The 72,089-nt window shown below is 39.3% G+C and overlaps 1 protein-coding gene across 2 annotated transcripts; it reads right to left on the bottom strand.

The window, feature by feature from the left end:
- Positions 1-40,449: 40,449 nt before the first annotated feature.
- Positions 40,450-60,984, bottom strand: FAM204A (family with sequence similarity 204 member A). 2 transcript variants are annotated; one of them, XM_071563651.1, is made up of 8 exons: positions 60,947-60,984; positions 60,108-60,431; positions 59,374-59,464; positions 58,799-58,832; positions 58,120-58,222; positions 56,321-56,410; positions 45,112-45,218; positions 40,450-44,762 (listed from the first exon to the last, which is right to left on the bottom strand). In XM_071563651.1, the coding sequence occupies exons 2-8, from the start codon at positions 60,354-60,356 to the stop codon at positions 44,711-44,713; spliced, it is 726 nt and encodes a 241-aa protein (XP_071419752.1). In that variant the 5' UTR covers positions 60,357-60,431; positions 60,947-60,984; the 3' UTR covers positions 40,450-44,710. The 2 variants fall into 2 exon arrangements, with proteins under 2 accessions (XP_071419752.1, XP_071419753.1); XM_071563652.1 differs by having other exon boundaries at positions 60,930-60,952.
- Positions 60,985-72,089: the final 11,105 nt, after the last annotated feature.

The following is a 72,089-nucleotide window of genomic DNA, read 5'->3' as shown; positions in this document are numbered from 1 at the left end:
ATTGTTTTTCACGAGGTTCTGACTTGCACATGGATGGTTTCCTTTCTGGAAATAAATTTCATTTCCTCTTTTTTTTTTTCATTGCTTCTCAAGATCTAGTCTTTAGTCCTATGCCTTACAACACAAGTTAGTCTTATATCTCCATCAAAAACTTTCTTATGATCTACTAATCACCCTTGAGACTCAACAGCAACCAAGACAACTGACATATTGGTGTAGAAAACCTTATGCTTCAGGAAAAACACTTTAGGATTGTTTAACCTGAGAGACAAAATGTATCTGTAAGTCTTTATTGAAAAACAGATACCTGGTCTGGCAGTATAAGGCTTACTAATGCTCTGGAATGAATAAAACTAATTTACCCAGCTGATAAATTGATAAGACAACCACCTGAGCAGCCAGAGTGGGGTGTCAGGGTCTGCACAGAATGGAGCTCTCGCTGTGAGCACTTCCACTCCATGTCAGTGTAATGAAAAAAGGAAACCATAGATAAAAGATTTGGCCCATCCTCCACTTCAGCAAGTGGTAAATGAGCTGGTACTCGTTAGACAGAACAGGAGGAGGAACTGAAATGCATTAGTAGTATTTGATGTGAAAAGTTTGATATAATAAAAAATTATGCTTTTTGTCATACAAATGCAGCTTTCCATAAACAGCCTCAAGAATAGGAAGCACATTGTTCAGATTTCCTGCTTTTCCTGGGTTTAGATGATCTGGCTTTGCTTTTTATTAAATACAAAAGATTTTTCTTAGAAGAACAAGCTATTTTCACGCATAAGTAGTAAAGAAGAGGGCCCCCATATATTTAGTGACTGGAAGGAGATGGAGTAAAACATGAACTACATTAATTCCAAATACTGCTTCAAAATTATTGATGTTACATTGCCACAGAGTTCTTTTGACTTACTTGAACATCTTAATCACTAAACTAATTGAGGACTTAAGTCCTTCCCATTTTGTCAATTCTTTCATCCTCAAGAAGCACATTTCTGTAGCTGTGAATCAGCCAGGCCTGAGCATTTTATTAAATACATCACTCGTGGAGTCTACATTTCATTTGTAGCTCTCATTCTTCTTTTCCCTTTTCCTTTTAAAGTCAGACTATCCTTACTCATTTCTCTAACTATTTTTAATTTGCTTTTTCTGACTTGGAACAGAAATCATTAAAACATGAAATCCCTAGACATTGCTGTAACATCACCTCTGAGAAGAAGAAACAAGTAACAAATAAAAACAAAATCTGGCATGATCCAAGAAGCATTTAAAACGTGTAGTAAGGAGTGCTTGCTGAGTGAGGAGAAAGATAAAGCAACACATGATTGAAAATATGTTGAATTTGCAGCCCTATGTACTTGTCTTCTGCTCTGATGCAGACCATGCTGCTAATTTGACTTATTTTAAGCAAAACATGAATATTCTGTCTGTCTAACTCCTGCTGACTTAGTTTAAGGGGTCCAGGATCTCTCACTTTCCCTTCTGCTTTATTACACTTGACAACAAGATAGATAGATAGATAGATAGATAGATAGATAGATAGATAGATAGATAGATAGATAGATAGATATGAAGGGACTACTCACTAAAATGGACAGGAGTATTTGAATTTTCCTTGAAAATTCCTATTGTGGGGCAATTTCTTCTCTTATACAAAAGCACTCAACTGATTTTGGAGCTGCTCTAGGCATAAACCAGTATCAGAAAGTGCTTGGAACTTGGAAACTAAGTTGTTCCTAAAAAAATTCAGGAAAAAGATTCCCCCCAAGATGTTTGGAGAGGGACTATCTAAAAAACAAACTGAACAATTTTAGCACCTCACCCCTCAAAATATTTTTAGTTCACAATTTTCTGTGCCATGCATATAAGAAAATCTGTATTTCAAATATCCCAGCTAAAAACTTATTTTCAAAGAGAGAGGGGAAATAGGAAACCCTCTTTTTTCAGTAAAATATGCAGAAAATTCACCAAATAAAAAATAAGCTATATTCTAGTAAAAAAACCCATTTCAGTGTATGCATTTTTGTCAATCCCAGTCCCACCTGGCTGTCTAGCCAGAGAATAAACATTAGATTCTCCACTCTGTCACCACCTTCCTAGAGGAGTAGGACCTGGTAAGCACAGCTGTCCTGTTGGATACCTTGAGGTTCCTAGAAAAATGCATTGCCTTGTACAAAAAGGGATACCCCTTTGTGTCCATTACCTTGGCTATGAGGCAGAGGCAACATATCAGTCCACTGAACCCTGTGAGAGAAGTAAAATACATTCAGTTTTCCCCAAAACTAATTTTATTTTTCCTTTCTATTTTAACTCAGGTTTAATTTTGCCCCCTTGGTAAAAATAAGAAGATTTTGTCAAATTTCTAGACCTCAGGGCAGCCTGGGCAGAGTAGCAGCTGTGAGTAAGCCGCAGGTACCTGGAAGATCTGGGTGTAGGGCCATGGCACATGTACAGATCTGCTCCCAGCTAACTTTTATGCCCAGATCACCCAGGATGCCTGCACAGACAGCTGGTGCTGACTCTGTGTTCCTGCTCCTCCCAGGACACAGAGGACCTTTCCCATGCCCCTCCCACAGGTAGTCGCATATTCTCAACCCATCACACTAAGGATGATGCCCCTCACTATGTATGGGTCAACCTTTGAGCTGGATGTATTCACTGCTGACCAAGAAACCTCAGCACAAAGATAGCAGGGGACTACAGAGTTAGCACAGTAGTGGTGAGAAGCATTTCAGAATCCAACACAATCTTGTAAAAGTGTTCCCTTGACACTTTTCTAGGTATTTGTTCTGCAGCACAGAAATCCCCTTGATTTGCTTGTATGCAAAATTGCTTCCTTTTCCACAGCCTGGTATATTGGTAATAACATGATACCTGGCACTCAGCTTGAATTTTTGCCACTGCATCTCAGCTATGTGTCAGTGTACAGCAGACATTCCGCTGGAATTCCACTGCTGGAGATGCTATTCAATCCCTCTGGTGGGGATATGTACATAAAGTGTTTTATATGATGAGCTGAACTTGGAAAGAAATGGGATGAGAAGGTAAACAAATAAAAACTGACCACAGAGATAAATGGGTAGAGTGAGGCATGCCAGGAAACTGAGCTATAGTCCCCGCTGAAGAGAAGAACTCACACTCAGTACGAGCCTTCAGTCTGAAGCAATAAGCTCTGTTGATCTTCACTAGCTTTGAACACAAGTATAATTACAACTGAAAAAGCACTTGAACAGTTGGACTTGCACACAGAGAGATTTGGAGGACACTCCAGAAAGTATCAGCTTTACGATTTTACTAAGATCTCAAAGGTGAGCTGAAAAGAGAGGATTTTTGTCTGCTCAGAGAAAAATACAATGTCTAAGTGTTGTTTTGGCAATCAAGTAATTATTACCACTGTAAAGCTCACCTGGCAGCTGGATCCTCTCATACCTGGAACTATACACCAATAAGGAACAACTGTGTTGCAAAATCCCTTGCAAAAACACACAAGACAGGAAAAATAAGCTTTGCTATATTTTTATGTATGGGGACCTGAAGCACAACCTCCAGCAGTGGGTGAGCCTCTGAATATACCTACAAGCATATTTGCTGAGATTTTTTGTAAAGAGGGACTCCTCACATCCTTCCAGTCACAGACCTGAAACCAGAATACAATGGACACAGAGATAATGAGCCAGTCAGTAGAAATACAGAAGCCATTCACGTGGGATGTATTACCATGTCAGGAAGACACATCTGTGCAGACCCAGTGCAGTATCAGAGTGACTGCTCACTAGATTTGTGACAGAAGACTTAAAAAGCTAAAATACTTCAGAAAATAAATTGCCAGGTATCCACTATACACCAGCCGCCCTGTCCAGAGGGCAGCCCCAAGCTGGACACACAACAGGGTCAGCTGAACATCAGCAATGGTCTCAGTGTCTCCTTCGAATCCTTATTCCAGGTCAGTTTGCCCTACAAATCCCACCTGCCCCCGCACAGGTGATGCTGGACTCTTTGTAAAGAGGAGCTTGGCAGTTTTATCTCCCTAACATAGTCTTTTTGATGTCATGACAAGGGCAGATGAGGCACAGATTTCATGTAGTCTGTCCTACATGAAAGCACACAGACTACCCACCCCTTGCAAACACTGATAGCAGAGCCAAGGATGTTGCTGGGAGCAGACAATATATGGCAAGAGCAGCTCTCAGGAACGGGACTGCTCTCACTATTCACACAGACACAGAGGGTCACTCTCAGTAGGCCTATTTTTTACTGAGTAAGAAAAACATGAGCCTTATAACCTTTCCAGAATAAGAATGTTGCCCATAAAAAAACCTTCAGCCCAAATTATGCTGGAAAGGGAGGAGGAATTTGGCCCATGTCTTTCAGAAAATAGCAATAGCAACCTGCAAGCGCCTACGAGATGAGCCAGGGAACAGCCTATATTTTTACACAATGAACTTCATTCAAAATTCAGCTTCTTATTTTCCAAGTGAGAAACAAAGAGCAACATACTGGCCCTCTGGGCAGGGTTTTTTCTTTTTGCATTGTTTTTGTCACAGATCATTAAAATAATAGCTCTTACCAGACCGTTCTTAAAACCACAACATATTCTTATGCGTCACAACGTATTCCTACTCTTTCCTCCCTTCTGTAACAGGTATTTAATTGAGCTAAAACTTTGTTTCTACTAGGATGCAAATTTGGAAAAACAAGATCACTGTTGCCTAAGGCTTGGTTAGCTGAAGATAAAAAAGCAACACCTGTTTTAGGTATGGCCATGTTGAAATACAGGTATTCCTCAGGCAACATACCCATGGTAACCAACTGCAAAACTTGTCCTTCTCGTTTGCTTCCTGGAGACTACAGCACAGATATGGATTGAGAAGTCTCTGTGCAGCATGGATTTCTTTTATTTTTTTAATAATATTGCCTTGTGAAATGTTGCTCATTATCATTTTTAATGTGACATAGAAGACAGCTTTCCATTTAAGTTGCCCGTTAGTCTGATTAATAACTTATTTTTATTTTACATTTTGTGTTTTATGCTGCCTGCAAGGCAAATATTATCAGTGTTTTCCTACAAGAAGTAAGACAATTCACAGAACACATTTTATGCCCTGAGATCAGAGAAATAAGTTTAGATTTATAATACCCAGGGATTGTGGCTTTTTATGAAGTATATAAAAAGGGCATGTTTAATTATGTTTTGTTTATATCAGTGCTTTGTCTCCAAAAATAACATGAATTAGCATATTTTCCTATCATTGGCAGTTATTTCTAATGATTGATTAAATTTCTTAAGTGCAGAATGGATTAAATCGCAATTTCTTGCAAATAATTTGGGAAAGAAAAGATAGAACTAACTACCCAATTAAAGTGGGAGAGATCAGAGTCTGACTGCTCCAGGCAGAGTCCTGTCCATCTTTTACAGTGACAACAACCAAAAAAAAAATCTTAAATTCTTATTTGAAGCTGAAGTGCTAAGTATGGAGAGTAGACCCTAAAAGGTGTATTTTGCAACCTCTGGATGTATTCCCAGAGGTGGCCTGGCTGGAATGGTTTATTCTTTTTTCTTCCAGCATCAGGTGTGTCCCATTCGGGTTCCTGCCCTCCTCTCGGTGGGGCAGGACCCTGTGTGCTCCTTCATGTGCTTGCAGTGCTGAGCTACGCTAACAGCCATGGCAGCTTTTTAAAAAAATCAAGGCATGGAACATTCAGAAGTGGCTGAAATCTTACACCAGCAAACGTTAGTATGACTGGTATTGCCATCCTCGAAAAGACGTTCCAAAACGTCTTGGTGGGAATAATATAGCATGGGACCAGCAATGATCAGGGGAGTGCGATGCGCCAGTGCACAAGGTCAAGAACCGCAGCATCCAACCCTCCCAAATCCTTTGCTTTGTTTCGGCTGGCCAGCACAACTGCAGGTCTGATCACCTGCACCTCATGGCTGTAAAAATGCAGTAAAAAATAATATTGGAAGAGTTTTACCAGGAGCGGGGAGAGAGTCGGGCTCGATTTGGGGCAGGAAACGGCTTTCCAAGGGTGAGGAGCACACGCGGGTGCCAAACGCCATCTAGTGGTGGCGAGCGGCACTGCAGGAGCGGAGCCTCGGGCCGGCTCCGGGACCGCTCCGAGCCCGCCCCTCCTTCCCCTTCTCTCGCCCCGCTATGCCAAGCCCTGTTCGACCCGACAGTGCCAAGGCTGGGCTGTCCCACACCCCCCGGAACGCCCGGACGCCTCCCCGAGCACCGCCGACAAACACCGGTACAAGCAACGAGGGGCGAAGGTGCGGAGTGTCTGTTCTGCCACGGCCAGGAAGCGCTTGCTCCCAAAGGTGGCTGTAGGATGCTCAGTGCCACAGTGATAGGCTTTTGTGCAGAAAGCCTGGAGATTTGCTAAGACAACGTTGTTATTTTATTGGCCCTGCAAACCTTTTTGTACTGGGAAAGGAGGGAGTGACATGAGACTCACTGTGAGCCAGTCAGCTAAACTGCTATTGTGGCTGAGTTTTATTTGAGCAATAATTTGACAAGGAGGCTTGCAATTTCTGGCTTGTTCTGCATGTGAATCAATCTTTCTAGAGTCCAAACAAAGTAAATTTGCACCCGCGGGTTCTGTGCAAAAAGGATGTTAGAGGTGCTCATGGGCAGCTCTGGTCTGATTCCTGGTGGCAACTCAGGTGCAATACACAGGGCTGACTTGGACTAGGCACTACACTCACATGGAGCTCAAGATCCAAACAGTGCTGGAACATGAGTATGCTGCATTTTCAGAGTTGCTCAAAGTATTTTTCAACCCACTACAACTCTCTCCTAAATGAACACATTCTTTAGCTGTTACACCAAGAAACAGCCAGCCAGGTACTCGGATGAACTAATTGCCTGAAGTCATCCTATGTTTAGTCTCACTGGACCCCTGTGGGCAGACCCTTGGGCCTGAGCAGAGCTCCACTGACACGAACAAGGTCTTGCTGTGCAGAGCTGGTGGCAGCATTACATCAATAATCCATAATAAAGTCTAATCAATATTAAAGCTGAGCAGCCATCTGGCCAGAGTGAAGCATTCTGTCCACCTGCATGACATGCACCTGTGCCAGAAACGTACTGGGGGGCAGAGAGTCTCCTTCTAATGGGAGCTCTAACCCATGGGTGTGAACTGAGGTTACAAGTGATCAGCAGAACAGACCCTGTGGCATGTGCTGAGGTTTCAAAGATCTCTGCTACCTACAAAACCCATGTAGTGACAGAGACTCCAGGGCTTCAGACTTAATGTTGACACTTCAACATTCAGTCTGCCTTTTGCCCTGAGGGCAGTGGTTTTCTGGTTTTGGGCCACATTCTCCCATTTTAGTTTTCATATTATTTTTACTCTGACGATTTTGGTCTAAGAAACCACTTCTGTTCAAAATAAATTAGGTAAAACCACACAGGACAAAGTGTCCTTGCTCTTTATCTGCTTTTTTCTGGCTTTATTTTAAATACTCACCCTGGATACTGTTATTTCCACAAATTTTAGAAGGACAAAAGGAATGCAGGAGACTGTTTATATGAACTCAAAGCACTGATGCAATCACAGACCTTTGCAGGAGCTGATGCCACAATGACAGGTGCAACATAAGAACCACCTGTGATTACTTCAGACACATTCACTGCAAACGCTGAATTCCTTGTGTTTGGCTTTCAGAAGGAACTCTTGGGCCGTAATCCAGTATTCAGTTGCAAAGTTGGTAATTATAGCATAGTTAGGGAAAGGAATTATTCAACACAAGTGCAAGGTCACCACTGCAGATCCTGCTAACAGGAGCTGAAGGCAGGGCTAATGTATGAGAGTAGGGACAAACCCAAGGATTTTATGGCGTTTTTTGTATTGAATGACTCTTCCATAAAGAAACTAAGATCTCTATTTTAGGATCACTTTTCTACACACTGAAACTGGTGGAAAAATCATTGACAAACAAAAAGGGGTATGAAAAAATTTAATTTACTCATTTGTGTTTAATTCCGTGCAGTACTTTGGTTTGGAATCTCTAAAAGGCACATTAAACCATCCCTCATAGCCTGCAAATCAAGTGCTAATTAAAACTGCATTAACCCTAATGGATTGGAAAGAAGAAATCTAATTGCTTAAACTTCTGTTTACCTAAGGCACGCTGGAAAAACAAATCATTCCATATTTCTCTTCCATCTTGTTTTTTCTTTCTCTCATCATACACACAGAGAACTGCCTCCTCTTACTCTATAATTTACTAAATCAACCTTTTGGGAGTGGTTTAAAGCATGCCAAACCTCTCTTACAGTGCTCTGCAACCAACCTTGTATTACCACAAGTTAGAAATACATGACACAGCTCTTAAAATCCTGCCTGAAATGTGCTTGTGCTAATCAGAGCCACAGGTGCTTACTGTTACCCACTCAATTACTTTATGATCTTCTTCCACTCTGAGGACCAGCCTGTATTTACTGTGCTGGGTGCAGCAATTGCTCTCACTTGCTGGGACCAGGTCAGCAATTCCATAAATTCTCTCTAGTTTAGCACAAGTCTTGTCTTGTCTTCCTTGATTTCCCACATGGATGGGGCAGAAGCATCACTGTGGAATCTACTTAATGACAAGAACTCCTAGAAGCAGTGGTGATAAATGACCTGTTGTTTAAGGTAAGAGAAACCAACCCCATACGTTTTAGTGCTTTTATTTCTGTTTGTTTTCCTTTTAGGTCCTCATACCCCATGTGATGGGGTCATATCTAAAACTGAATTTCCTGCAGAATGTGGGCTTGCAACTTGATGGGAAGGGTGACCTAAGCTGTAAGTAGCCCCCCGAGGCTTGTTGTCCTAATGAATACCAGGCCACAAATTAACGAAGGAGGTTTTAGGAAAACACTGTGATTTTTTAGCCTTTCAAGTATCAGCAAATCTGTTAGAAGTCCAGACAGCTGTTTACAGCTTGCTAAGATGTTGATTGTTTACAAATTAGATTCCCTTTGAAAACCCTGCACCTATCAGCCTCCTAGTGTCACTCATCAGTAAAGTGAGGGTCTTTCTCTGCCCAAGAAGAAAGGCAGACATTAGGTGGTATAGTCTGTAGGGATCTTATTTGGTTTTACTTTCTACAGTCAGAAATAGTGAGTATTTTCCTAATGTCCCTATTTCATCTGGTTTTCCCCTGTATTTTCTTCAGCATTCACAAATTGTTTTGTTTATAATTCCTCCTAAGTGAAACAGTTTCAAGTACATGTATGACCTCTGCATTTTGGATATGCAAAATTCTTTTTGACTTTTCTCTAGAAACAAAAGTTGGAGTCTGGGAAAAGAAAAAGAAGACAGGAATATGATATAAAAGAGGAGTTTCTGTATGAGAAGATTTGTTTTCTCACTGACAGCTGCACAGCCCCACAGGCAGCACAAATTGGCCAGGCTGTGAAGTCAAGGCCAGTGCCTACAGCATTCAGCAGCTTCCTGTGTCTTAATCTTTCTGTTTGGGGAATGAACTGTAATTTGTTTTCATTGACCCATAGCTTCAGTTGCAGAGTGTAGGATTACCTTAATGGACCAAAACTTGAGAGACATAACTTTATCTTTAGTCCTTCCAGTGCTGTATTCCTTCTTGTGCCATTCATTCCCTGGGGTCTCAGCAGAGCACACTGTGCTTGCCCAGAGGATCCAGAGGGCAGAGGGGATGTTCTGGGGCTGCCTGCACAGCCAAGGGTCTCCTCAAGAGTGCCCACCACCCTTCTGCTGTGCCTCTTGCTCTTGAGCACTGTTTCCCCACCCCAAGTCCATCTCAGGAGCCTGTTTCAATAACAATTAGAAATCCTGACTCAGAGGCACAATAAATCAAACCCTCAGCCCCCAGCAAGACCAATTTCCTGGGTGTGAGTGAACGTGCTCCATAATTTTCTGTGTGCCATTCAGGCCTGCCATTTAGCAAAGGCTGCAGGGTTCTCTCTTTCATCAAGGACTGGTGTTGTGCATCCCTTTATACCATGTCACTGTGTGTGTACTCTGAACAAGGACAAGAGAGAGCTGTGTGAGTCATCCAGCTCATACCAGATTCTCAAAGGAGTTTGAGTCCACAGTAAGAGAGATGTTTCTTTGGCTAATGCTACAGAATTGAGGAGCAGCAGTTCTGCTGCAGAACTTGGCTGTATTACTTCATCTCTTTGTGCCTCAGTTACTAGACTGGAGATAAAATTTTCTATTTTTCAAATAGATTAGCATCATTGGGGCCTAGATCATATATTCAGCATCTGCTAAATGGGCCATAATCTCTGGAGCTTCTACATGCTCCCATATTCCATGAATAATGCTACATTTCTAAAAACTGGCACATTGCACAGAACAAGGAAACAAGTAGAATGTATTTCTCACTTTTGAAACTCCAGCTATTGTCAGCAGCTGTAACATCATTTGGTACTTGGACAAAACCTTGATTTTATTCCTTTGGATACAACTCCATTATGGTTTGACAGCAGCTGGACAGACCTGATGGAACTTCTTGATGTCCTGACAAGGAGTTCTTAAAAGGCAGATTTTCAAAAATATTTGGATACTTACAGGTACTAATACGTTCTATAGAAAAATATACCCTATGGGAGATCTGAAATCTTCTGAATCCCTTCCAAAAACTCATGAAACCCCAACAAATCAAACAAATCAACAAGTATAGACTCGGAGGAAGCTGCTTTAAAACACTGAAACTAAGCCTGAAGATTTCTGAAGGCATCCGTGAGTCACTAGGCTTGCACTGACTGTTTCATGCTCAATAAAAAACAGGAAAGTAATTAAGAAGTAAGTCAAAGTTTTCACCCAGACATTTTAAATCACTTTAAAATTGGAGTGTCTTGTAACTGTGTTGTATGAGGCTTTTCAGAGAAACACACAAAGATTAAATAACTAATTCCAGATCCCTTGCCCATCTGCCATTAAACACATTATGACTTTAGTACAGCAAAGAGTAGAAATTTGTACTGCTTTATTCAAAAAATTCAGGAGACAAATTATAATGAGTTGTCCTGGAACTTTATCAACTCGTCTCACCTGAAGAGAATTTTCTGTCTTGCGTGGGAAGTTCTTCCAGCAGAAGGAGCGATACCTTTTCTACCATTTTGGAATGGACTCCAAATGATAAAATATTTTGTCAATGCAATTAGCATACCAACATGCAAATCCCTATTGGAAAAAATACTGTTGACAAAACAGGTAGAAAACAGTTCATTATGATACAGAAAATGGAAGAAAAACCAAAATCCAGCAATTTGTATCCAACCAGGATGTTTGTTAGAGACCACAGAGACCAAGATCCACAGGGATTTGGAGACTCCTTAGTCAGAGTTGCAAAACAACAATAAAGAGTGATAGGAACCAGATTATCTTGGAAGGGAACCATAATCACAGTTCTCAATTTCTGTCCAATAATCAAGGAAACAATAAGTAAGATTTCCTTATTTGTTGCCTGTCTTCTAAACCACAAATGTTCACACCCATTTCCAGCTTCTCTTTTACTATGCAGGGCAATGGGAAAACTTATGTCACATAGTCAGACTACTCAGATTAACAGCTGTAAACCCAGAAAACCCAGGTTTTGTCAACAGGAAATAAAAATTATTTGAGATCCACAGTTTGTTATTTATGAAGGGAGAACTGTTCTTTTACTTGTCAGACAACAGAAGAAAGTGTTTGTATTTAGTTGCTACCATTAGGCTGTTCTGTACAGTCAGTACAACTTCCTGGAGTGAAACCCTGCCAGGAGCAGGTGGCTCAGGAATGTCAAATATTTTGAGACCTGCTTTAGCTGCCACAGAGAAAGAAACCCTCTTCTCCCTCCAGTTGTCCTTGACACTCTGCCTGTTCTCCAGCTGCACCGTTCTAAGAAATTTTATTTTTATTAGTTGGCATTAAAGTTCCCAGTAGAAAAGCGGTTTCCTTTTCTTCCTCTATTCCAACAGTGTAGGAAATTTCAGGTGAAATATAGAAAAACTCAGCATAAGTTAAGATCAAGATTTTCTAAAGTGGCTGGTGATTTCAGATGCCTCTGAGTGCTCCCTAAACAGTTTTAATGCAAGCGGTGATGAGTCAAAATGAAATATTCACTGAGACTGCTAACAGGGCTCCCAGCATTCAAACTACTTGAATATGTCTTCAGGGAAAGAAAGAGTTAATGAAGTTACCTTACATTTAATATTCATCTTTTTTCAGGTAGCAGACAACAAGCCCAGGCTTGACTTGGATCATCAGCTCTGTACTAGCATAGTCTTGTGGGTAGCCTAATGTAATATTAATTGAATTGACATCTCTGTTGAGATCAGTTATACATGTAGGATTCAAGTTATTTAACAGTTTGTGCAACTGTATTTGAATTTTGATCATAAAGACACATGCTGGGTTAACAGGGCCAGAGGCAGAGCCAGAATCATGTAGAGCAGAAGTGACCTGGGACTCATATTTTTAAGGCATGATTTGTACAGGGAAGAAAACAGGCTGTTCCTATACATTGCTCCAGAAGGGATATTCAAGTGATAAGCATGTTACATAGTCAACCCTAATATGACTCGTTCACATTCCCTGGACTTTGAATAGCAAAGAAACATCTCTCAGTATTTTCTATCAGCAAAACTAATTGTGCCCTTCCTGAAGAAAGAGCTCTGGGTATTGGGCAAATCTGGGCAGGTCAAAGGATTTGGATGGGGAAAAAGATGAGAGTGACAGTTTAGGTTACTTTATAGTACAAAGCTCCAGAGCCTGAATCACTGAGACTTTACTGGAAAAGGAATCTTGATTCTGTCTGAAATTGCTTCCAATATTTCCAGATTTTGCCACATGTGCACAACCAGAGTTGAACATTCTTTTCTGAAAGGTGAATAACCTTTCCATACTCTTAGTAAAACATAAAAAAATAACCCTTCATGTTTCTCATGGAAATTGCTGTTTCAATACTGAAAAAATCACCCACCCTATACGTTCCTTTAGATTATATTTTTAGCTAAATCTGTCCTGAGTTCCACTGGGCCCTCAGTTCTTTGCCCCTACATCTTGGTCTCTGGAAGAGGCTTCCACTGTCAGCTGAGATCCAGCCTTCCTAGACTGCTCAGGAGCCCCATCCTTACTCACAGAGACAACTTCTTCACCCAAGAATCTGTTTGCATACTTAGCCATGTAAGTGAAAATGTACCATGTGGAAAAAAAAAGAAAATCGGACTGCAAACTTAGAAAGACAGGTAATTTTTTTTTGTAAATTGATTCATCCTAATAGGCAACTTTTTTGTATATGGCAGTTGTTCACTGTCTTGTTTTGTTGTGGGATTTGTTTGTTTGGGTATTTCTGTTTGTTTTCTTTGGGGGTTTTTTATTAGTTTTTTGGTCGTGGGGGTTTTGGGGGAGGTTTTTTGGAGGGTTTTGTTGTTGTTTTGTTTTTCATTGGTGGTGGTGGGTTTTTTTAGGAAATCCTATTAAATAAAATGAACAAAACTCACTTAAAATCCATGCTCCAAAGTGGGTACAGTCAAAAAACGTGACAAAGTGAAACAGAATGAGAGCACTAAAAAATTAATTTCTTGTGCTCTTTGCTTCCCTGCTCTCTGTGCCTTATGCCAAAACCCCATGCATTTCAAATCCAATCCACTGCAATTACACCAGTCCCCAGCACACACATCTGTAGGAGCACAGTGAGCAAGAAATGGATTTCCCTCAGTTAAGGTGTCAAGGGGAAAGCCAGCAGGTTGGAATTGTGTCCAGCCTTTTGCTCATATATACAGCAGTGAAATTAAAAATACTTTCTGCCCTTCACCAGGATCCAGCTCACAAAGCTTTTGTCATACTTTATTCTGATGCCATTATAACACTAAAACTTTGTAAGAGATAATATGTTGCTTCACAAATTCACCTGTGGGAGCACCTTTTTACGGAAATAAAAAACTGTAGACAATAGTTTGCTGCATCTTGGTGAAACAAGTGTCTCAATCTGAGATGAACCTCTACAGCGTAAGTCTCCAGAATTATGAGCAATTTTGAAGTTGCATTTTCAGACCACAGGCAAGCAAACCTTTTGGAAAGCTCATCATCCAAGTCATTGCAATAGATTTAGGCATCGTGTTTGCTAAAAGAAGCCTAGAGTTGCTTGGTTCTCACCAAAATTACAGAGCAGGGCCTCCTAAAGGTCTGGTATCAAATCAAGATGCTCTAGTGCTGCCCCCCAGGAGCCTGAGAAACTCAACCCCACAAGCAGAGAGCAGGGGCAGCAGCAGCAGATAAATCACTGTCAAACTGCTACAGCAGATCTTGCACCATCCTGTCTGCCAATAAGTAAATAATTGGAGAGGAACACCTGGTTCTCATCCTACCTAACATACCTGCCACCGGCACTCAGGACACACAGGCACATGTGGAAAGCAGAGCAAACATTTATTTAAAATCCCTACAGAAAGCATGAAAAAGGCTGGGGGCAGGGGAGCCCACGGTGCACAGAGACCTGCAGGTAGTTATTTATTTTATGAACTAAAATACATTTGCACAGGACAGAATGGAACAGAAGCAGGTGGCCTGGCAAGGCAAGGATCCAAAAGCCTATTTCCAGTCATTAGTTTCAGATTGGCTGCAGCTACCCCAGGTATGCGCACAAGGAATAAACAACCATCTCTTATGTCCAATATCCCCCACTGCAAAGTCTTTGCTCATTTAAGTCCAAATACTGAACACTGTGGTCTGTGGTTGTGATTGGTGTACATCAGGGATGCTCAGTGTGCTGCTGAGGCTGCATTTTACATTTCTGGAATTTGCCTCAAAGCAGCTCCTGGATGATTCAGTGAGATCGGATCTGTGCTGTCCAAACATACGAGAAAAGTCAGACCCACAGACACCCAGAGGTTCATCACTTTCCATCTTGTCATACTGGAGCATGTCTGAACTTTCTGTGCAGTAACATCCTTCCTCACAAAAAACCCCCAAAACAACAAGAAAACAAACAAACAAACAAAACAAAACAAAACCTCCAACCTTATACTTCTTATGCAACATCCACTGCTCATCAGAGAGCTTGGGTACTCGGGCCACTGCTGGCTGAAAGGATCTATGAGCCTTGCCAGGGAACTGAAGGTTTTCAAGTTGAGAATTGTAATTATCCAAACTGTCACCTCCTCAAGAAACCTGTACTCTAAGAGAAATGTGGCAGGAATAACTAAGGTTTTGTAATCAAGAGAAAAGGGGAGAATTTCTGGTGTTACATTATAAACTGACTTGCAACTGCTGCCAGCACACATGTCTGTGAGCCATGAGGATATTTTTACCCTGTGGATTCAGTGGAAATATACAGAATCCATTTGTGTAATATATGTAGCTTTTGTTGTTGTAACCCCTCATTGTACAGCTCTAAGGTAATCCTGCAAACATCTTCAGTATTATCTTGAGGTCCTATTCCTTCTAGAGATGAAAGCGTGAGAAATTTTGAGCAAATATCAGACTTTCACTCCCACTACAGATGTAGTATCTTCACTGAGGACCTTATTGTCATTCCATGTACCCAAACTCTTCGATAAGTTCTCACTGCCCAAAGGGAGAATGAAGCTTGGTTTACAACAAACTATCCACCCTGATATCCCAGCTCCCATAGCTTGGTGCAGCTCCACTGACTTTTGTGGACTGATAACAATTCTCATGTGGCAAAAACAAAGAGCAAAGCTCTTTTTAAAGGCTTAGACATGTTTGCACCAGGGAGTTAATCATCTGGAGTGCCTTTAAAAATCTGATCACTAGAACCACTCTCAGTATCTTCTCATTAGCTTGAGACAGCAAACTAAATCACACTTACTCCCAGATATCCAAACCATACTAATAAAATTATGTATCATCCTTTATCTGAATGACAAATACTGTTTGGAAATTATGAACACAGTTGCAGGGAGGGTCAGGGATCATCTTGGGTTGTAGAAAAATGAGGGAGTGGAGATGCCAAAGTAGTCTGTGGCTTAACTTTTTAAAGATCAGAGTTGAAGGAAAACTCAACAAGTGAAGGTACACACATTTCTGCACTTTAATGTGGATGACACCTTCTTTTATATGACTCAGATAAAAATCACACGCAATTCTCACTGTATCTCCTTCCCTAATGCTCATAAACAGAGCCTTTACAGTGCTTTGAATTAGATCTGTGATTTGTGAGCGACATGTATAATAATTAGACTGTGAAGATGTACAGTTAATCCATTTAAAGGTGGAAAGAAGTCCATTTAATGAACATTATAGTCACATTAGACTTGGAAACATCTAACTCTTTTGTTGAATAAAAAGAAGTTCAATGAGATTAACTTCTCTTAGTTGGTTTTAAAGAATACTCAAACATGTCCTACTCTGATAGTGTACTATTCCTTGGTGCATGGTTTCTGCATACCAATGTCTTCAGTGCAGAAGAGTAAGAATAAGACTGGGAGACATTCTATTTCAGTTAAATAATTACAAATTAAAGAGGATCACTTCTACTTTCTATACTTACTGTGGTATGATAAGAAGCTGAACTCCTTGAACTTGTAATTATATAACAGAAATGTTAATCTCCTGGTTCGGTATTCAGTTCTACTGCATTAAATGTATTCTTACAATTATCAAGTTTACTACATGGCACATAGACATTTCTATTGGGAAACCTATTATTTGATCATATCAGATTTTGGCCATAAATACTGTAATGGAATTCTGTTTTCAAATCTCTCACTGCCACAAAATGACTAATGAGGGTTAATACACCTATGTAGCTTGAGAACCTGGAAAAACATTCCTATAATTTCTGGTTTTCAATTTGTAATGCTAACTGAGTTCCTGATTATTTTCCACAGCTTTGTGCAATTAAAAAAAAAAAAAAAGAAGTTTTAAGCTAGAGAACATATAAGTATAAAATACACTAAGTAACTTGTAATAAAGAAATTTAATTTTAAATATATGTACTTTAAGCAGCTGTCCTCCTCTTAGGAAAAACTCATTTAGGCTTAAGAGTTACTGGCCGAGGCTATCTTCTTTTCACAGCATATTATAATATGTGCTACTGGCTTTAATAGTTTGGAATACAATTTACATCCTCGTCCATTTAAATATATAGAACTATCTCAAGGGGTAGGGTAGCCAGTTAGAAAAGAAAACAAGATCACACACTGAATTCCACTTCTTAATGAAGAAAGACATATGTTTCCAGCAAAATTCTGGCTCCCAATGCTTTAATGAAGCTGCACGTCTTTCAAAACTGAAGATAAGCTCTGTAGACAGTCACTTTAGAGAGATTTTAGCCAGTGAAAGGCTTCCTTCCAGTGGAGATTCCTGGCTTGCTGCTTCTATCAGGCTGCATTCTTTTGTAGTTTGTAGAGCAAAACCTGATAAGATCAAGAAACAACATAATCCTGGCTCATGCAGAGTGACTTTTTATGTAATGTATGGGATGCAACTGAATATTAGAAAGACAATCCTTCCACCTGGGAAGGATTGGGCAGGGGAAGGGGCTCTTGGGGGCTGACCCTGCCCCTAGACCTATACACAGGTGTCATCTACAGCACATGTTGAGCCTTCCAGTCATTGCCTATAAAGAAGCATTTTACCATGTTCTAGGAGATTTGTATTTGCATCTCACAGCTCCCTTCCTTATCTGCTACTCAAAAATCCCACAGCACAATTTGAAAAACACTGCCATAAACATATGAAAAACCCCAAACATTGTACTTCCCAATTGTTTCTGAGTTTTTTCAGTGAGACACTTAGGCAGAGGCAAAAAGGACAGGAGGAAAGGGAAGCAATGAAAGAAGAGCAGCCCATTTAAGACAAGATTTGTTGCTAAGATTCTGGGAAGCTTATTCTGCTTTTGATACCTCCTCGATATTATGTGGCCCAGAGACTCTGGAGGCATCTGGGATTGAGGTAACAGTGGTCTCACTCTAAAGGTTAACCTTTAGGTGCTGGTGCAGTGCCCAGATCCTTTGGCTTAGCAAGGAACAAGCCCCCACCAGCCACAGTGTCAGGGCTGTGCCTGGCAGTCAGCAGGGCTGGTTTCTGCTAACCCTGGCACCACCCCCATGTACCCTTTAGACCTCAGACTTCTCAGCATCCGTGCTCTCCTCAGGCATTTGATGCTTACTGGAGCAAACTACTGGAGATAAGGATAAAATCAACTTTGATTGTGCTGCATAGAAAATATACTTCCCTTTAAATTTCCTGCCTGCCTAAGTTATTGGATGCACACACAATGCCTGGGCTAATGACTCAGTCATGCAAGCCGAGCTGCCCAGGCTGACCTGCAGAGCCTCTTGCCACAGCAGGACCTGCCTCCTCATGGAGTGTGGTTTGCAGTGGCAGAGCTCACCCCACGCTTTCAAAGGGAATAAACATCGTCTAACACCACATGAGATTCTAAACCACTGTGAGTTTGAAATGCTCTTACTTTTTTTGTCTTTCCATCCCAGCTAGGCATACTAGTCCAATACTTCATTATCCTTTTATTATTAGCAAGTTTCAGCTACTCTCTAAACTAAACCTTCCACATTTCAGCTGAAACATCCTTGTCACTATGGTCCTGGAGGACCAGTAACTGCCTGTCTCCTTACACACACACACACCTACCTCTGCCTTTCACATGCATGCTCACATAACTGTTGCATATGCCTTTAAACACAAGCTAACCAGAACCTTTCCCTTTTCTTCAGTATTCTTTAGTCATTTTTTTTCTGGACTTCTGTTCATCCACACTCCCTTTCTCCCTCCCCAATTTTTTTTTTTAAGTGTTGCCTTTCTGAACATGTTGCTTCACCTGAGGCTTTATTTCCTCTGGACAGACCTGAAGGATTATTTCATATGCCCTACAGCCTCTATTTTTGATCAGTCAACCAACCACAGGGACTGGCTGGTTTTTGCACAAGATGCTTTTACTTCCCCTCAACATGTATGCTGAGAAGCACCAAAATTTTTTCTGAAAGATACTAAATAATTTTAGTAACTAGTTAAGGTCAGTATCCAGTGTCATAGGTTTTAGATACCAGTCTGTTTTATCAGTAAATTCCCATTTATGATTTACCTCTATTTGTGACATCTTCTAGTACCCTCCTTTGTTCTGAATACACCTGAAAAACTCATTGACTTTTATTCTAGGAAAGGTTTTCTCATATCTCATCTTGTCCGAGTCCCAGCATTGATCCAGCTCAGAAAACTTGTCCCTTTGCTGCTGGGTGTTCTTGTTTCATTCTTTAGGGCCAAGTGAATTCATAGGTCTGCGTAGACCACAGGAACAGGAACATCCTGGGGTAGCTGAGACACTGTCGTGGCCATGAGTAAGAATAAAAAGTGGGTTGGAAGTGACTGAGGATGATTCAGCTTTGCTGTAAAAGGGCAGAGGTTCCCAGTGAGTTCCCAAGATGAAGGCAGAGTCTGTCCTCTGCCAGAGGCTGCTGAGGGAGAAATGACAGGGAGCAGATCCTGCCCTCCACCAGGACAAATCCCTCCCTACATGGTCAATGGAGACATATTTTCAAAGCGACAGAGGATGTCACCACTCCAGTTTAGCCCAGTCACATCTGGCTACAGCACTGGGAAACTGTGTTTCCTTTATGACAGCAGAGCCCCACACACTGAACAAAGAGCAGCAAACAGGCAGCAACAGCCAAGCAGCAGATATTTGTTTATAAAGTACAGTTAGCAAATACTTGGAGAAAGTATTCCAGGCTCATTATCTTGTAATAAAATTCATATTTCCTCATATACACTGTCTTACTGTAGCATAAATATATCTAAATTAGATTACAAAACTGTTCAGATAATTAAATAGTACACATAAATATGAGCTGGCACATTGGGAAATACACTGCACTGCTTAAATATAGCAGATAAAGCCATGGGAATGAGGCAACAGAATATAATGCTGTAAGATTACAGAGATATAAATTCAAGTACTCTGCCGTGGTGCCGCTGGAATATGGGGAGAAAGTTATTAGAAACAAAATGAATTCAGTAGCGCCTTGAACTCACTATCATAGTCTGGGGCAAGTTAATCACTTCATCCTCATCCACTAACACATTTATCCACCTACTAATTCTCCACCTAATTAGAGAGAAATTCAGAGCTCTACTGGTCAGGGAGGCAGGGATTAGGGTTAAGAAAACACTTGTATTTGAAACCCCCTACCTCTGCTGGTTAGTGTGAAAGATCCTATAAGAAACTCCCACCCTAGCTAATCCATGACCCTCAGCAGGGAGGAGTGTTAACAATTTGGTTTAAAACTCACACTCTCAGACAAATGCATCAAAAACGGCTTTTCTTCTTTGATTTATAGGTATTACTTGTTTTTCCAAGCTCCATTAAGGACTCTTCATCATGTACTGCAAGGGGCATTAAGCACTGAAAGTTGTTCCCAGCTCTGTATTATTCAAAGGCAATTTACACTAATTATTGGAGTCCATGGTGTTACCCATACTCTTAGAATGATCCATCTCAGCAGGCTAAAGTACTTTTGAAATGTTAATTTATTACTGAGGTATAAAAACGTCCTTACATTAAAGCTCAATTCTTTCTTAAATGCCATGAGTTCTCTATTACTGATATATTACATACTTACTGTTTATCTTAGATACAAGAATAAAGATATAATTTAATTTACTATATAATAAGGTCTATAAAAGCCACTATTAACACAAATTGCACTGCATTTAAACTCAGTTACGACGTAGATATTATTCTTGTTTTTCTTGTTTAGTGATTTTCTCAACACACAAACAGAGCATGCAGAGCTAACTCACGAGGGCAAGATTTTCAGACAAACAGCTGACAGCAAAGTGAAAAAAGTGTTTCAGTGGTTAAGTGTTTCACCAGCGACATGTTTCACTGATTCCAAAATAATCTTGTTCACATTAAAGTACAGATATTAGTATGATATCACTTCGAGGAAAAAGCTTTCAGAAATTGGCATGAGAGTGCACCCATGTATCAAGTGCCAACAAAAACCCACTAGAAGTACCCAACATTCAGTTAAACTCTGGCACAGAACCTGCTGATTTTAGCAAGAATAGTTTGGCCAGTGCTGAGCCACTGCTTACAGGTTTTGTTTTTCTTGGTAGCAATGTGTGAAAATAGAGCCACGCCAACAAAAATTTATTTGACCTTGTGTTGACAAAAGCCCTTGAACAATCAAGGGGATTATTTCTTAACTAGCTCAATCAACAACTTTTACTTCACTTGAGAAGCCACTGGATTGCAGTGAGTGGCAACAAACCCTGCCTTGGAAAAGTCCGTATCTTGGGATGCACAAGGAGTTGGTTGCAAATTAAAAAAAAAAAAAAAAAACAAAACAAACAAACAAACAAAAACAAACCACAAAACCCCCACAAAACAGCAACAACAAAAAAAACAAAAACAAAACCACCTTTTCTTTCCTAAGTCCTCTCCAGGGTCCCAAAGATAGCCCTCACCCATTAAATGTACACTATTATGAATTAAGACCATCTGCTTTATATCTAAAAAAATCTAAATAGTATCACATAAACAAAGCTTGCCATGATAGTCTAAAATCTTTTTTATCCAATTTTTTTGGCAACTTAGAAATTGTTTGTGTAGCTGAAATACAAAACATAGCTTTGGAATAGCAATACCCTTATTCTCAAACTCTGTCAAGACTTCACGTGACCTTGCCCCAAATTTCATTTACCTCTCCAGCTCTCTGACCACTGAAGATACCCCTTCCTTATGCACATTAGTTCCTGAAATGAAAGGAATTATGAAATAAAGTTTTATGCCAACATAAGCCTTGATTGCCAATAGCACAATGTTTACCCAAACAAATCTAAGTTCCAGAGCAATGACTTGGCTTCATAAGCTGGTCAATGCACTGCAGGTACCCAGGAGTCAGATGATTTGCAAAGCAGGGACAATTACATGTGGGAAGCATTGTGCTCCTTTGCATGCCTAAATTCCACACACAGGGCTATAATTTGCATGCACAACAGTTTGCATATATTAAGGATTTTTTCTTCCTTTTTTTTGCATAAAAGGCCCGGTAGATGCCAAAGCAATGACTTGTGTACTAAACCACAGTAATTCTACCTGCAAGTCAGACCTTGAGATAAACAAGCTTTACTTATGTAAAGAAACTCTGAAGTTATGAAAATCTGCTTTAAAGGAACACATGTTCTCACAAAACATGAAACTGCTCATGAAAATGATTCCCATAACAAAAGACAGCACCTCACAAACTTCTCCTGTAAAATTTGTGCAATGAAATACAAGTGAGGCATAATATTATTTTGCAGCATAATCAGGAAAAAAAACCAAATTATGAATCATACTTAATCTTCATTTAGCCACAGGGTATGTATTACCTATGGCATTTCTTTTATTTTAGGAACAGGTGGGCACAGCTCATCCCAGATTACTGAGGCATGGGTCAGCACAAATTTTTTGGAAAGAAGTCATCTTTAGCAGAAATCCAAAAGGGAAGGAACATGCTGAAGCAGAGAGTGTAAGTACTGTTCCTGTCTGAAAATTTTACTGTATCAAACCTGGTTTGCTTCTGCACTTTAGTCCAAGCCATTAGGAGGAACTCTGTGTCTCACAGAAAGTGACTCAATTCTCTTCAGCAAAGGAATGTTTTGGGAGATGAAAATAGCTCACGTATCATTTTAGGCAATGAAAGGAATTCCATGCTGCTCCAGACTCAGCTTTATCCACATGGTAGTCTAGGAAAAGAATAATTTGAAATTTTGTGAACTTTCAGCAGTGTCCAACATTGGCTCAGCAGCACAAAAGGGCAAACTGAAGCAATTTGTGATGAGTCAGACAAATGCAGGACCTATGGAAAGCCTTCTGCAGATCTCCCTGTAGGAAATAATTTCTACTTTTGAACTAGTGGAAATTCCCTCAGAAAATGAAAGTGGTACAGGAACAATGTCAGACCAAATCTCCAGCTTTGCTTCTAGAAGTCTGATTTTAAAGATAATGTACCTTGTTTACTGGGAATACATCTAGGACATCATAAACATCTTGGGCTGCCTAAGCACTCAGCAAGTTGAGAGAGAAGTTTAAGTAGCAAACTAGAAATCGATATCCTGTTTCCCCCTACAATTACTATTCATAATCCAATCCCTCCTGCCCCCTTTATTTTATGTCAGCAATTACTTAAACTCTTCTGAGGAATACTTCAAGAAAACAGGGTGCAAGCCAAGCAAAATGGAAAATTCTCCTTATTTATCTAGAAAAACAGGAGCTTGTCCCAGACCTCAGATTTATGCACTAATTACAAGCAGCAGCTCATCAGTTTTCATCTGGCTCAGTACAGACAAGATTTCATGGTAGAGCCACCTGAAACATTTCAGGTTGCTGAGAGAACAGATACACACAGCAATCTAAACTAAATTCCAGTCAATCAAAAGGCTGTCAGATCAGGTATGTAATGAATATATTTTATCTTATTAGACAAAAATAATTTTTATAATTAAAGTCACAAGAATAAAAACCTTTTAGAAATCTTGTTTATATTCCATTTAATTTTCAGCCATAGTAATATATTTCATTAAAAGTGTACAGTTTTGTCAGACAATGTCAACAGGTTTGCCCAACAGCATCAAGCCAGATATTCTGTATTTTTTAAATTCATCAGGTTATTGCTGTGCTGCCATTCAGATCACATAGCACCTATGCATTATATATGCAAGGCTAATGGCACCACACAGCTCTTTTTCTAATTAATACATGTCAGAGAAAAATGTCTGGGGGAGGGAAATAGACCAAAAATGAGAGAAAAAGAGATTTCTGCACAATTGCCCATTGCAACGTGAAAACCCGTCTCATCTGCATAATATTAATAATATGAAATATGCAAACAGATGTTTCTCTCATTAAATGCTGTATGCAAATAACACTAGGAGGAGTGGTAATGTTGTTTCAGGGTTGAGAGATCATGGGGGGTAATTAAAGGTTAATCCAGTTTTCAGTTCACAGACTGTAAGACATGAGTGGCTGTAAAGAAAAATTATCACTTAACCTTCATTATCCAGAGCATATGGATTTTTCTTCTAGAATAACAAAAACATATATGTCTTTGTCCATGTTCTAGTGCCAAGTATGGTGCATATCATTAGAGAAGAACAGAAATGATTTGTGGATATGAATGCCATTAAGTAGGTGCTGGAATGCATTAATTAGGGAAAGCAGAATTTGATCAGAAGTTCTCAGACCACAATCTAAACACTGTAATCTCACTAAATATATTTCGATTCCTGAGATGTTGTCAAATGTTAATAGAAAACCATCTGAAGTACTCGTGGAACAAGTCCCTTAAAATAATGAAAAGCCTGATGTTTGAGATCAGCAGCAGAATGACAACCCTGACTTTCACTCAGAGTATCCTGCTGGGTGGATTGAAAGCAGTAAACATTTTAGCACTTAGATCTGAGTTCAACACGCCAGATGAGACATTCCCACTCTGTGCTCGTAGGAGAAAATAAAGTGATAAGTGTCTGCACTGCAGTCAGCCCTGTTCTTCAGCAGCCAGGTTTTGTGCTGGAGGAAAGGCAAGGCCAGTGTGAACTACAGCAGCCACAGGTGGGGAGAAGCAGAAAGAAGCAAAAGAAATATCTTGATTTGTGCAGCCTTGTCTATACAATATCTGGGTGAAAATCACTCTGGGCTTGGGATAGTGAGAGTGAAAAATCAAAGAGGAGATTAGCATTGGTTCTGTTTGGCCTCGGATGCGGGGACCACAGTATTCTCTGTTTCCAAGACTACACGGCATGTTTGGATGTTTTGGTGTTTTACTTAAGAATCGGCTTCTAGAAGTCTTGCAAATTATTTCCTTTAAATATGGAACAAGCATAAGGGTTTATGTGTATCTCTGTAGTGTCTCTCACCATCTGGCTGTCCCCACTGACTCTCTCACTCCTTCCCCAGTAACCAACAACACTGGACTTTCCATCTCTGTCTCACTGATTCTTTGGCTTTGAAAACCAATCTCCCTCTCTTCAGGCCTCTCAAGTTCCCATTTGTGCTCTGCATCACACCAACCTACCCTCAACATTTACCTTGATTTCCTGGGCTGAATAGCTCAGATCTGGCCCCAAAACTTTCAAACAGCACTGAGTATAATATAGCCTCAACTTAAGCTGTCATGACTCTTCTAGCTCTAGAGGTGCACTACAGAATTCAGTTTTAAAACTTATCAATAATTGAGGGACCAAAAAAATACATTTAAAGTGTATTGTATGAGATAAAAATCAACAAACTTATATAACTTTGCCTGCATTTGTGTGGCATCCTGTGGCATAGATTGTGCTTTATAAAAATTCCCCTTCTCAGTGGTTTTCACAGCTATTTATAGCCTGCTTCCATCAGAAATTCAAGGGAAAAAAAGCTTGTGAAAATGGCGCTTTTCTGAAGTTGAATACTGCAGAAAGATTTTACTGTATAGTATTTTGTCTTGAATGGCTTCAGTGAAACATAAGTATTATCTGCCTTCCCTTGAGTGTGCAAGAGCCATATAGTTTCCCTTGGATGGTGCATTTTGTAAGGTTACTGCATTTATCAGCTGCAAATCTAAGGGCAACACAGGGGTCATCTACAGCACCTTGGAAAAGACCTTTCAGCATCCAAAGCTCCACTTGCTCTGTACACCTCGTCCAGCAACATGAGCTCAGTATGAGGCAGACCCAGGGCACAGGGGGTAAATCCACCTTCCAACCTCGCTCAGCGGGAGCCTTGGCTGCCTGAAGCTGCACGTCCTTGCCCTGGCCACCACCCTCTGCAGAAAACCGGCAGCTGCTGCCCCTTCCCGGCCGCCTGAACAAACAGTTGAGGATTGAGGATTACCCTCCTGCGAGGGAAACCCCTGGCGCAGGCGGTCCTGTGTCACCCGGGGCTATGGGGAGCACAGGGCAGGAGGGGCAGGAGCACAAAGGAGCTGGGGCTGGCAGGTGCAGGGTCCCCAGGGGGTCTGTCACAGGCTGATAGCATTGAGCAGCCTGCAGCCCCTGCTCTGATTGCTTCAGCACAGAGGTGCTTCCACGGCCTCCCCATCACCCCCAGCATCGGGACCCAGACAAACAATTCAGCCTGCAAAGCTCCCAGTGGCTTATCAGCAGCCCGCATCAGAAAAAGGGCCTGTCAGAATTTCATCTCTGGCTTATCGCCCCCAAATGCTGTCCCATCCCTCTGACTCCACGAGCAGGTGAAGATTTAAAGTTGTCCCCGTGAAGTCTGAATGAGTTGTGGTAAACGCCACCTGATCCTTATTAAAGCAGATTACAAGTATCCCCTTGAAATGTCACGATGCATTTACACAGAGAGCCACACAAAAAACCTCAGCCATCAAATTTTTCCTTATCAAAATGGACATTGAGGGCAAGCAAATGTAGGTAACTGTGCAAGCACTGAGGATTTGGTTCAAAGCCCAAAAGAGCCTAAGAAAACGTCTAAAAAATTTGCATTTAAATGGCTCTGTGCAGCTCCTGACACCAGAGCCTCACACACATATGAGTGTGCACACAAGTCTCACCACTGGAAACACACTCCCACATCTCCAGTTACCTGCGAGAACATGTGGCTGAAGGATGCAAGGCCCAGGATTTGGGCAAACAAAAAGAGAATAAATAGGTATTGAAATCTATTTATCACAAGCAGAGTTTTGCACATCTAATTGCTGCAGTTTGTTAGAGGAACAAAAAGATCTTCCCTGTCTTCAGCCATATCCAAGGGGATTAATTTGTCACTCTTCAAAAACAACTCATTGGAGGAATGCCCTCTTTGATTCTTTATTCTCACATTAATTAGGAGTAATAAGTACACTAGATACACTCAGTACTTAAAAAATTAGTAGAAATAAAACTGCCACACAACTCACGAGGTACACGAAGATCTGGCTATTCAGGGTGAACAGCTTCCAAAAGTGAATCCTGCTAGTGGGACAGTCCATCCAAAGCCCCCCACCCATCCCCACCAATAGAGCCAGTGCTGCCCCATCTCACCTGTGATGGTCACAACCTGCAAGGCTTTGTGAGACTGTCCAGAAGAGCCCTTGGTGTGGGGGTGCAGGATGCAGCAAGGCCTGGCTGGTCTCTTCACCCTTTGTGAGGCGCAGCCTTTTCCCTGCAGTGGACCCACAAGTACCACGTGCTCCCTGTCAAACCTCCCAGCCTGCTTCTCATGCCCAGGTTCTTTGTGGTGGCTTTGCCTGTCATCAGCAAATTTCCCATAGCAGAAGAGCTGGCTTTAGGAGCACAGGGGGAAAAAAGAAAAAAAATTGGGATAAAATATAAAATAAAAGCCAATTTGATCCTTATTCAAGGAAACAAAAGCACACCAAAAGATGAGGTGACTGAAAACTCCAGAGAATTATTCTAATGGAATCGAACCAAACTCTATCTTCTCCATAACTGGTTTGCAAGGTGCTTTGCCACTCTCTTAAGTCCCTCTTACAAGCATTTATCTCACTTGAGGACACCCTTTCTGTTGTGAGATTGCTTGCAAAAAGTTAATTTCTGAGCAATCCAAACTGCTTTAGCTCCGTGAGAATCATGCTGATACTTCAGCCTGCAAGGACACACACCTGCTGTTTGTCCGGTAGGCGACGGTCACTCCTTGCAAGTGTTTTCATGAGAACGTCTCAACTGCCTTCCTGATCTCCGGACATGGACCTCAAAACATCGGGATGAGATAATACAAACACCGGACTTGTGAGAGATAGGCTTTTAACCAATTAGAAGTTCTAGGGTGTTGGGGTGAGACCCTTTTAGCCAATAAGATGTACCTCTAACCCTATATAAACCGTGTGCTGTGTGAAATAAAAGGTCTTCACTATAAACTTCATAAGCTTGTTGGTGCAGTCCTTTCTCTCCGCGAAAGTTTGTTTACTTTACCTTTCCATCAGTGGCACCTCTCACCTGAACACAGACATCCACTAGCTCTGGGAGCGATGCCCCACAGCATCCCGGCCTGGCCAGGCAGGACTCCTGCCTGGAGGAGAGGGCTGGAGAAGCAGGGGCATGCCAGATTTCCAGCCAGCTGTTGTGGGCTGTGTGTGCTGACACCTCCACCTTTCACCATGTCCTTAAACTGCGTGGCTTGAGAGGCAACAGGCTTTATTGCCTGCTTGTTTAAGGTAATTACTACATGTATTTCCTCCCTGCTGGTTCTGCTGGAGCGGAAAAGGCTTTGGCCTTCACTTCACCATACATAATAAAGGAAAAAAATCTGGTTTATAAACACCACTTTTTCTATACTTTCAAAGGCATGTTGTAGGGTGAGAGTCAGGAGAATGGTCCCTATTTGGCAAGCAAGATAATAACGAAGCTGCTGCAGGGAAATCTATTGCCGAGTCTTGCTGAGAACTCTTTGTTTCCTTGGTAGTAAACAATTATCTTTTAAAGATACTCTGCTATCTGCACCACTCACCCTCCCATAAGATATTAAACAAACCCAAAAATCAGCCCAATTGTGTGCAAAGAGTGGATTTTGCTTCAGAGAGTGGGAATTTGCAACTCTTTAAAGACACTTAGTGTTAATTAAAACCTATGCAATCCAAAAAAATATATAGCACCATTTTTCAAGAGGGGATGGAGTCAGTGTGATTACCAAGTGTTTTGTTAACATGTAAAAATATGCTTTTTGATTCTTAAAGTTCAGTGCTTAGTACTGATGGAAAACAATTGTTTGTGCTCCATGGAGCAATGAAAGTTCAAGTGAATTTAAAACACAAAACCACCCCCAATATGCTAAAACATACACCTTCATGTTTTATAGGGAAATCTTATAAATAAGGCGCCTTTTTTTTTAATAGTACATTGTGGAGGAGAACACATAAGCAATATGGAAATTCTTCATTTAAAATCTCCCTCACAGTCAGCAGTGTGTTGATTTGAAATGCCTTGCCTTTCTAACTGCTTCCCTCCCCTAATAAGCACTGCATCCAATTTGTATGTTATTCTGATGAAATGGTTTAAGCGAGAGAAAATGAGTAGTTTGAAAAATAAAGGAAAGTTCTACAGAAGAAATGAAGTGCTATCATTGAAATCTTTATTTATGTGAAAAGAAAGGGCTAAAACATTACCTCAGAATTCAAGATTACAACATCAGTAGGATATAAAGTAAATCCATTCTCGTAGTGAAACATCAGAAACCATAATCCTTTTTCAAAGACCTTTTGTTATTTTAATGTCTGACAAATTATGCTTTTTTTAAAGAAGAAAAACACTTAGATTTAAGAGGTTTCTTTTACTTCAGTAAAAGTAGTTTCACTATTTAAAAGTTTTAATTTTCTGTAACCAATAGTATTTACTATGCTGGCTAAGTATTAACACAAGAGGAAGGTTATTTTAGCCTCAATAGGACCAAGTACAAAGTTGCCACCAAAGACTTTTGCATCAAGTTGTTATGGCAACTTACTGTTCTAAAAAGTATTAAGTTTTAGCAAAGGGTTTTGTTTTGTTAATTTGGTTGCTTTTCCTTCAGGTTTTGAAGTTGTTAAGTGTTATAAAAATGCTACATCATTTTCATTCAAATGAGGGGAGGTCTCAGAACATACTTAAAACTTGTTTATGTTGCAAGACATTCCAGGATGATGTCCAAGGACCCCCAATCCAGAGTTTAGCGGGAAACTCTTGACCTCAGAATGAGCACAGGAGTAATTCTGCAGTGATCCTAGTACTAAGAAACCAGGATAAAAAGAAAAAAAACTACATTATTTGGCTCCAATGTACTAAAGGAGAGATAGGATGGATCATGGGATGGAAGAAGGAGCCTTTCTGTTGTGCATCCAGCAATTTCATGTCTTCATATTCAAAAGCATAAACAATAAATTCCTCATGGGTGTTCTGGACTCTTGACATCACATGAAGAACTGGAAGAGTGAAACAAGCTCCTGAGAGCTCTGCAACTGAAGGGCAGGTTTTGACTGGTGCAGACATGGCAGGAAGTTGTTGTGGGAAGTCTATTTTAGGTCTTGTGATTCACATAGGGAAGAGACAGAATAGTGGGCTTAAAATCCCCTGATGAACGAGAGCTCAGGATCATGGATTGTCACAAGCCCATCTCAACAACCTTCCTGAAATGCTCCCAGTGCTGCAACCACCAGCTGTAAAATCGAAAATAAAAATTTTCAAAAATAAAAACCTGACATTTGCGTGACTATGATGGATTTAGAAGACAATTTAAAACAATATTTTTTTTCTTTTGCAGAAGGGGATCAATCCACTAAATACTCACATGGCAAACAAAAAATTATGCTTTGTGTACCAAATTCTCCTAAAGATTTCTTACATGAACTTGGGCAAATCATTTAATTTCCCAGTTTCTCAGTGCACTGTTTGTGCAATGAGAACAATGCCACTTCCTTTTTCTCATCCTTTGTCTTGTTTATTGAGATAGTCACTACTCCAGGGAGTACACAATCTCTAATTATGAACAACTAGCATAATAGCACCCTGATCTCTAGGACCTACCGCAATACAAAGAACTAATAATCATCACAAGTCTTCTGTTCTGATGCATGGTCTGCAAGAGTTATGAATACTAACATATGCTGGAAAGTTCTGTTTAATTTTATGTCTTTGAAAGAAAATAAAAGCCTGTTTTTCCCACTGCTGCCATTTAGACAGGCTTATGCTTTCCAGGAAGCTTCTGCCTTTACTTGTCTTCCTTCTCCTTTTCAAAACAGAAATAAAAGTCTCACTGAATAAAATAAAGATTATGGATGGCCAGTCTTTCCTTCCTACCAGTTATTGTCTCCCAGGAATATGCAGTAAAGGATGTCTACGTTATCATTTGGTTTCACAGAGATCTGCAGAGATCTGCCAGCTGCTGGCCATATGCTTAATCCTAAAAGGAATTATCTGCATTCTGTGTTGTCTGTACATGACTGATTCCCTGTTTATGTATTTTTACTCGATTATGGCATATTATAAATCCATCTAGCTTAACTTTTATGGTTAGAATCCAAATCCTCCAGTGTTTGAGGGTGGGTTTTTATTCAAATTAAATTCCATTGCCATTGTGGAAAATTCAGGCAGCGACAAATAGGACCAAAACAGTAAAACTTCATGCACACTTATCAAACACAAGAAAAAAAGTCTGTGAACTTTAATTTACAATGACAGTTCTTCTTTAGAGTTTGTTTTTGAATTATGTGATAGTATTTCATGGTAGTTTCCCATCAGCTTCCCGGGTCCTGTCCAGAACCTCTGCCCACAAAGTGACTCGTATGGTTTCCACCGTGGAGATCCATGGCCATCCCAAGGCTGGGAATGTATTCCTTCACCCTCACCACCCCTCATGAGAGGGGACTGTGAAGCAGGGAATGATGAAGTGAATTGCTCACACCCAGAAGAAACAGTCGACCTGGGAATTGAGTTCCAGTTGCTCAATCCTCCAGCAGCAGCCAAACCACAGGCTATTGTTTGCTCTTGAAGCCTGTGGAAATCTCCAGAAACTTGAATTCAGATTTTATGAGTGGCCTCACTATGCACATGCTCCTCTTAAAATGATACAACACTGTACAACACCAGGGCAGGCTTTTGTACTCCCAGGCCATGGCAAATCTGTACTACAAAAGCACCCTAAAATGCTTTTTACATGGAAGGCTTATTTTTCAGAGCACAGCAACACATCCCTTGGGGATGAAGATTGTTTCCTCAGGACTCAACCTAAACATTCTCACGTGGTAAAATGAAGTAGGAGGATCCAGTGAAAGGAGCTCTCACTTCTCATTTAATTTACTACCTAATACTCAGCAGCCCAAGATTTATAAGGCACTGCAGAACTGTCTACATGTTTCCCCTCGTGGCAGATAGCAGATAACTGTTAATAGACTTGCTTAGAAAGTTTATTTAGAGGAAGAACTCAACTGTATTACTTTTCATGGAGGTGTGAACATTGCTTAAGGAGCTTAAGTCTCCATGTATGAGTATTATCAGATAGGTTCATGAGGATGCTAATGTGCATTAATATGAAACTCCAAAACCAGCTTTCCACTGCTATGTGCAGATAGGGCTATTTTGTAAATAATACCCTTTCTGATAATGCAGAGTTCTGGGATTGACGAATATAGTATAATATTAACTCATAATACACACCTTCTCTATCCTCTTTTTGCATCTCCTGTAAAATCCATGACACCACCACTCATACAGAATTCAGTCTTCTCTGCAGCTGCACCTGGAATCTCCTTCAGTGAGATTTTGTCTGGCCTTCTATACAGGACAATGAAGATGTAGAAAACCAAAGATGCTGGAGAGGCTCCACGCCACTACTCATTTTCACTTGTCAGATGTACAGTTGTCAGATGTACCCATGCACTTTCAAATTCTGCCCTAGGTTAAGTCTTCACTACAACAGTAAGGAGTTTACTGTGTGAGACTGGGCTCGATTTCAATGCACTGTGACATAGATAGCTGACCCCTTTCCATGCAATTGAGCAAATTTAGAACCTTTGGCCTTCAGTAAGAGGGAAGGGTACACACACACCAGTGCTCAGCACTTTCCAGGATTTAACCCACTCTGCACATGCTGTGTGGTGATGAAAACATGATTAAAGGAGCGTATATTACATTATGTCCAGCCTTAGAGAAATATTTTAATGGAATAAAGAGAGCCATAGCTTTTTTTTTTTGTTTAGTTTAGAGGTAAGCTTCACCTCCTGGTATTTAAAACCTGAAGCTCTCCAATATTGGGTTAGCTAATAGGATCCAGACAATGAAGCTGACTACAGGGAAAAGCAAGAGACTGTTTTAGTTTCACCAGCCAAGGAGAAGAAAAGACCCAGCTTGATAAATGGTGAGAAGTATATTAGATGTTAAAAATATTTCATTTTTAATAATCCTAGGTGTTACTGACAACCCAGGTAAAAAGCAAAGTTCATTTCTTCAAAATATATTTAATCTGACAGTATCCCTTTAATTAAGTAGCAATTTAGATTTTCTCCTCCTCCACATACAAAGCTTTAATGAAACATAAAAGCCACAAAAGAAATTTGTGTGTGTTTCATGGCAAGGCATGAGGAATGATTTTCTGTTTAAATTCACAGACAGTAGCTATACAAATAACATTTAATATTTGTCAGAAGTATTATCTGCCTTTTTCCCTCACAGCATTACATTACTAAGGTAATAAGTACATGAGAATACATGATTTCCTGGCTACTGTATTGAATATGCACCTTTAAACAAAGTTAGACTTGGGAATTTACCCATATCTTAAAATGCTAATCTAACACTAATTAAAAGGCCAGTGAATATGCTTTGATGGATTCTAGTTCATAGAATATGACAAATGAATTCAGATGGCATGCACGACTGCAGCAGAATTACAATATCAGAGCTGCAGTGAGCTGGGGGAAGCCAGGGAGGTGCTTCTCTACACTGGTATGGGGGCGGGGAGAAGGGAGAACTGGAGTTTGCACCGTTTGTGTGGGTGCTGCCATCCTCCCAAGGTGTGGCCAGCCACAGCCTTTGTTTCTCATTTCATAGGTGCTTTCCAGGCCATGCTGAAGCAAGAATTTGGTTGCTTCTGCATCCCAGTCACCCTCCCTCTGATATATACACCTCCTTGCTGTTCACTGTGCAATATTGGGTTCTTCAGAAAGGACAACAACCTCCCTGGGGAAGAAAATCCAAATAGTAGCACTTCCTTTCTCCCATAAGAACAGGTCTTTTCACAGACTTCTTCAATCCCTTAAAGCCCTGTGCACATCTATTGATAGAGAATCATAGAGAGATCAGATAAGTATTTCTAGATGAGACTCTTTGCCCAATATCTCCCTCAAATAAGTGTGTCTTGTTGATCTTTCTGTCTGAAAATTAGGAGAAAATTAGAACCCATCTTGTAATGCAGTTTGAAGTATGGTCTATGAGCTCCCAAGTGCATGGCCTTTTTAAAACCCTTTAGAGTTGCTTATTGCAGGATGATATACAAGCCAACTGAATTGCCTTTCGATTCCTTCTTCCCACATGAGGCAAGCCAAAATTTAATTCTTGACAAGTAAATAGTCTGGTTTAAAAAAAGTCATTTTTGAAGCAGTCTTCTTTTAAAAGGATGTGGAAGTTGGAATTTCCAGCCACTATTATTTATCTGCCTATGCAAAGCAGACTCAGCCCTTCCCTCTCACACAGATGGCAGAATTCACCAAGTTTCCTTATCGCTATTGGCCTTATAACTCCTTGTAGCTGCTTTCAGAATGCTAAACACAAATGAGGCTGACCCACTGTTTGAGAAACCTGGAACACTTATGGTCCTGGAAAAAGAAAGCAGTAGCAAGCATCAAAACAACAAAACCAGTTCATGCAAGGGCCTGGGCAGTATGGTTCAGATTTAAAGCACCAGGTTTAGAGAGATGAGTTGGAAGTAACTGTGTTTGGATGGTGAAAGTGTTTATTCTTCTAACACAGAGATCTGTCCAGAAGTATTTTCATTCAGAACGAGTAAAGAGTTTAGGCATTGGTTAGAGTCACAGTATTGTCACATATCCTGCAGCCCATGGGATCAACCACCACCTGCATGCCCATGTGAGGTCTTGTTCCCTTTCTCTACCCTTCAGCAATGACAGAAGAAAGCTGTACACCTCTGCAGCACAGGGCACTATCAAGATAATATTTCTGTTTATTATGTGCTCAAATGAGGTAATAAACACAGCAAAGAACTTAACTATAAGCAGACAACACAAACAAGAAGTTAGAGAACAAAAATATTTTTCTCCTGATTAGAAAACAAGAGAACATCATGGATATAGCTCCTAAAGAATTCAGGTGCTGCTATGCTGGGAGTGTGAGCCTGAAAGCCTGAGTGTTCCCTGTACAGGGACATCCCCTCCCTGTCTAGTGCCTGTGCTCCCCACCCACCATGACTTGTGGAGAACCCAAACAGCTGAACTGTGGATAAAGCAGCTTCAGATTATAGAAATAAGTCTAAAACCAGATACTGGGCTCAGACAAGACAAGAGGCCCTTCCTCATAAGGGTTCTCCCTGTAGGTAGCTGTTGAATTTTAAGCATCCTATCTGTGACCTCAAATTTGGAATAGAATCTGGAGGACACTCTTCCCACAGCTAGGGAAATATCCCAGCCACTGAGGCAGCAGGGAGCCCAGGGCTGACTGATCCTCCCTAAAAGAGTCAAATTGGTTTGTAGAAGTAATTAAATTTCCACTGGATCAAAACAAGAGTGCCTGTACTTAGGGGTTAATGCACAAGTTCAGTCACAGCCTCCCTGTGAGGCAGTGTCAAAGTTTGAGTGGCTTTACACACACCCTCTGGCAAAACCAGAGAGTGCAACTGAGCAGGATCTTTTAAAAGATCAGTAGAGTTTCACCAGGGGGATCTGGGATGGCTCTGCATGTTTAAAAATCTGGCTTGGAGTACTTTTTCCAGGGTCTCACAGTGAAACTGTGCCAGTGCTGGATACTGATCTGTGTTTTTCTGAGGAATGTCTATCCAGATCTTTTCAAACCAGGCTTAGGGACACTCAGAAGGTTTAATGGAGTGGACACAGCACTCCAGTAACAGAGCTGCACAGATTTGGGATTGGAGCTTGCTGGTTGCTAGCCAGCTTGGACTAAGGACAGGGTGATCTCAGTCTGGCCTGCAAAAGACCATGAAAAAATATCCTGTCCCAATCTATACCTTAAAACCAAGACCAGACTGCCCTTTCAAGGAGGTGGGGGAGACAGTCTTTTTCCAGATTGTTCCTTTTCCCTTTGTAAGGGAGGATCTTATTATGAGTGCAGCTGAATTTCTAGATGATAGAAATTCTCCCCATCACAAGCTCTTCTTGATCTTACTATCACAAACTGTATACACACCTTTAACATGTTCCTTGAATGCCACTTCTGTGTTCCCCTGCTCTTCAATCAGAGATAAATAAACGAAAGGCAGCATGATGCCTGTTATCTAAAAAGATTCAGGTAGAGCAAGTATCATAGCACAATCACAGTGCTTGAAAATTGTATTTTCCTGAAAAAGACTTCTACTTGCCTTCTTGGATCACACACAGAGTAAGTCCAAGGTCTAGAGGGACGAAATAACTCTTAGTAACTGAACGTTTGAACAGTCATACAGGATTAATTACTTGTTTTATTTTTTTCTTTAATTTGAAATGATTGTACTGCTAGTAAAAGTGGAAAGTAAAGACTCTGATCTATGCCAGGCACTTAGTACATGCAAATACTGGGCAAGTTTTTCCTATCTTGAAGAATTTCAGCATAAACTACAAAGGCACAGTGGACTGAATCGATCCCTTGAGAAAACATGTGCAACTCTACTTACATAAAAAGTCTGCTTGCTTCAATAGATCTGTACCCATTTATCCTCAGAATGAATTCACACATTTTTTTCTATTATTAGATGGACATCCTATTTCTAATGGAGTCTACATGATCTAAGCACTTCCACTTCTTTTTTTTCTAGAAGTAAAATTCTGTGCTTAGAGGATGAATTGCACTGCTGAGCAGTGCTGTAAGGATCAATTGAGGTACATTAACATTTGCAATGCCATTATGCTAAATCTGAAATACTGGGCTATATAAGAAATTTCAAACAAAGCATCTGCTCAGTCTTGGTAAAGCAAATCTTTTGTCTGAGGCATATTGCACTAGCAAATTATTGCAATGAGGATTATACTGCTCTTGAAATGTCATCAAAATGGATGAATTTCACAACAAATAACATGGAAGAATAGTGAATTTCTAACAATTATTTCCCAAAACCTATTTTGACAAAAATTTGCATCCTAGCTGCCATTATAGTTCATATATTTCTAGTTAACATTCACTTATGACAATAATTAAGTCAATTGAAATATTCAGTATAAGATGTAGGCAAAACGTGCAAGACCAGAGGGTTATGAGCAGTGGAAAATAGGTGCTTAGAGCAGATTAGGTGTGAATCACAAGGGTTGCAGCCAGGCTTTCCCTATATATATAAATGTCAGGTTGCCTATGCTTGGTTACGATTAGCACAAGATCAGCTCTCTGTATCCTGTGAGTCATATTCTCCACAGCCTTGGCCAACTTTCCTAACCCGTGTCCTTATTTGGTGGAAAAAAGGGTGTATTTACCCTAATATGCTCTTGAGAGTGAGCAGTCCTAACTCTGAGCTGTGTGCATGGCCAGTGGGACAGGGATGGACAACGTCTGACTGAGGGGCAATACAACTCTAAGAGTATTTTGTTCACATCTGTGCAAGCAGGACATGTTCAGTCTATACCAGAGGGAGCTCAGACATGCCAGGCAGAGGTTATGCCATAGCTTTATTTTCCACATTGCATGACCAGCAAAGGTGTTTTCAGAAGATGCTCAGGATTACAGAAACAGTCTCACTAGATTACGTTGATGACCTAAATGGGTTGTATAATCCATGAACTTCCTCCTTGCAGACTGAGAAAGGTGTGTGCACTCCCTGTTGGCATCGAAAATGTGCCCTATATGGTCTGGCTGGTAGCTTTTCCAGTTCTCACCAGTGTATCTACAGTGCTGGGAGTGGTGACTGCTACATCACTGGTTGTAGCCACCTGGTTATCTTATGTGACAGTAATGAAAGGGACACGTGGGCTGTGATAAGCTCTCATTAAACCAAGCAAAACCATTTCTGGGAAAGTTTTTTTTTGTTATTACGGCAGGAGTTGTGTTGAATTTTACAGAGCTTACATGCTGAAGTACAAACAGCATCCAGGCAGCCTTGAGCAGGTTGTTTAACACCTCCCTGTACCTAAACAGCAGCAAGTGTGCACTCTCAACTTGTGGAAACCAAACATGTTAAGACAAATTATCTCACCCTTGACAGCAGTGGAGCTGGGAGAGTATTCACTATACATTTGCCTTTCTTTATCTCTGGTCCTCCAGCCTGTTCTGCTCTCAGTTCCTCCCTTCTTCCTCCTCCCAGTACAACATACCCTTTTCCTTGCCTCTAAGATAGCGGATCTGAAGCCTGGACATCTCACAACACTCCCTTCTCCACAACTCACTCCACTTCAGCTTTCTCAAGACTGTGAGAAAGCAAATATTCCAGAAACCTCAGAGGTAAGACCCAGATTTTTTTATGGAGCCCATTAAATCCACTGAGAATCTCATTTTGAGGATCTGTAAATACCTGCTAGAACTCTGGCAGCATGCAGTGCTAGGACCATTGAATATTAATGCAGAACAGAGCTCAGGCACTAGCAAAGCAGTTAACATGTAGGAGAGCTCTTTCTATACAGGCTGTGTCAGCATTTAAGTGCCAGATTATTCTTAGCAGCACCAAGCACAGGAGTCCCTACTTAATTTTCTCTACCTAAGTTACCTCCCGAATTTAAAGATTTATGCACCCTTCTGCACTCAACCATTGACAGAGGAGTTAATTTCCATACCCCTTAGCAAATGCAGGTCCATGTCTCCAATCCTTTGTTTTCATACAAATTTTGTCACCCTTATTTGTTCCAGTCTGACCAGTTTTGGTGAAAACGATCTTCTTGATTGAGGGCAGCAGAATATGATCCCCAGAGAGAAGTCTGTGGCTAAACTGTGCCACTTTCATGATGAAAGAGTCTGTCAATATTCCCAGAGCATAGGGTTTTTGATTGAATTGGGGGAAAAAAAAGAAAATTAATTACATCAGATAATTCTACGCTTCAAACCCATATTTAATAACAATGTCCAGCATTATCACCAGCTACCCAAATCAATGAAGGTGATGAGAGTGCTGTGAGACTAAAACTGAGCACAGGGTCCTTGCGTACAGTATGACCTGAGATAGTGTAAGAGGTTTATTGCCTCCCTTTTTCTTCTTCTACAGGAATCTCATCCCTTTGCTCTCACCTCCACACCTCATTCTCTACCACTCCCCCTGTTAGCCCTATATCACTATTTGTGAAAATGCACTCTAAACGAAATCACTGAAAGGAACTGCTTTAAAAACACACACTTTTTCCTTTAGGAAGAAGAAACTGGAAAGAAACTGCTCAAACCCACCAGAGACAGGTAACCTTGAGGCCTGACCCCCAGTGGCAGGCAGCCCACAGCAGGCTGTGAAATGTGACACAGATCTTTAAAAAGCCTACTGAAGGTATGACATGAAAAGGCAGCACTAGAGCTTGGAAAAATGTGCTGTTGCTTGACGAAGTGCACCCAAATCCCTTCCCTGAGCTGTTCTTTAAAAATTAAAGTGACCTAAAGCTAAGCATATTTTAAAGTGTTGTTTGTTAAACAAACAAACAAACAAAAAACACAGCAAGAGAAGCAAAGGAAGTAATTCTCAACAAAGAGTATTCTATGATGTCTGTATTTTCTTCAAGAAAGGCCCTTGGCATTGTTGGGGTAAAAGTAGAGGACATTTTATAAATGTATTTCTATAAACAGAAAAGTATTCAAATTGGAAATGCCTGTTTGGCTGACTCTCCCCCTTTGCAGCTTGTGTACTCCTTCAGCAGATAACAGAGGACAGCTCTTGCTAGCAGGCTGCTCTCAACATTCTCTTCATTAACTCTGTGAAAAATAAAAGCTCCATTCTACATTGTTTGATGGTAATTAGAAGCTGAATCATGAAATGCGTCAACCTTCCGCCGTTCTTTGGGTGTTTACAGTTTATACTGGCATATTACACCTAGTTTTATTTAGGGCTTTCTTGGAAACCTATGTTATTACAGTGTGTAGTTCGAGGAGCTGGTGACATACTTTGAATATAATTGCAGAGGTGGTGTTTTTTTATAAATTCCACAGAAGAGGAATCAAAATGTTAAAAACATCTCAATGCTCCTTGGTTATGTTGGCAATCTTTTCAATTCACAAGAGAGTCATCACAGATGCAGATTATTTGACAGAATCAGAGTTACCAGAGAAGATGCAGACTATTTATCTTTTTGATCAGTACTGGTAAATTCATGGCACTATTAATTTGGAATTAATGGTCTCTACCAGTAGAGCATTTCAGTATTTTAAAAAGATCTGAGAAGTTCTCTACATAGAAAACCTTAAAATACCAGAAAGACTATCTATCTACAGGCAGCATTACACTTTACTCAATATCTGAATTAGCAGTTTGGGCTGTATGAATACGGTGTTCATTTCAGACAGGCTATGAAAAAAGATGAACTCCCTATTTGGCTACCAGAAAGCAGTCAGTTCTCATCTGGGTAAGAATCCTTATTTCTGCACCTCTCTTTTCTCTTACATCCTATGTATTGCACTCAGTTTCAGCAAAAGCTGCCAAAGGCTGATTCATTAGGACCTGTAACATGGAAATACACATGGCTCATTTCACTCTGTGGTCACTTTACACTGACCTGAAGTCACTTCTATCTGTACGAGTCAAGCAGTCAGCACACCTGGGAAGCTCCAAGAGAAATGAATGCACTGTTTAAGTCAGGATGATGATTCAGTAACTGACTTGCTTCTCCGATTTGGAACTCAACCAACATCTTGTCATGACACTGTCTTTTCCCTGCAAACAGCTCTCTTCTTCCTCAGATGGGGCCCATCATAATTACGAACATAATCAAAGAATGAGCATGACAAGAACAATCACATACAAAATCTGTAGAGCTCCTTTTATAAAGCTGGCTGTTTGCATTTCTCAGTATCTGTTTAACTCCTATGCTTTTTGAGGAAAAAACATATTCCAGATCTGATTCCAAACAAAGAAACAGAAAAACTCTCAAGTCTGTTACACACAGTCCCAAGGAAACGGGGAAGATTTGATGGTATAATAAATACAGCTGGAGGCAGATCAAAGCAATACAGGCATTTTTCAACAAGAAAGATGACAACTTTTCTCAAATGAAATTAAGGCTTCTACTTACTCTTGTGACACTCAGAACATCTGCATTCAATATCCCAGTTTTTTTACTCTCTTGATGGGACAGATGGTAATGAGGTGCCCAATTCCCAGTGCCTTTCAAAGAGATTTAGGCACCTGCCTCACAATTTTTCAAGACTGATTTCTCTCTGTTATCCTCAGCTTTGACAAACTGCAATCCAGGAGATTCCATTTGCCACCTTGCTGCCAGGTAGCAGTTTGACCTCACATAAATTGCTTGACCTTTGTATTCCCCTTTTTAGCCACCCCATTTATGAACTAAAAACCCCACCCTTTTCTTAATATATATATAATACTTTTTAAGATGCTTTGAGCTTGCACTAGAGGCACACTATAAATACATTCATACCTAAATTGCCAACATTAAAAAATAACAGGAAAAATACTTGTTGGTGGATTAGCTACAAATGATCAATGCCAAATAAAAATCTACTATGGGTTTGCTAAGGTCATTTAGTGCTGTGCAATTCTCATGAGGTAAATATTTTTGAAAGTGGGGAATGCTTTGAGATTAAGCAATACATTACAGTTTTTGATCAAATGCCAGAAGCCATAGGTGAATAGGAAACAGACATCAGTAATTACAGTTCGTACTTCAGCTATTTCAAAACCCCTTGCTTCAATGAGCAAGTATTAACTGGACAGACACTCCTTCACAAATTAGAGGCTGCAAAGACTTATTACACACCATATTTATCTTTGAAACTTGTCCAACAGAATTAAACTAAAAAAAATAATGATACAGATTATGGTTGCAGGCAAAAAACTATTAAAACTCTAACAACTATATATACGTTTTTATCTGTCAAACTGTCCCTGCAGCCACTCTTTGGTTAAGGAGCTCAGGAATGCAGTATTAAGAAATACTAGTAATTGTATTAGTATGCTGCTGTCAAACTTCAAACTGGCAGCATTTTATCACAAGAGTTGATAAAAGAATTTCTTGATTGTGCGGGCCTTAAAACGCAACAGAATTGCAAGAACATGAGATGGGAGAAGTGAAAACATGTGACACCCATGTGTGGGAGAAGTGTACAAGGGGTGTCAGAACGGTGCTCAGAGCCATCAACTTGGCATCAACCAAGTCTACTGTAAACCCCAAAGCAATCCAACCACCTCCCCATGTAACAGCACTCTGTCAGTTAAGAGCCTTACTGACCAGGTCTGGCGTAACAGAGGTAGCTTTGAGCAGGCCAGGATGCTCCAGGTACAACTTTTTCAAAGAACAACAGTAACTGGGAGAGGACATTCCCTTCTCATTAGTTTTTCCTGTTTACTCCAGCCAGAGAGCTTCACTTGGGAAGCTGTAAGATTTTTCCTCAAAAGACTTAAGGCTACCCAGGATATTCATGACTAATGTTGGACAAAATACAAAACTGTGGTGGAGAAAAAACTGGGGCAAAACTAGTGCGTGCATTTATGTCTTTCAAGACTTCTGAGGGGAGAAAGGTGCTTAGGCAAGGCTGCCTTTTAACTGTTGCCCAACTCAACATCAAATGAGCTCCTAATAAATGCTTGGCTTCACAAGAGATTCATACTGAAATTTATAATTTAAGTACATTCCTCTAGATTTCAGTCAGACAAGAAGCTAATGCAAACTTTTCATTTGCTAAAGAATTATTATGACATTTCAAATTTAGTTTAGTGTAAGAGATTATATACTTAAGCTGATTAAAAAGCTTTACATCAACTAAAACATGCATTTGGATTGTTTTAATACTGTTAAACAGGAAAACTTTAGTCTCAGAATGCACTTTTACTTGTTTGGCCAAAATTTTTATTACAGAGCAAAAGTAGAAAAAAAAGTGTCAGGAATACAAGACACTTCAAAACTGATCAGCAATTTAGGAGAATCATTATCAAAGTCACATTTATGCATTCATGTACTTTTTATGTATTTATATGATCACTATCAAGCTGTATTAGACTTTTACATTTTTCCTGTTAATCAGAGATTTTCAAGCATGGTATAATTCTGGAAAACAACTAATATTATAAGCAAATAGGTAGATAAAAATGCTTGAAATGCATTTTTAAATTCATCATCCAAGTAACCCCATGCAAATATTCTGCATAATTCCTAAACAGTTACGTGATTAATGGCCTAACATAAAACTAATTGGTTACGTGAAAAGTATTACAGGTGGCTGGGCAATAGCTGCTTTCTGAGGGTTTGGATTTCTTTTAAAGCATTTTCATATAAAAAATCAGTAATCCTTACAATAAGATAAAGATCTTGATTTGAAAAGATTTTCAAAAATATACAGCATATTTAATATATTATATAAAAAATTTAAATCTTAAATGGAATACTGCTGATGTGTTTGGCACTAAATTATCAGCATCATTCTGCTTTTCAGTATATAACAAGCAGAAAGGTCAACTGTATCTAACACCCATATTCCAGCTGCTTAAAAACAACAGAAATAACGGACAGCGAGTACCTGTAACTTTTGAACAGGAAACCTGGAACAAAATAAAATCTTGACGAAGTTCATGGTGTAATCTATGTGTTTACACACGTCAGCATGCAATTTACCTTTAAAATCACTTTAGAGATAACACTTGCTTCCTTCCCCACACAAGGTTCTAAAGCAATGTGGTTTGTAAACCTAGTGTGAGATTTATGGTGTTATACTGCAGAAACCTGTTTAGCCCCTGATTTACAATCCTGGCAATTGTATTCAACTCTGTCATCACAGCTAATTACAGCTAACTGCAGATTACCATATTGCAAACTCTCGTCTGTGTGAAAGAATTATGATGTTCTGCTAAAAAGAGAATCAAATATCTCGAGGGCTAATGAACAAAAATGCACTATTCCATCTTGGACTGCAAACCTGAACTCTCCGAATTGCTGCCGTAAAACTTCAAATTGCTATTTGTTGGCAAGTTGTTTTAGCCTCAAGTACTTCCCCAGTAAATCACCATTACGTTAATACCGCACCTTTGGCCTGAGACGTATTAATCTTGGTTAACAATAACTGACATTTACATTACCAATTCAATTCAGGCATTGTGGGGACTAAACACATATGCAAGAGCTTCAGGGAGAAAAGTTATTAGTTCAGAATGTGTACTTACTTTTTACTGAGAACAATTTTGAAGCAACATTATCATCAATTCCTGTTATAATCTTAGAACATAAACATTCAAATCCTAATTGATCTGTAAAACATTTGACTTGGAATAAAATCTGCTTTGTATCTGGAGTGCAGTTACATGTACAACATAACACATTTCAGATATTTTTCTAAGATATATATTTCTGCATTTTATTTGCTCAAAGAAATTGGTACTTTTAAAATGTGTGATGACCTTGGGAAGGAAAGAAAAATGGGAATTTAAAATACTTTGAAGAATGTGGCACCACAACATGACAAATAGCACCAGATCCTTCCAGGAGAGGGAGGATGGACTTTTTCAGACAAGTTTTTTGTGTTTATATTTACAAACGCTTTCAATGCATAAATAATATTGGTTTAAAACAGGTTGGGTGGTTTTGCTTTTCTTTACTTTGTGTTCCCCCCAAACTTTCAAGCAGAAAAGTAATACTTACTCCATTAAGTCGGTGTAACCCCAGAAGGAAAATTACCCTTCCCTTATACGCACACATTATAACTTCAGTACCCCACAAAACTCACTTGGGACCAAGTCTTTTAATGAAAGTTCAGGGAGTTCTCTACCAGACTCCAAGTGCATTCTGCAATGCATTATCTTAGGTTTCCATACTTAAAGAGAAAAGTGCATATATTTAACACAGTATTGATGTTTAGACAGTATTTTTGTTTCATTATAAGAGAGTGCCAAAACAAGATAGTGCAGTCTAACAGCATGAAGATAAATACAAGGTATTTGACGTGCTGGGTTTTGGTTTGGGGTTTTTTATGTTTAGATTTAACAAGATGCCTACAACAATTCTTCAAGTAACAACAGGTATTTGACGTCTGAGGAAAACAGGATGGATTACATGTATCCCATGTTGCTTTTTGTTTCCCATCTTTTCTTGGCTTCAAATCTGAAATAGAACACAAACCCCACATCATTAGGAATCATGAGCATGTGTGTTTCAGATATTTAACCATGTTATTCTTAACAACAACAAAAATAAAAATGTATTTTTTAATGCTGCAATAAAGACATGAAGACAAACACAGCCATAGAACCACTACATTATTTCTGATAAAGCCTCTGTAAAATGTCTGATACACTGCTAAAAAACCCACCAAAACCCACCAAGGTTAAACTAAACAAATAAGATTAGCACAAGCCTATTTCAACTAAGAAAACATTTAACTGAGATTGTATTGTATACACGTAGTGCCAATGAAACCACAAATGTTTAATTCCATACTCAAATGACTTACCCCCAAGCAAGCTTCTTTTTCTTTTGAGCTTCTTGGGCAGCCTCTGCTTCTTGCTTGGCTTTTACAAAGTTGCGGCAAGCAGCTGCTTTGGCAATTTTCACACCAAGCTAAGACATGAAAAGGAACAAAGGAAAACTCATTAGATGCAAATGGCTCATACAAAATTTAAGCCTCACAAATTACTTGGTCTGATATTGTTTCTCAAAAGACAACAGATACTAAAATATCTTCCAAATATTAGGCCGAAGACGTACTGTTAGATTGGACAAACAGGAATGCCTTGAGAGAAATACAAAGGCACAGGATGCTGGGACAAGCAATCCTTTTCACCAAACCCTTCACTTTCAAAAATAAAAGCAAAGGGCAACAGCCCACTAGATCCTTTTGTTTGTTTTAAATAGACAGACATACATAAACACACAGTCCCTTTTATTAAGGCCAGTCCGTGACCTCAGCTGGGCTAACACAATAGTGTCAGGTGTTCCCAGTATCAAAAACACCCAAAAAGACAATTTTATACAGGAAGAGACACTACTACCACACATTTTCCAGTAGAACCACTAACCATGTTTTAACCAGTCTGTCCAAAGGTAAGCAAAACAGTGCCCTTAGTGTCTGTGTGCCATTCAGTCTTCACATTACTAACTTTTAGATTGTAAGTCTGGTAACACACACGCTTTTCAAAGGAAGTTGTAATAGGCTATGAGTAAATACCACTTTACTTCCATAAACATATCCCAACTGTGAGAATTAAGTTCACTTCAGTGAATGTCAAAGGGGTGGAAGAGAGAATAAAGCAAAAAAGATAGAAGCTACTGTCAGCTATGACCAGTTTATTCTCCTTGATCAGCATTCATAACTTGTTTGCTTTAGCCACACTTTGTGGTTGCTGTCATGACCTGACATTCTGAATTATGGAGGAATTTGTTTTCAGAAGTTACTGCTATTCTTCAAGGCAAGCAAACAATTCATTTAGCCAAAATTGCTACAAACTGATGTGGCCAAACAGGTTTTCTTTCAATCCACCCAAGCCCTACTGAAATTAGGAAATGTATTTCTGACTGGATATTCTCAATTTCCACAAAAGGGCATGGCACCATCAAGGAATAGAGGCACAGGAGAGGCAAGTGAAAAAACACTTCAACACTTTGGTCCAAGTTACATTATTAATGGCAATACACTGGAATAATCTGCAGCAAACAATTATTTACTCTGAGAAATGCTTTATCCAGGTAAGGGGAGAGAGAAACCAAGAACACACCTTCAGGTGTAGATGCACTGACACGTTTTCTACAACTATCCCACCAAGCAGGTAGGTGACCATTTTGTTAACAAAGCAAAAGAAAGAACCAAACCAGCACCACTACAAGCTATTCTACCTCATGGTCCTCTCAGGAGGCAAGAAAGTTGCCTTTCTGCAGTGGGCTTTCAGAAAAGGCAGTAAGCACGACACAGGCAGTTAAAAGCTAAGCATAATATTTTAAAAGGAAAATACACATTTTCATAAGCATAATATGTTAAAAGGAAAAAAGAAGGCTGAACAAGTTTCTCATCCGCGATTTGCACATTATAAGGCCACAAATATGTACGTATGGAACCATCACAATTAACAAAATAATTACTGTGACCAGCCATTTAAAAACTTTTATATTAGCTATGTAATTTCCCCCTTGAGCATTAACATTTTATAAAACCAGTAACCCAATGCCAACATCTGAACTACCAAATCTCAGGTCAAAGACTAAAACATAACATTCTTTTATTTGCACTGTCACTTAATATTTAAGGGCAGCTATTAACTTTAACATACTTGCAGTATAAAAATGCTTAAGAAAACTCACCTAAAATATTCAAAAAATGTTTACTTTTAAATTGAAACAGGACTAATTATTAGGTTAAACAATAGAGCAATCTGATGGCTGAAGTCAATCAGCAGAATCATGCCTCTGTTAACTGTATTGTACCTCCAACACACATGAAAATTAACTTTTACTATGTGATGAATAACAGCATTGCCTTCTATTCTAGTGGCCCATTAAGCACTTATACAAATATACACAAGTGAGGTCTACACAAGTGCTGCAGAAAAATCTTTCTATCTGTATTTCTTGGAAGACAGAATGAGTTCTTCCATCTTTGAAAAGTGCAGAAAAAAACAGGACAATAAGATCCTCTGCAGCATTTGTGCAAGTAAAAGGAGAAACATTTTGCAGCCTTGATTATCATTTCTAGGCTATATAGACTCAAATTTGCAAGACATGAAAACAAATGTTGCATAAAACCAGACACAAACATTTTAGTCAGATTAAATGTCTTCTGCTCCCACCCACACCCAGACATCCATTTTCTCTCACTGCCCCCCTCAAAAGAAATCCATAAAAGCTTGGTCAATGGATTTTACATTAAAAAAACCCAAACCACTAACATTTCAGGTCATCAGATAACTCAATAAAATACAATCTTAAAAGAAGTAAGAAAGCATGAATAAAAATATATACAACAATTTCTTGTGTAGTCAAAGTATCAGCATTTTCCATATAGAACATCCAATATTTTGCTGCATTTTAATTAAGGTGTCTAAACATTATCACAAAGAACTGCAAATTGGTCAGAGCACGCAGTAAGGAAAATTAAGCTCTAAAGGCTTTTTATCACCATATTTCAGGAACCAAGGGTGTAAAATGTTCTAATTTGGGATATATTAAAAGCCATAAAAGGTCTTTCAAAAAGATTAATGGTACTTTGCTTGGATTTAAGATAAGGGCTTTAGCTGGTTGGAAAAGCAGGGCCCTGGCTAGACCCTTGAGGCATTCATCTTTACAGCCACTTGGAAGATTTGTAAAAGCGTCTGCATAACCTCAAGCAAACGCACTGCGACATTTTTTTTTTAAATTCCTTTCAATTTTACAGGTTTAAAGTGTGTAAATCATACTGGGTAGTAAAGCTGATATAATGGTTCATCCTTGTAACACTATGTATATATATATATATATATATATATATATATATGTGTATTTTAAGACAAACAACCCCAAACAGTGTCTACAGGGCAAAGTCCTTTCCATTTTGAAGTTGACCAATAATCATGTCAAATACCTCACTCTAGATGTTTAATGCAGCATAAATGAAAATTCTCTGCTCATCTGAAATTGTTACCTTGTAACAAATATCTGAAGCTTTGCCTCTTTTTGAACACTTTCAAGTCATTTATTTAAAAAAATACCAATTATCATACTTCAACTTTTTATGGAATAACAGGTCCCTACGAAAAATATTTATGCTATTCTCTTTTGTTCTTTAATTAAATGAAAACAGATGTTTTCTGAAGTAAAGCGGAACCATTACTGGAGTACTTAAAGTGTTAAGGTCTTTAATTTTTATATCAGTTTGGTCTACAATTCCTGATTGTCTTTACTCAAGCTCAACATTAATGTCAAGCAAGTTACCTAGGAGACGAAAGAGATCAAAGAGACAAAAAACCCTCAAATGTCTGATTAATCAAGCCTGCAAACAGCTTATTTCTTTTAGCCTGCATGCAAGTATGAAAATGAGATTCTGGGAGCCGTACATTGTGCAGATTTGTTCATTCTTATCAGAACAAAGCCAGCGGCAGCTTATTTCATGGATCATTGGCACTGTCATCAGTGCTACACAGAACGGGTGACAGCTCCTCATTTTGAGGCTTGAACAAAATTAGCAAAAAGTCGGCACAAATTAGCCTCTCATCTTTTTAGTAATATGACATTATTCATTTACTTTTTATCCAATTTTTAATTTTTTCCTTGTCAGCTATCCCTTTCTAGTGTTTCTCGCACAGCATCATAAAACACTTTTAAAACAAGCAAAGAAATGGCTGAAGTTGAAATGGAATGTGAAGTTCAGGCAGAGGAGTAAACATTTTTATTCAGTTACAACAGAATCTACTGTAACTTCCAGAAAACTTCCTTGCAAATCAAGACATTTAACATGGAGCATCACAAAGCAAAGACTTTTCATTCAGATAGGACTGTGCAATCCAAATGCTGAATGATACAAGTTCTGACACAACCAATTCAAGAACTGCTCCAGAAATATTTAGGGATGAAATAAAAAATGTTAAACCTACAAAAGCTCCAACAAAACATCTATATTCAAACAGGTCTTGAAATACCCTCTGACCATACCAGAGAAGCCAAACAGTCTTTTAATACAGTGTTACAGTTTCTCATCAAATATGAATCTAGTTATTTCAGGCTTGCCTGTAGCAATGATTTTCTTCTTTTATGTTATGGAATGTTATCCATTGCTGACGTATATAAAATATATAAAGCAAACAAGAATACCAAGTGGATTTTGCAGTGAAAATTGTCCCTTTTCAATGATGTGCTCAACTTCCACTGTAAAATACTTTGTAATACCTTTGTTGTATTTTTATGCTGTGTATTACAACATCAAATTATATGTGGATGACAGAGGAATGGAGCAAGGAGGGAAAACAGTTCTAATATTTAGCTCTTTGCTAGACTTAAACATTTAAATGTAAGTAACTTCTTCCATTCATGAGAAAACACAGCATTAAAAAATTAACCATAAGCTGTTAGATGCTTTACAGAGCCCCCTTATAACAAAGGCAGTTTTAAAAAAAGAACTGTAGTACTGTTTTCAGCAATTTCTTTATCTCTGTTCTTCTAAGTAAGAAAGCTTATTAACAAGCTTTGAACTTAAAATCACATTTACAATAATGTGCCATCAACAGTTTTATAAGCTAATTAGAAAAAAAGATTAATTAATGACTGGCTGCTAATAAAATGGCAATCATGAAGAAAGAAACCAAGGGTGCTAAGCTTCAACTACCACCAATTAAGAGCTAATTACAAACAAATTATATATGTGTTTTGCTGTGGGCTTTAATTTACTAAAATGGTTTTAATTAAAAGAGAAAACATGCTGATTAATTGAACTGCAGAAAAAATCTACAGTATAAACTGTGCTTTGTCTGTCTCTTTAATTAGACTTGTAACATCTGAAATCTTTTTTTAAGGTTTGTTAAGGAAAAGATATACATAATTAAGGGAGCATAAGAATGTAATTCTAGGTGATAACCCTGCCATGTTCTAAAGGTTAAAAGAAAACCACCTCAATGAGGAGAGGTATTTGGAAGCACCTCTACTAGGAGCAGGAAAGGAAATCCTTCACAGATAAAAAAAAGCAGCTTTTTTTTTCTCCTTTTTTGGAGGTTCTTCAACAGATAAGACTTCCAAGTTAACTGGTACTTGGTGACAGTCCCCATAAAACTGCATCATTCCCTTGAGGTTCCTAAAAACACTATGAGAAATTGTGACCATAGCACAGAATTTAGAAATTTTATCTTACCAACAGAATATCATCAAGCACTAACACCTGTCCATCTCTAACAGTAACGTCACCACCATCAATCATATCCTACCCAGATTCTCAAATGGAAACTCAATTCAGTTTCCAGAATGGTTCTCAGTAGTTATGACCTACAATTTTGGTTGTGTACCTCCCTCTCTAAATTATACAGCTTCACTTTGTAACTTAAATGACTGAATATATGTACAGACAGCAGACACTAATCTGATCATGAGAAAATGGTCAGAATGGATGCATCAAACTTGAAAACAGCAGGACTGATCTTGCCATGAGAATGATAACACAGTGAATGGCCAATTAACTTCATTAACTACAATGTAGATCTTTCATTTAAGCTTGACTAAATATCGGTGTCCCTATAAATTGCAGCTTTTCAAAAATCCTTCACCAAAATGCCAGAAGCCACTAAGCTAAGCACTGAGAGCACTGCTGTCAAAAAGCCCTTGCTATTGAGAGACTGACAACTACTCCAGTAATTTAGCACACTAAATCACAAAATATTTTAAAAGTTCCTTTTGACAGGTAAGTCTAATATGGTCAAGACTACTTTATCATGTTCAAGTTACAGCCCTCAGGCCAATGTGCTCTTAGACAATGTGGCACCATCTACCAGGCTGTTCACACAAAACCCACAGGAAAATGAAAAGTTTGAGCTTCAGTCAGATTAGTTCTCACAATATTAGAGCCATAAGAAATCTGCAATCTGCTTTTTGAGACACCACACTATGACTTGAGTACCAAAGCACTATGAGAAAACCTCTTTCCCTAGAGAGAAAAAAGCTTGGAAAATATATATTAGGAGTGGTGGGGGGTAATCTTTTAAGATTATTTGATTTAATTAGGAAAACAATTTTTACAAGTATCACTCCAAACTGAAACTGATTTACACCAAAGTGAAACTACCAGGAATCTCCACACACCATCCTTAGTCAAAGGGATGAACACATCCAACTATGCACAAACACAGTGCTCTAATTTATCAACATTCAGTCTATTAAAAAAAAATCAAGGCAGATTCCCACAAACACAGTAGGAACAACTTAATTACATCTCAGTATTCTATTCCAAAAAGACTTTTACAAAGCATTAAAAAGTTGACATAATTCCAAGTGTCTGTTCCCAGATGCACATCCAAGTACCTGCTACCATCAGATCTCAGCTATCCCACCCCAGGGCATCACCAAACCACCACTTTATTTCAGCCCAGATAAGTGTCCCCATAAACTTTATTCCCTCAATAACTTTCATTCTAAAAGGCTCAGAATTTTTTGGGTAACTCCTACATTAACAGTTCTAGTGGCATCCCTCAAATTAAACAAGTCATCCTCAAATGTAATGTTCAAACAATAGCTTTAGGTATGCCAGTCTACACTTGAAAAGCAGAAGTCTGAAACATGAAGGACTCTGCCAATGCTGAAAGCCCTGGAACAGGATAACAGAGACAGGAACTGGATTACAATAATAAACAACTGTGCATATTATACCATGCACACTACAATGAATTGCTAGTTATTTAATACTAGTATTACTGTATTGCAGGGTATGAAAGAAATAATTCAGTAGTCTACCTGTGCTTGAAAACCTACAGCAAATTAAGATCAAGTAGTATGACCCACCTGCATTATGTTGTTGCTGAACATTTATCAGAGCAGTGCTGATCTTGTATCCTCTGTCACAGCACCAAGATGCTCCAGCTGGAAGCTAAAGGAGAAGTCACTGATGGCCTAAATTATTCTGTACAACATAATGCAGAGATGCCCCTATCTTTTCAGGAAGAATTTCACTCATATATAAAATAATAGAATCAAGAATTTCAGGATCACTAAACCTCAAGGTGAAACAGGATATTGTATTATATGGCCAAACTTCATGAATGAAGATTTGGGCAGGGCTCTCCCCACCTGGGTGTACCCTGTGCCCTTCCAGCCTGCACAGTGGATGTTTTAGGTGCGGCTCAGCATGTGCAGAACTGGCCCCACCGTTTCAGTCCTGAGGTCCATCTGCCACGGCCGAGCGAGCTTGGACAGTGACAGTGAAGTCCTCGGGACTGTCACAGGCCCTGGTACTGACCAGGGCTGACCCTGCTGAGCATCCGAGATCTGACGGGATGGGATGGCAGGGAGGCTTTGACTGCCAGGGGACGGTCCCCACACTGAGACTCGAACGCACAACCTTGGGATTCGGAGTCGGGAGTGCTCTCCATTACACCACGGGATATACCCCACAAAAGAACATGCTGTGGAGATGGCCAAGGACACCACAGTGTGGGATCTGCTACCCTGCTAACTGACAACAGGAGACAAGGGCTAATGCTTTGTAGTGAGGTTTGCCAAGAGATTAGACAGAATATCAGCATCATTAAGTAAGTACGACTGATTTTTAGAAGAGAAATCAAGTACCAATAAAAAAGGAGTAACTAGCTACTCTCAAAAGCTACCTGCTGAATCCACATGTGTAAATGCAGTCTCATGCATAAGGTGTCCAAGTTCTAACTCTCAGTTCAAGACCTGGAATGCTACTAGACAGAGAAGTTTTGTTGTAAAATCAGCATTTGTACCTATCTGTCAAAGCAGAAGAAAACAACAAATAACATACTGCCCAAAGCCTCATTTACTGAAGTACAATAACATTTGCCTTACAGAATCTGTAACAAGTACCACTTAGAAAGCAAAAGACCCAAAACCTTGAAGTAGTATTTAGGTTTGGAGGATGTAAAACTCTGTAATGCATTCACAGCTGCTGGATTATGCATACTGCCTAAGTCATCACTGATTCTGAATGAATTTTATTTTAAAAACCCCTTTCTCACTGTGTCATAATGATAGCATATTGACAGCATCATTTTGACATTCCTTTGCTTTTTAGGACATGTTTTTACTGTCTATACCCATCATCTGTTTATTTTTGGCTTCATTTTTCTAAATACTGAAGCCGCCCTATCAGTTTCACAGGCTTATAAATGTTATACATCAAAAATTAGTTTCACTTATTAAGGCAGGAAACGGCTTTAAGAACTCTGGGATCTGTGCCTCAAAGCAAAAGCTTTATCAGCAGGTTCCAGTCACTGCTTCTTGCAAAAGAAAATGGTGCCGATTAAACCCCCATACACCTGATTTCAAAAAGAACACCTACCCATGGAACAATTTTCACATGGGGGGGGTGTACCCCAAACAGGAGACAGCTGCTTCTCATACACTCCCTGTCCCCAACCCTGTAACACTGCCCAAGCAAAATGAAAACTATACATAAAGAGATGAAATTGAGATAAAAGAACAATAATTCACCCACTTATTACTCTAGACTTCAAAAGTGCTGTACTCCAATACAGCCAGAGTTCCATACCTGACTGGCTCACAGCGTTGTGTTGCATTTGGAAGTCAGAGGTTTACAAACAGCCACATACTTTAAAAATTAACTCACTTAGAAGCATTATCTATAAGAGTTTTAAAAGAGACATTTCTTTAAATTGCTAAGAGAAGCAAGTATTGAATCAGTACTACACAACATGAAAGCAATATTAACTGTACTTGTATACAAAACAACGATTGTTGAATCAACCTCTTCCACAATCCAATCCTTTTCCATAGCGCTTCACTGAATCAGTCACTGTTAGAACAACTTCCTTAGAACAAAACATATTTTAAAAAATACATTTAAAAAAATACAGCTTCTGAAAATCACAAAGGAAAATGTATCTTGCAGTGAGTAATGGAGTACATCTTTACACCAGCAGAGAACCCCAGTGAATTCTCATGGAATCTGCCTCTGCAGAACTCCTCATGAGAGATCAAGCCACTCATTTGAGTTTTCCTTCTTTCAACATACTATTTATTCAGATAAACCCACTTAACCAAAACCAAGTCAAGGCTGTGAATACTAATAATGTTTCAAGCATTTTGTTTTCAGAATTACAACATGCTAATATTTGAAAGTCAACAATTTGGAGCTAATGTTCCACAAATAATAATACATTGCTGCAGCACCTGGGATATGCTAGATGTTGTATAATCCCATGGCTACCAAAATCAGATAACAGTTTATCATAAATATTACAAAACCTTAAAACTTCTTAGATTAATTTGCTTTTATAGTCAAACAATTTGCACTAGAACCTCAGTATGTTTTATTGATTATGATACTCTAACCACTTTAGAGTAGCTGGGATAATGACATTTGTGAAGGAGAACTGCAAGTGTTTTTCATGTTGTACACATGAAAGGTAAAATAACAGTCAGAAGCTGGTCAGACTCAAAGGCACTATCAGGACACATTTCTGCCACTGTCAACAGCCATTACCTTTGCAGACTGAAGTTTTGTCATCACTGGTGACAACACAAATAAGAGTCCAGTCATTAGAAACTGCCCTGAGTGACTAAATGGAGGAGTTCAGTGATTGTGTAAGAGCACTCCCTGAGGAACAGTTGGTTTTACCCAACCTTACAGAACTCCATGGACTTGTGTTTCCCATTTCAAAAACCATCTGTTTTTAAAGCCACCACAACATTTGTAATACATTGCATTAAACAGATTTAAATCTGCAGTTTTACATTAAAGCTTAATTTAAAACGCTGTATTTAAGAAACATTTAAAATATTTGTATGAGAATGAGTCTTTGCTTTCTTAATCCTTTTGTATACCTTTGAATTTTGAAAGCATACACAGTTGACAGAAAACTCTCACTACCTCTGTGAGATGGAAAAGATGCAAAAAAAAGGAATGAAAGCAAAAATTTATAACTAATATTTAATATAAACCTCAAATCATTATAGCTTAAACTATACAAATCAGATTGCTTAAAAAATTGATTGTTTCTTCACTCACTCAAATAGTACTTATTTAGGTTTTTCCTTAATTAGCTCCAAAACTATTCCAACTATCTTTTTATCCTAATTTTCTCCCTCATGCACAACTAGTAGGGGGCAAAACAGCCTTCATGGATTTGAATTACACACTTCATCTGCCACCACCTGCCATATGTGCACCTATTTACTATTTCTTGTATGAAATTCAGAGAAGTATCTGCGAGATTCCTCACCAGTTTAAGTATTCACTAAGCACTACATACAGATTGAAAAGGGTCCAACTTTTGCAGCAAAGAGCAGCACAGCCTTCATGAAATTTCTCATACTCCAACAAACAAGACAACATCTCAAAAAATTTTGTGTTTTTCTCACCTGGATTTGCTTTTAGATATGCATTTATACACTAAAAAATTATGACAAGGAGAAAAAAATCCAATACAGTTCTAAAGCTACAGCAATACATGACAATCAATCATCTACTCCCATTCTTCTCCTGAATTCTTGCAGCCATCAGCTCCTGATCACACAAATACACAGGAAAAAACGTATTGGAACACAAGTTGGGGTATGTATGTCCTTATCTGGGCACATCTCACTCTCAGCTTGCAACTCCCTACCTGCCTTCAGGCTTCCCAAGCTTACTGAGGAGGTAATGCAAAGAAAAATATGAGGCACAGGGAACTGACAGGAATGGAACATCCTACTCCTGTACTCTTGGTTTGCAACATGCAGAAAAATCAAAAGCTCAACATGGATGACTAGTTACCAACTCCCCTGACTCATGGAGTCAGCAGGAAGGCTTTAAAGGAAGGTTACTTGAGATTGTTTGTGGTTTTATTTTCAATTCTTAAACAGCCACAACTGCCCAAGCATTACTAGATCAGTAGCCAAGTCCTTCAAGCACTGACAGGAATCTGCTTATGAACAGGAAAGATGCCACAAACGATGTTCAAAGCTACTTTAGTCATGACAGTTTTTGTACAGATGCACAGAACTAAATGTCTCCTCAGAGTTTTTGTTAATAGCCCACTTACCTCACGAATGGCTAATCTATCACTCAGCTCCTCAGCCTTAGCAATGTCACCTTCAGCCACAGACTTCTCTATGCTAAGTTCAAGGCCAGACTAGGGGAAAAAAAAAGGTAAAGAACACTTTAATGGCAATATCTCCTTTCTAAAAATACTTCTTTCATTAAATTCTTTAAGACACTGCATAAACATGCAATGTCTGGGTAACACAAATCACTTTGTCTATGTTTTGCAATGGACAGTATAATTAGGGATTCACTGAAAGGCTGCCTGAGCACAAACATTGCATTAGTTCCACCTTATGTGCAGGACAACACTATAGGTTAAAAAAACTACACGGACTGGTTTATGCCTGTCACAATAAAATTTCATCTGAAGATCTGTCTTATCTCTTCCATCCCTGGAGCTTTCTAAACAAAATGTGAAATGTATGTGTCAGGTAACATGAAGAATGGCAATTACCACTGTATCGTTATAGTTCTAAGATCTTATCTTTATCCAAAAACTGAGTTCTGGCACAATGCCACTCCACTGTACTAATAAATTAAAAATTATAACAGCCTTATGGAAAACAATGAAAAAGCTTCAGAATTTAAAGGTTATTTTCTTATTTTCAGATGGTATGATCAATGTAGCATAATTTGTTCAACAGCAACATCTACAAATAACACAAAATTAAAAAGTAAGCATTTCCTGGAAACTGTAGTTGAAAGTTTCTGATGGAATACAGAATGGTAACACAGCAGTTGGCACTAACTTCAGAATTTCACAAAAAACTCGCTCTCCTAACAAAAGAGAATTTACAGCCTCACTGGTTTTAAATTTTCATGCTGCTAAAGAAAACACATTTCAGTTTCATAACAAACACTTTTAAGAGATAAAAGCAAAAAAGGCAACAATTCTGGAGAAACAGTGAACTGCAAACCCTGCACTTGAGTTATTTTTCAGGTGGTAGTTGAAAAAAAAAAAATAAAGAACAACTGAAAGGTGCAGTGATAGCTAATTCTGTTAGATGTGTTTTCTGAAAATATTGAGACATACTTTCCACTAGAGATAAAACCCCCTGAACTTACGTGGGAACCACCTGCATTTTAACACTTTGGGCCTCACTCCAGATCTGACTTGTTTAATGACAGCTAAATGGCCACCAAAAGCAAGAAGCAAACAATGTCTCATGACTTGCATGCAGAAACCAACTGTAGGCAAATGAAAAAACCAAACTTTATCATAAAGGAGGATAACTGAACATTTGATATCATTTGATATCATAGAACTTACACAGGACTGTACTAGAAAAACTACAGAACTAATAGTGCTACCAGGAACTCACAATATAGTGGCTTTCTTAACTTGCCCATTATGTGTGCCAACTGTTTCAAGTATCACTAGTTACACAGTAATACTTATCAACAGAAAGTGTTATAAATATGCTAAAAATATATGCTGGGATTCGCCCCTTCAATTCCTTCAGCCACTGGGGTCAACTGAAAGATTTATGTGGCACATTTTAAAGTTAAAATATGACTAAACAAAAGAAAATAAAATGTCAACACACACAAAGTGTTCTGTCTCTCACAATAAGAGAAAAGACAACCTGACAGGAATCAAGCCTGGATATTGTCTCAAAAGCAAGCACAGCAACCATTCAAAAAGGACATTTATTAAAAATGTGCACAAATTTGCCCTTCCTGAGAGTGACTTCATCCTTTACCCTCAAACAGCCTCAGTTTTATTCCTGTCTCAGTTAAGGCCAAGTTCCTTTACTGCCAAGTACAAGCTGACACTGCTTTTGCATCAACATTCACCTTTTGTGGAGCCCTGCTATGCACAGGTGACTCAAATCTATCATTGATTCCAAAGTATTGTGTAAGTTCTTTCCACTTCTCTTCGTTTTCCAACTGTTGGTTACTAAAAACAAACAAGTCATTAATACAGCCAGTTCCCTTTTCACAACTTGTAATATCCTTTTCAATGCTAAAATAAACTCTTCCATTTGGCAGACATGCTCTCTTCACCCATTCAGTTTTTAATTCAAGGGAAATTAATTATTCCTCCCCCTCTGTAATTCCAGAATGCTGAAAGCAAGCTGAAAGAAACATAGAATGATTTAGGCTGAAAAAGACCTTTAAAACAACCAAGTCCAACTGTAAATTAACACTCCCAAGGAGGAAAAACAAGAGGACCAGCCTGAACAGGAGGTTGTGCACAGTTATACACAAAACATAAACAGTAATAACATTAAGTCTATTTTAAGTTACAATAAATAAAGCTTTTCTCTCGATTTTTACAATCAAGCTGTAACACTCCATCAAGCAATCACTGGTACAACCTCAGGTTGCCCAATGCAGACAATGGACAAATTTAGCAGACATTTAACACAGTGTTCCAAACTAGGCTTTGGTCATGCATGTGGTCAAGATTTTTTTGTAAGTTCAGCCTGATACTAAAAACAGACCTCAGGTAATCACATTGACCTGGTTATACCTCTTAGTCACTTCATCAGTCTTTTTCTGTTTTGCTAAAGGGGAAAAAAAAGAAGAGAAATTCAACATTACACAGTAATACCCCAGAGCATCCAGTGAAGTTACAGAGCTCTAATTGGTCACAATTCATTTGAAAGATCAACACAGTAGGATTTTTACCCAATGACCATGTGAACTTAAAGCATTCAGCAGTAAGAAATTCCTACAGTATCTGTGAGGAAGTTTTAACCAAAATATACAAAACTATGGGTTACAGAATTACTGAAATACACGTAGCCATTATAAATCACTATTAACTGAGTAAGTTCTACATCCTTTTTAAGAAGAGGACTAATACATTACTTGCAATTCAAGTAGCACTTTACAACCTAGACCTTCAAGTGCTGTATACAACTGGAAAAATAAAATCCTACATAATAGAATACATCTATTTAGGCATGTAATTCTTCATTAAATAAAAAACAAACGCACAAAAAAAATCCCAGAACAAAAATAACCAACCTCCTCTCCACAAACTAGCATGTGTTGACACTAATTCAATTTTGAGAAAGTAAAGTCTATAATTATAAAAACAACCTTTTCGGTGGCGCTTCCTTTTTCGGCATCTGTTTTCCTGTTTTGCTTGCATTTTCATTTCATGGTGCTTCTCCTGAAGCTCCACAAATTTCTACAAGATTAAGAAAGAGTAAATCAGTATTCCCTCATTTTTAAGAAGCTGCATATTGTGCTGAGAAACGCTGTTACAGTATCTTATTTACCCACAGTACCTTATGTTATCTATTCTGTTCAAAGTTGTAAATCAAGAAGATCCAACTCTGACGGTGTTAGAATAGAATTGGTTCTAACCTTTCATCACCTCTCTCTGACTTGCTGCCCTCCCTACATCCCAGGACTATTCAAATCTGATGATTTTCTGATGGGATATGACACAGAACACAATTCTGCTGGTACATTTTCCAGGAATGCATCACCCCTACAGTGTCTGACATAGTGAGCTGTGAATCCTTATGCAGAAAAACAGCTACCAAGAAGCTCAGAGCCCATAAACCACTGAGAACACAAGTTTCATGCAACTGTCTAGTTACAACAACTCCTTGCTGTGCTTTCCATCACCACCAAACTACCTAATCACTTCTCACCTAAATTCCTATTCACCTTGCTTGAAACAATCTCAGGTAAACACATTGATCATATTTTAGTTCATTTCAGACTGTATAATGAAAAATCAATACTGAGTTATCTAAAAACCAGGCATTCTACTTTGAGTACACTGCATTAAAGCTCATTTGGAGACCTGTAACGATACGCACATTCCAGATATTTACAGAAATTCCAGGAGGGCACGGCTGAGATTCACTTGCTTCATCTGTCCTCAGTATCACAACAGGTTCACTGCTGGCACTTTCCTGTCCACTCCCCGAGAATTCAGAAAGCTCAGCTCTTTCAGGATCTTCTTTTGCATCGTTCTTCGAGGAGGAAACAGGCGAATCGTCTCCATCGTCAGAACTTAAATCAACATCGCTTTCACTCACTCCCGGAGGTAACAGCCCACTCCACATCTTCCAGTTTGGGCAAGTCCAAACCACTTCACGTCACTGCAAAGACATGTTGGTCATCTATCCCGAGATAAAAACCTGCAGAAGACAGACACAGCAAAACACATCATCATCAGAAGGATTTTAGCTTCTCATAAGCCAACTATCATTACATGTTTTAGACACCCACGTTCCAAAGCTTATACTACTTACTCCGTCAGGGATAATTTGAGTACACAGGTTGACCATACAGTTTATTTTTCCCTCCCTCCTTATTCTTTAAAGTTAAGCCCCTTCGGAATTGTTTATAGCTACTTTCAGTTTAGGGACGACCCTGCAGCGAACGCCTTCCGTCCCTGCACACGAGCAGCTTCCCAGGCGAACACAACCCGCTCCCCTCCGCCGGGCAGCGGCGACAGAGGGCCCGCCGGAGGAAGCGGCAGGCCGGGGGAGCGGGGCACCCGCCCTGGAGGAAGGGACGCCAAGAGAACCGGCTCCACGGCGGGGTGGAGGAAGGCAGAAAGCATCCCCGTCCCTCCAGCCCCCGGCGTGTCCCCGCAGAACCCCGGCCGCGTCCCCGCCGTGTCCCGCACCCGCCTCCCGGCCGTGTTTACCTGCCCGCCATCTTGGCACCGCCGGAACACCCCGCCCGCCCATTGGGCTGTGCCGCGCAGCCAATCAGCGGGCGTGCTGGTCACCGTGGCAACGGGGCGGGGCGGGGCGGGCCCGGAGGGGCGGGGCGTGGGCTGGGACAGTCTGGAGTGTTTGTTGTGTGGGGTGTTGTATGGGACAGTGTGGGGTGTTGTATGGGACAGTGTGGGGTGTCCTGTGGGGTGTTCTCTGGGAAGGTGTGGGGGTTTCCCTGGGGAGAGTGTGTCGTGTTCCTTTGGAAGTGTAGGGTGTTCCCAGAGGAGGTGTGGGGTGTTCTCTGGGAAGGTGTGGGGTTTTCCCTGGGGACAATGTGGGATGTTCCTTCAGCAGGTATGGGGTGTTCTTTGTGGGTATGTGGGGTGTTCCCTGCGAAGGTGTGGGGTGTTCTGTGGGAAGGGTATGGGGTGTTCCCTCAGGAAGGTAACAGAGCGACCCCCTCATTCCCAGGGGGACTCCCGAAGGGCTTGATGACCCAATATGTGCCACTGAGGTGGTTGTCAGAATCACAGAATCATTGAGGTTGGAAAGACTCTTGAGGTCCTCAACTCCAACCTATGACCAAATGCCGCCACATCAAACAGACCATGGCACTGAGTGCCATGTCCAGTCTTTCCTTAAACACTTCCAGAGACAGAGACTCCACCACCCCCCTGGGCAACCCATTCTGGTATCTAATTATGCTTTCTGAGGAGAAATTCTTCTTAATGTCCAACCTAAACCTCTCCTGGCACAGCCTAAGACTATGTCCTCTTGTCCTGTCACAGGTTGCCCGGGAGCAAAGCCTGACCCCACCTGGCTACGCCCTCCTGATAGGAAGTTGTAGAGAGTGATAAGATCCCCCCCTGAGCCTGTTCTTCAGACTAAACACCCCCAGGTGCCTCAGCTCCTCCCTACAGGACAGGTGTTTCTTTCAGAAGAAAGACAGACAGCACCTTGCACAGCAATCCTGGATGCCAGGAAGAAATATGGCATCTGTTCCAAAAGTAAACCTTGTAATTATTCCCCATACAAAGTGTTTATGCTGGGACAGAATAATTATGGTCATATTCTTCAAGAATTGAGAAGTCCTTTCAAAGTTCCCACTAGTGCCTTGGATTAAAGTGGTAAAGAGAGAACCTCAAAAATACAAAGTCCCAAATCTTACAACATTATTTGTTGCGGATTCTCTTTCAGTATCAGAGCTCACGTTTTCCTTAAGCTGCTCCAAGAAATGTGGAAAAGCTCTTGGAAACTCGTGGGGAATTCTGAGTTGCAAGCAGTGTGCTGGGTGCTTCAAAGGTGAACTCTCAGTCTACACAGAGCATTCAGCAAAGAATGCATGTAAGATTTTGTTACACCCTGTGCTTTCAGCTTTCACAGGTGAGACAGACAACACAAACAAATATTGAGCAGCAACCTGAATATGATTCAGCAAGAGCATCTTGTATATAAAGAGCAGGAAGGGAGGCACAGAGAAACTGCAAGGAAATGATGAAGGGATAAGTCTGACATCACTAGCACTGACATGTGTCTGAAAGATGGGAGGTTTCCCATTTTTTCAGTTTGTGAGAAGATGCATTTTTGAGTGACAATTTGACAGGTTGAAAACTGTATCTCAGTATGATGTTGTGACTTCTGAGAAAGGAGTTGCTGACACCAAGTCAGGACACAATCCAGCTGTGGACAAACATGAAGAGGATGAGAAAAGAGCAAGTGCAATGAAGATGGATAATAGGGAATATGGCTTTGAGTAGGGATTTCTTGGTGGATCACAGCTTCTGGGATTGGCTGTGCATGGAAGGGAAAACTTAAGTGCCTTTCTCATGGACATAAAATAGATCTTCAGATTGTTTTCAGTTTTATGCCACAATTTTTACCCTCAGATTCACTTCTAAAATCAATTAATTCCGTAAGTAATCACTTCTTCATGAACTACATGTAAATTTCACACTCAGCTTGCTAACTAGATTTTCCTCTCATCTGGGAAATCAATTTTTAAGAGAGTATTTTATTTACATTTAATAACTGGTTGTATTTGGTATACAGATAACTGGTAATTAATAACTGTATCTATACTGGATGTTCACTGCCATTTGTTCTTGCAGTGTTCAGTGCACTCAAAACACTGAAAAATGTGTGACATCTCCAGGACCTATAAATTTGTGTATTTGACAGGGACACATTTTCAGAAGGCAAATTTCATTTTGTGACACAATTGTATCCAAACATTGTGCTCTTTTTTCAGTATCCACAAGCCAATGGCACTGGTAGTGCACAAAAAGGAAGTACTCAAATATTCACATTAACTTCATTTTATAATTGCAAATTAATTATATTTGTAATTTTAAAAGCCAAATTTTTGGGATAACTTGAGTCCTGAGTTTTCACAGGTTTTTCCATGAAAGAAAAATGGTAGCAACAGCTCCTGCCTGACTTTCATCAATCCAGAAGCCTTTGTATTCACAAAGTCAGTGCTTGATGAAACTACAAAATAGATTGTTGGCTACTTATCAGAATTTACTGCTTACTGTGTTATGTGTGTGTGTGGGGGGGGTTGTTTGGTTTTTTTGTTTTTATTGGAGGAATGTGTAGAGTCCTTGTGTCTGGGGAAGAAAATAGAAAGCAGTACAACATTGTGACCAACACTGAGGTTCCTACATCAAAATTGTGAGGGCTGCTATTGTGTTCAACATTTGATTCAGTGTCAAATTCTTCTCGTGGCAATTTTCTGTTCCCCATTGAGCAAATATTCAAATAATCTGATTTATTTCCTTTTGGTCAACTGATCTAACTTCCTTTCTTGCTTGAATTCCTGTCCTGGAGACATGCCAAACAATGACTCTTTATGAATGAAACAAGTCAAGTCTTTCGGATTCCTGTGGAACATCAAACTACCATAACACAGTAATTACAGGTTGGGTATTTTTGACACTCTTATTGAAAGCTACTTGAACTTTAGAAGCAAGGACTACTGCAATTAAAAGTAACATCAAGTTTAACTCGAACCTTCCATGATCTCTATGATTTTTCAGGTTCTAGGTAATTTGTTTTATATTCCTTTACCTGCTGTTGGATATTTGCAGATCTGCGAGTCCCAGTTGTTACAGTGTACTTTGGTCAGGTGTATTTTCTTGTGGCAACAGGAATATGAGGCTCCTGCTACAGGAATCTCTCAGAGCAAAGCACATGGTCTGCTCAGGAACTGGAAACAGCTGCTCTGGGGATTGTTCTGTTGTTGCTGTAGAGTAGTCAAGTATCAGCGTGTAAGTGCTGTGGTACTTCCAGTTCATGCTGTGTGAGGTGGTCTGAAGCCAGTTTGCTTGAGCAGATGCCCTGCATTCATTGAGGCAATCAGCACTTCTGGTGCTGTTATCACCCTGGTGCTGTTTGGGGTGTACTCTTAACACCACTACCACATTTTGCAGTGTGCATTGTATCAAGCCCGAATTGAGCATCTTTCCACACCTTTGCTTGTTTTCATGTAGCAGCACTGATATAGACTGTGCTGCTCATTTCTGGGTAAAAAGTATTGATTATCATCTACAAACCCCAGCATTGTTTGGGTTCTTTTTGAAACTCTCTTAAGAGTGACTGTAACAGCAGTGGTCAAATTGTCAGATACCAGGAAGGCTGATGGCTGGGTAAGTGCCAGATACCAATGGCAAGTTCTCACAGTGCAATCTTTTTTTTTTCAGATTAACTAACCATAGGACACAGTAAAGGCCTGAACCGTTTCCTTGGATATATGTTTGAAACCATGTTTAGCTAATCACAAATAATCCTGTTCATGCTTGTTTCTACAAAATATACAAAGTTTCCTAGAGAAGAAATGAAATCTACTACAACATAAATTTTGCATTATTGCTTCTTTCTTTTTAGCAGTAAATGAGGATGTAAAAACTTTTTCTTAAGCATAGAAATATGCTACATTTTATCCTTTTGAGAGGGTATTTTCAAACTATGTCAAAATGATGGAGAACTGGATTCTTGTTTAAATGTAATAGGAAGGCCTTATTGTATTAGCAGATTACAGTCATTGTGTTAGTATACTATCTACCTTTTATTCATTTTTGCTAACATAATGAGAAATTTTTCTAGCATGGTTATATTTTAATACAATAAAATAGTGTTAGAGAGGAAAATTAATATGATTTTAAAGAGAGATGTAAAGACAATAAAATAGCCTCTGGTTTTTCTTTCCTAAACTTTTAATTTGTTGCTAACTTAAAATATACTTTTTATCCATCCTTTAAAATAATTGTAGTCAAATGAACATTTAAAGTCAATTAAAAGGTTTACAGAGGTCATTTTTTCCACCTTACTCTGCCATATAAGATCTAAGCAGGTCTGCTCAGATATTCCTAAATTTTCTTGTTTGAGAGAAGTACATAACTGAATAATGTAGTATCAAGCCCTGAGCTTTTACAGAGGGTATTGTCATAGCACCATTTGCAATGTCCTTGCTCCTCTGAGGTTTGCATTTTGATGAAAATTCTGACCATAGACAGAAAGAAATATCTATGCTTTTAAGCATTAGCAGCCCATGAGCAATTGTCTTTTTCTATTCTTTAAAAAAAGGCGTCTCTGAAGCACTAGCACGTAGCTAGTATTTAGGGAGGAAGAAAGACCTTTTGGCCAAAATTTCAGATTGAAGCCTGGAAGTTCTCTACTCAGTTATTATTCTTGCCACAGGCTTCCTGGGAAGAATGAACAAAATACCTTCAACTTTAGTACCTCTCTGGTAGAAAAGACTTTTCATCACCTTTGGCTATTCCAAGGATAAACTCTGCAGGTTTTGAACCTATTTGGACTGTTCAGGGCGTTGACAGACATTGACAAGGGCTGGATTGGAGTGCTGGAACTCTCAGTCCAGCTTTTAAAGGGTCAGCCTTCACTGTAAATGTTACCTTCCCCTCAGTTAGGTATATCTAGTCAAAATATTAAACCACCACATTTTTCAGGCCTGTATTTTGTCTGAATTAACTCTGATTATGATCATTGAATAATACCTCAGTTTAGCAGCCAATTTAAAAGCAGATCATATTTTGCTTTAAGAGGGGTGATACTTGTAGTTGTGGATCAGGAAGAAGGGAATAGGCACAAACAGGTTAAAGAAGTTCTAGCCAACTAATTTTACATACACATCTGATGGGAGGGCCATCACCTAGTGCTGGAAAAGTTGCAGTGATCCAAACACAGCAAGCCCAATTTTGCAATGCACACAAAGTCCATACACTGGATTTGGATCTTGGGTACATTTCTTTGGCAATAGAAGAGAAACACCCTTCTGCCATATCACTAAATGGGATATCATCTGACTGTTTTACACAAAAAGAGTCAGAAAGGAGTTGTCTTAACCTCTCAGAGAGTTTTTCTTTGTGTATTAATTGGTGTTATTTGGAAGCACAGTAGTGAGCAGAAGTTCCATCATGCAGAACTCAGATCTGGAGCTGGGGCAAGGCACTTAACCTCTCCTTGGTTTACTTTGTGAAACAAACAACACTATTTTAACTACTTTTCAAGGATATTAGATAAAATTAATTAGTTTGGTATTTGTACTGCAATGAAGGTCTATATAATTGGTAAGTCTTATAAGAATCTCGTTTCAGTTATATTTCGTGTTAATTAACTTTGAAAGGTTAGTTTTGATACTTTGTACTGTATTTGAAGTGTGCTATTGTTTCATCTATATAAATAACAGCTGACTTTTCAAGCTCCTGTAACAAACCTACTTATTCTCTATGTATGCCAATGCCCTCTACTGGTTTGAAACACAATCGCTCAGCAGAGGGTATTGCCATTCTCCTTTACTGAGGAAAAAATAATATTTAGGTTATTTTCCTTTGAGAGTGGTAGAATTTTGGAGGTGTAGGCAGCATCTCTGTGAAGTGCAAGAAGCTGCACCATGGGCCAGCTGACACCTGGGTGACTCTCGTTGTGCTACACAAGTAATGCTGTGCCAGGTTGGTTTTCTGTTGTCTTCTGAGTTTTTGTTTCACTGGATATGCTATTCTTGCCATGAATGACAGACTCATAGGTAGCAACCTTGAGAGGGAAGAAGACACTTACCTGAGAGTGACTCAGTACAAAGCTGCTGTGTAGATGTTCCATCAACACAATGGCTACCTCTCCAAGGAGCCTCTTTGCTCTTCTGCCTGGTCTGAGGCCTTCCAAAAGTGAGGGGTGGTTGTGTTGACAGGCTGTGGTATAAATAACCCTTGAGGCACAGGAGCTGCAGAGGTAATGAAGTGCCTTGAGGAAAAGTCGTAACTATCAAGGGATAGATCCACTCCCCCCTGGCACAAACCAGAGGTCACGTGGCTGAGGAATGTGTATCCAAAGATAGTGCTACCTTCAGAGAACTCTACTTACAGGTAAGTAACTCTTCTTTAAAGGAGGTATCTTTGTGTGGCAGACTGTTTATGGGAGCAATTTGAATTGAACTTTAAATGAAAAAGGCATATCTCTGTAAGTGGTAATAATTTTAGTCATCTCGCTGTGGCTAGGGGTTGTGGAATTCATTAGCACAGATTAACATATAAAGTGGGTGAGATATCTAATAGCAAACGTAGAGGTTTAGGGACCTTAATTCATCACTGAATGAACAGCGTGTACAGTATTAGGGACTATGAAATTTTTAATTTACACAAAGTGTCCAAGAATATAGGGAATAAATTTAAACCCAAAACAGATAATGGAGCTGTGCCCTGCCTAGCTGGCAAGTTGAATTGTTTTTACACTGAGTGAAGAAAGCTAATTATCCCAAGCACAAGGAGACTGCTAAAAATAATAAGATTATAAAGAATAATTTGCTGATATAATTACAACAAAATTGGGTACACACAATCGTCAGATACATGTATTGCTTGACCTGGGCGAGAAAGTGAAATAAATCCTTCCTCTATAGCCTTCGTAAATTTGTTTTTATCATCTCCAAGTGGTGTTTGCACAGGCAGCACAATTTGCATGTGTAATGTGGCTGTACAAATTGACAACAAGTAAATTATTCAAGGAAATAGGCTGGTCGTGGGTCTGAACTATCTCGCAAAGCCTATTCATTTTGAAGAATCACTGAGACGTGAAGCTCATACATCAACCATTTTCTGACAATCCTCAGACTTATTGTCTCCTAAAATGTCATTATGGCTATTATTTATGAAGCTAATTCATTTATTAATATATATTTAACTCTGACTTGTCATGCACCTTAGCAGGCATTCTGTGCACTGCATATTTTTGAATAGATGAAAGAGTTTTGCATGCTTTAATGATTACTGTAAGCTGCTATAGATTTATAGAATGCAGCTTTATTATCTACTTGCATTAATACCTTTTTGTAACTTTTTTTTTCCTTAAGGCCATCAAATATAAATGGCAAATGACACATCCAAAAGATTGTATAAAAAAAAAGTGATTTTCTCAGAGTTTGTTGAATTTTAGAACAAAATGAGGTATCTAACTGTCAAGGCCTAATTCATTTTTAAGAGTCTGTAATAATTATTTTGATTTTTTGTGTGTATTTTGTTAAAAAATATAGGATGGAATATGTAAATTTAGATGTTTATTATACTTTTCTCTTTAAGGTCAAATGGCCTTCTTTTGATTATACCAACAGAGGGAGTACAATTGGAAGGGGGGAAAATGTAGCAGATGAAAAACAGATCTATCCTGCTATAGCATACATAGGATATAGATAATTTCCCCCATTTTGAACAGTCCCTAGGAAATGAACAGCACAGAGAGTATGGATTATGAGGTTGCCTATGGTTCTAGGATTATTTCATCTCAATTCACTTATCTTTAGGGCATATTAGAAGACATAGGGATTGTAGTAACCCTTCCCTGACATCTACAGAGCGTCAGGAAATTAAAAATTGCAATCTACTCTGAGAAACATATTTTGGGTAGTTCTAAATTTTATTATGCACACAGAATACAGATTGAAATTGTAATTATAACAACAAATTGACTAATTTAAATGCATAGTTATTATGCCTGCATGGTCAATTTGACTATTTGCAAGGAGCTCATGGTCACAATTTGAGGCCACGGGCTGGTAATCTAAGAGCTGATTTAGAAGTTATGAGTTCCTGCTTGTGATATTGATATCACCCACAGATTTGATGGGTCATTTGGTCTTGCTCCCTCTCTCCCTCCCTGTTCATTCCCATCTGTAGGATGGGGATAAAAAGTTTGCCTTGTTTCCTGATGACATAAAGGAATAACCTATTGAGGTAAAAGAATATCTGGTTAGAGTTGTTGTTTAGTATTAAAATTAGGAATTGTCTTATTTTTCACCTGCTCCCAGGATGTGCTAGGTAGTAAAAGCCATGGGATTACATTATACCATGGAATGGACAGTCTATGAAAAATGAGGTATTTCATACTGTGTCATTGCCTTAAAATCCTAGAGGTGTGTTCTTCATGGTCAGAGCTATTTCACCTTAAGCAGAAGAACACAAGAAAGTTTTCAATGTCAATACAAGGAGTCTTTGCAAAACAAAGAATTATCAACTCTTTATGTAGCATAAAGGTCTTTTGAAGCTAATGTTATAACAGTAAATAGTATAGATAGTCATGCTGGAAAACTTAGAATTCGTGAACTTCATTAGAATGTTGACAAGAAGACAAAAAATATATAGGAGCAAACTTAAGTGACTGAAATAAAGATACTGAGAAAAACCAACTTAATTCAGACAAGCAAAGAAACTGGTCATGTGGTTCTAAGTAAGTCTAGTGAATAAATAAGCCTTTTTTTGTGTCTGAAAGTCAGTAAGAACAATAACTTTCTGTGCTTTGGAAGTAGAAGTTCATGTTTTCTAAAGTGTGTTGTCACTTGTGGTACTTGCAATTTCAGGTGTCTGCCTTGAGACATCTTAGGAAGTAAACTCAGACTTGCAAAACAGTTTTTTGAACTGAACCTAGTCAGGTGGTCTAAATTTGGCCCACGGTAACTCAGAATGTTCTAAAAGTGACAAAATACATTATTGAGCTTTTGGAGCTTAAATATCTTTTGCCATTTGAAAAACTCCCAGTACAAATATTGGTTAGTCTGTATTTAAAAAAAAAATGGTGCTTGCAGTCAGACTATCAGTCACAAAGTAATCAATGCCTTCATAATTTTTGAACTTGACAGCCAGTTTTAACTAAGAGACAGATTCCCAAGCTCCCTGAAGGGTTGTTGACTACAGCTAGTTAGAGACTGAAATTAATGCTACCTCTGAATTAGTGTGATTCAAGAAGGCTGATTTCTAGTGTATTTTGTGTTAGTTCACAATTAATGAGAGTATTTAAATAATCTCAAAATGACATGTGAAAGAAGGAAATTCATTGAGTTTTTCCTCGTTATAGCAGAACATGTTAGAGACTTCCCAGCTACAGTTTTTGCAAATAAGAAAAAAAAAAAAAGAAGAAGAGATTGACTGAATTGTTTAAAAAGGGCTTTTATTTTCCTCATCCGACAAGAGATTACAGACTTCTGCAAAGACCCTGGATGGCACATCAAACTCTAGCTCATGCCATTACTGTTTATGGTAGTGGAGCTACTTTTTTTCTTTTCTGAATATCAAAATTACACCTGCTGCATAAGATATTCATTCATCTTTATTCAGTAACCTGTAAAATTCAGAGTGTAGAGAAGGTGCAAATCTGCTTGATAGTTCTGGACAAAATTTTTCAGCTGTGATTTTCTGAGTGGCTCAGCTGTAGAGCCTCAGAATGATGTGCAAAGAAAGTGCCCCATCAGACTGCCTGTGCAGCTCTTGCTGCTGCTCCTGATGACACTAATCCATATTCCACTTCTAAGTTGGCTGCTTCTCAGAGAAACGCTGCTGCTTCAACATCTTTTACTGCTGATCCTGTTTTACATTTTTGGAACAACCTAGGAATTCTCGTATCCTCTTTTATAACAAGGGGAAGTAAACACAATGTATTGTTTCATAAAGCACTATTGGTGAACCATAAAATCATTATGTATTCTAACCGTAATGCCTTATGCTGTGTTTTAATATATTCTGTGATAGTCCTTGTTGGGTTACCAGGGTATCAGGCTGTATGGACAGCCTGAGTGACCAGCTTGAGATCCTTCCAATGTGTCAGGTCTCTGTAGCTACAATAATCAGCTCATTTTTCTGTAGGCAGTGTGTCAGGAATATGCCAGCTGATACCCAGGGGAATGCCTGGAGCTGGCTGCCTGATAATCCCTTGAAAGGGGGACATCCAGAAAGGACGTAATGTGAGCAGCTTCCAGATGCTGTAGTTGCTGCAACCAGCCTATCTACCTCCACCTCAAAACTGCTTTCCTTCTAATAATACCAAATAGGAATTTTTGAAAAAAATGTTTAAACTCTATTATTAAAAAACCCCAACAAAACAAAACAAGAAACCAGATTATTCATTGTGCAGCACCCTTCCTTCTGATGCAGTCATCCAATCAAGCATTATTATCCATTATGCAGCTAAAGGATGCTAACCATCAAGATAACATGGGAATGCAGTAATAAGAGCAAGTTTGTAAACCCCAGGGCTTAATCCCATCAAATTCCAAGTTCAGTGACTATATTTGCCCCTAAACTGATAACTAATTCTTCATTTTTGTTTTAAACATTTACACAGTATTGCCAAGTGCTGATGGCTTCAGAAATAGCAGTTGCATATCACAGTGGACATTGACAGGCCATACTGTTAATTATATTTGCAAAGTACATTGGGATGCTTTGGGATAGCAGTCAGTGCAAAAGGTAAAGTAATTGATGTGTGTATATTTGGGGGGATGAAAGAGTCCTGAACACACATTATTAAGTGACTGCTATTTAATTACTTTTAATATCTTAAAGGGCCTTTGATTAGAAATAAACATTTCAGGATGAATTACTGGTTAAAAAAAAAAGGAATTAATGATGGCAAATCCACATGCATTTTGGAAAATATTTCTTCTACTTCTAGATGAAAGTGTCAGGTAGATCATCATAATTTAGCACATTTAACCACAGTTTTCTTGTAGGTCATTAGTTTTCAACAGAAGTTTTCCAAAAGCGTTGAGTTTGGAATGTTGTTAAAAAATTAGATGTGTTAATTAAAATAAACAGAATCCTAATATTTTCTTTTACACAGAGCTTGTTTCCAATA

Source organism: Pithys albifrons, chromosome 9 (genome assembly GCF_047495875.1).
Source record: "Pithys albifrons albifrons isolate INPA30051 chromosome 9, PitAlb_v1, whole genome shotgun sequence".
Classification (NCBI taxonomy): domain Eukaryota; kingdom Metazoa; phylum Chordata; class Aves; order Passeriformes; family Thamnophilidae; genus Pithys; species Pithys albifrons.
Note: the sequence above shows the minus strand (reverse complement) of the source record. Positions and strands in the feature narration are given on the sequence as shown.

Coding starts and splice junctions, on each gene's coding strand:
- FAM204A (XM_071563651.1), bottom strand. CDS start 60,356: ATGTGGAGTGGGCTGTTACCTCCGGGAGTGAGTGAAAGCGATGTTGAT. Junction 59,465..60,107: donor TTTCTGTAAATATCTGGAAT/GTGCGTATCGTT, acceptor TTAATCTTGTAG/AAATTTGTGGAGCTTCAGGA. Junction 45,219..56,320: donor ATAGATTAGCCATTCGTGAG/GTAAGTGGGCTA, acceptor TTCATGTCTTAG/CTTGGTGTGAAAATTGCCAA.